At 40.6% G+C, this 72089-nt stretch overlaps 2 protein-coding genes across 3 annotated transcripts in view; both read left to right on the top strand.

The window, feature by feature from the left end:
• spdl1 (spindle apparatus coiled-coil protein 1) overlaps positions 1 to 9641 on the top strand; it is a 23015-nt gene extending 13374 nt beyond the window's left edge. For both annotated transcript variants that reach the window (XM_054792804.1, XM_054792806.1), the window contains exons 7-14: positions 545 to 655; positions 2445 to 2585; positions 4080 to 4180; positions 4276 to 4396; positions 5078 to 5144; positions 7693 to 7875; positions 7942 to 8017; positions 9066 to 9641. In XM_054792804.1, the coding sequence (XP_054648779.1) occupies positions 545 to 655; positions 2445 to 2585; positions 4080 to 4180; positions 4276 to 4396; positions 5078 to 5144; positions 7693 to 7875; positions 7942 to 8017; positions 9066 to 9213 (948 nt within the window). In that variant the 3' untranslated portion in view covers positions 9214 to 9641. The remainder of the gene's footprint in view (positions 1 to 544; positions 656 to 2444; positions 2586 to 4079; positions 4181 to 4275; positions 4397 to 5077; positions 5145 to 7692; positions 7876 to 7941; positions 8018 to 9065) is intronic.
• Positions 9642 to 11866: 2225 nt separating this feature from the next.
• On the top strand, positions 11867 to 45880 carry trappc11 (trafficking protein particle complex subunit 11). The gene is made up of 30 exons (XM_054792414.1): positions 11867 to 11987; positions 12691 to 12921; positions 13662 to 13831; positions 13964 to 14034; positions 14359 to 14473; positions 17047 to 17146; positions 17221 to 17294; positions 18846 to 18942; positions 24233 to 24366; positions 25382 to 25523; positions 25907 to 26000; positions 26484 to 26563; positions 27097 to 27175; positions 28312 to 28366; positions 28473 to 28618; positions 29087 to 29148; positions 31604 to 31736; positions 32452 to 32582; positions 34247 to 34372; positions 35428 to 35603; positions 35706 to 35854; positions 35973 to 36094; positions 38654 to 38773; positions 38846 to 38911; positions 40224 to 40371; positions 41530 to 41641; positions 41816 to 41907; positions 43273 to 43406; positions 43988 to 44152; positions 44737 to 45880. Exons 2-30 carry the CDS (start codon positions 12715 to 12717, stop codon positions 44779 to 44781), a joined length of 3345 nt encoding a protein of 1114 aa, XP_054648389.1. The 5' UTR covers positions 11867 to 11987; positions 12691 to 12714; the 3' UTR covers positions 44782 to 45880.
• Positions 45881 to 72089: the final 26209 nt, after the last annotated feature.

The following is a 72089-nucleotide window of genomic DNA, read 5'->3' as shown; positions in this document are numbered from 1 at the left end:
CAGAACAACCTGCAGAGGGCAGAAGTGATGGTATCACTATCTATTGTTGATAGAAGACTTCATGAACAAAAGTACAATGGCTACACCAGATGATGCAAACCATTCATTAGCAGGGAAAATAGGAAGGCCAGGCTGTAATTTGCTAAAAAAAAAAAAAAAAAAAAAATTACAGAGATGAGTTTGCAATGAGCCTGAGGATGTTGTGGATGTTACTAACAGTTGCTTTACGGTCTTTTTTTTTATAGTTCTCGCAATATTTCTTTTGTAATCTGTTTGATCTGTTTTTTGTATGCTAGCGGTTTCTTTCTTCTTCATGACATTCCACACGGTTGTACTGGCTATTATCAATGTTTGCAATGGTTCTGATCTTCTCCCAGATTCACAATTGCCTGTTTTCACCCATAGACAGCTCTCTGGTTTTTCATGTTGTTATCGCCTTTTAAATGCAGTCTAAATGAAATGTTGCATTGTTCTCCAGTCCGATGTGTACAGACGCTATATGACGTTACTCTGTTAATATCAACACACTTTTGTTGTATTTCAGTTGGAGGATAAACGTGCTGAAATGGAGAGAAAACTCATCAGCATGAAGGTCCAGTATGAGTCTCTCCAAACACAGCATGCTTTCAACAAGCAGCAGTTGCAGCACATGAAGGTAACATTTTTTAAATATTCATTTATTCATCCTCCTGAGGCCATAGCTTTTGTTTGCAAGATTTCACCTAGTGGGGTAAGGATGATTGTAAGAAAGGTGAGGGACCAGCGCAAAATGACATGGGAGGAGCTGGTTGATTTCAAGGGAGTTGGGAGCCCAGTCAGCAAGAAAAATATGAGAAAGACACCTTGCTGTGATGGATTGAGAGCCTGCAGTGCTCTCAAGGTCCCCTTGCTCAAGAAGACACATGTACAGACCCGTCTGAACGTTGGGCAATGAAAACACATGAATGATGCGCATAAGGCTTACGAGAATGATGTGGTCAAAATGGAGCTCTTTGCATGGATCAAGTAGACTGGATGAGTTTGGAGGCAGAGAAATAGTGAATATGAGTCCAATGACGCCAACTCTACTGTCATGCATGGAGGTGGAAATATTCTGCTTTAGGGATGTTTCTCCGTTAAGGATACAGGAAGACTTCACCACATTGAGAGACTGATGAACGGGAACTCGTACTGTGTAATAGTGGATGACAACTAGGGATGTTCCAAACCGATCTTCAGGATCGGGATCGGCTGCCGCTCCGCTGTATGTTGAAGATCTCATCTCCGCCACGAAATCGGACCGATCCGGTTGCTGTATAATGTTCATAACGCTGGGCCACACTCCAAAATAGTAGGTGCGGTAATGCGCCCCAAAGCTGGTTGCCACTTGACTCCCGCCACCCGCAAGAAGATGAAAAGGCAACACCACCATGCAGACATGGCGTGTACCGTGGTGAAGTTAGTTTCACATTTGACATTGGACATTCGGCTCTGTAGCTATAGTGGTAGTTCCGCCTCGCTGCTTAGACTGCTGTGTCATGGTGCGGGGAACACGCGCTGGAAGTGCCGCTGTAACCTGTAATTGTTTATACTAGGGACTGTCAAATTACTATTGCGTTGAAGAGATTTTGTTTAAAAAAAAAAAAAGGTCCTATTGTAAATCACACCACACATTGATCTATTACCATGTCAAATGATTAACAGTAGTCCTACCCTAAAAGTATTTTGCATGCCCATTTTTTTTATTGGATGGACTTTTATTGGATATTTTATTGGACTAGGGACCTGACTCAGAAGTTTGTTACAAAAGCCCAACAGTATTGTTGGTCATGCTGTGTAATGAAACAGTAAATTCAGCAATACTTTGGTTGCATTATTTTTAATGCTTTGAAGAGCTATTTTCAACCATTTTCAATTCCACAAATTCATGTTTGTAACAAAAGTTTCTTATTAAAGAAAAAAAAAAAGGATCGCCAAGACTATAAAATAAAAAATTTGATTCCTAATGGATCCCGAATGAGATCCATTAGGGGATTTACAACATGACATTGAGCATAGGAGTGGCTCGAGAAGAGGCACATTAAGATCCTTCAGTGGTCAAGCCAGTCCATGCGTCCATAAATCTCCTTGAAAATCTGTGGCGGGAGCAGAAACGTTTAGTTGCCAAGCAACAGCCTTGAAACCCTCGTATCTGTAAAGAGAAGTGGATCCAAATTTGGGGAGCTGCATTCGCAGCACGTCATCTCCAGGGAGGACATTATTTGGTGCTCCAGACTGATGCAGTCATTGACTCCAAAATATCGAATCCTTCAAGATATTGCTTGCAATAAAATTATGTCGTTTGTACATCTATTTTTGAGCCCTTGAACATTAAAGTACGGCATGTACAGTATGTAATTCTTCAAATGTAAATGGTGTAAAACTGTGTCAAACCTAAATACTGTACTCCATGCATGTTTGTGCAGATCCAGATTGCCACCCTAATGCAGCTCCAAGGTTCAAGGGCTGACCCCTCTCAGCTTGAGAGACTGCAGTCAATGCTGTCTGAAAAGAATGAAGAGATACATCATTTGATGAGCAAACTGCAGAAACTGGAGAAGTTGCAGGTGAGTGCTGATCACCGGCAGATGAGCTGGCATGTTTCATGCCCTTCTGTCAGGGAACATTTTCTGCTAGCTCCAAAATATACAAGAGATGAGACAATTTCTTTGAGCCCGATCAACTCTATGCGAAGGAGTTGTGTTGCACTGCATGAGGCAAATGGTGGTCACACCAGATACTGGCTGGTTTTCTGAGTGCCTTGAAAGCTCAGTCAAAATCGTCTAAAATGGCCGGTACTGAAGAGGATGTCTTTTGAAAAATGGCTGGGATTGAATGAGTTAAAGTATAAAATGTACAGCATACAGTATTTACTCTGCACTAATGAATGATAGTGTTTGATGATCCATGAACAGATGGGATCCGAGTCACGGTGTCAGCAGTCACAGCACTCCACTATGGTGCGGTCAAGTGTGGAATCCTAAAAAAAAAAAAAATAGACAAAAATTCTCAAATTTGTATGACAGTGACCACTAAATCTCGAATGTACGGGGATCTACTGTACAAACAAGCATTCACACCTATGGACAATTTAGAATATACAATTAACATAGAATTGTTAAGTGGTACGGAGCAGGAGTACTTGGAGCAAACCCACGCAAACACAGGGGGAAAGCATGTAAACACCACACAGGTGTTTGGCTTTTCTTTGTCGGGGCATGAATATTTTGGCTTCTTTTTTTCCTGGATGCTCGGTCTGGGCGATTGTTTTTTGTTTTTTTTTAAATATCGCTATTTCTTTTAAGCATGATATCAAAACAGACGTATCGTTCATATCGATATGGACTGGATTTGCTCTGTTCTCTTGTATCTTGACTCTCTGTCTCACTCATCACGGCTGTGTGTGTGTGTGTGTGTGTGTGTGTGTTCATCATGTTTGTTCTGTTTCTAAAACATTACATAGTTTTACTCTTCATATTGATATGATACACGTTTTTAGTGTTCTATGACCACACAAATACATTTCTTGTTGGAAAAAATGTTTTACGTTATTAGTGTAGCAGGTTAGTGTTTGTTTTGTGGATGATCTGTTTCAAAATGTACCAAATGAGTGAATTTCAATATTTGTAGTTTGTAGTTTGTTGATTGAAGTGTACTTTTGTAGTGCTTTCCCATCTTGACAGCAGAGAACTGTAAAGAGGATGCAGTGATTTTTGGTCTAGAATGTGTTTTGTTTTATTCAGGAATTAAGTCTTTATGTTGTATAATGTGAGATTTCCAGCTGCTTTTATCATTAATTATGTCCCATTTAAGTGAGTTTTTATGCACATGGAAAGATGCATGGTTCAAAGACAAACACAGTCAGTTCAATTTTGGACAACATTTGGATAAAACTACATGCAGTTATTGAGGTCATTGTCACTGTTACAGTGACTCAGCCCTCAAACAGGAAGTAGTCGCTGTACTAACAAAAAGATGGACAAATATCCTCCACTGCTGTATTCACAGCACTGTATATTCAAAATACTGATATAAGTACATGCATGCATGTTTGTTAATAGACATTGCTGAAGACCCAGGAGAGTAATCTCCCCCCAGTTAGCGATGGCCAGGATGAAACATATTATACTGACCTCCTCAAAATGAAGCTTGACAATACAATGTGAGTAAAGTTTTTTCCACTGGAATATGCACATTGGACATTGCTTGCATGCTGTATCACCATTTTATTTTATTTTATTTTATTTATATGTGCAGTAAGGATGTCCAACGTTTAGGAGATGAACTTTCCCTGCAAAGGATGAAGTCTTTGTCCGAAAGCCAGAAAGCTCTGGAACTGGAAAGAAAACTCTTCACCTCTGAACGTCTTGTTAAAAAGGTACAATGCTGTAGAATGTGCGTGCGTGCGTGCGTGCGTGCGTGCGTGCGTGTTTATACAGTGGAACGTTGGTTAGCGTACACCCCTGTCTTGACCTTCTGGAATGGATTAATGATGCTAACCAAGGTTCCATCATACACCAGTGGTGTCCAGTCAGGGCCAGCAAAGCCTTCACAGCTGGCCTAAACACTATCAGAAGCACTGACTTACATTTACAACTTAAATTGTAATATTTGTTAGATTAAATTGTATTAAATTTAGGTACGCTCTGATCAGGGTTTTTGTTGATTCTGATACCGATTGTCCATGAGTGAAATTGGCTGATACCGATCACACGGATTAACTGTAAATGTTTGAATTTAGTTATGAATGTATGGGAAACACTGGTCTGCAACGCTGTATGTGTGTGTGCGCGCGCGTGTGTGTGTGTGTGTGTGTGTGTTTTTTTTTTTTTTTTACACACTCTGAAACCACAAGAGTCCATAGCAACAGCAGAAAAGCCTTTGCCGCATCAGCAGATTGACTGATATCAATCGATGGATGTTGTCAGAGGATGGACAGATACACTTCATCTGGTTACGTCCATGTTGTGGATTTGTGTTTATGTGGTGTTATTTTTAGGAGCATTACAGCAAAAGATTTTCTTTGCTTGATTTTCAATGTGTGTTATTCCTCTGACAGGCCCAGAGTGATAAGATCAGACTACAGCTTCGAGTGGAGGAGCTACAACACAAATATGAACCCAAAGGTAACTGCTAAAAACTAAAAACAGCAGTCACAGCCCTTCACTTTTTCCACATTGTGTGGATTTTTTTTTCCATGTTGTCATGAAGGGGTGTTGTGTTTAAAATGCTGAGGAGAAAAATGAATGAATCCGCAAAATTTGATTAGGTATCAATAAATGGAATATTTCACTGTTAAAGCATAGAAACCAGTTTATGACTTTCTGAATGTTTTTTTTTTTTATCATTATTAGAGCCCTGTGGACCTGAAATAACACCCCTATAGTCACCTTTAAACTCCTATTATTATTTACACCACAATGCGCAACTTTTATGCGCAGGCTACGGTATCACTGCAGGGACATGAGACGGTCTCTGCTTTTAAAGGAAAACTGCACTTTGTTTGGAATTTTGCCCATCATCCACAATCCTTATTTGAGGCTTGAACACAAAACGTTTCCGTTTATTGCCACAACCTTCGACTATACACCTCCATTCATCCATCCATCTTCTACCGCTTATCCGAGATCGGATCGCGGGGGCAGCAGCCTAAGCAGGGAGGCCCAGATTTTCCTCTCCCCGGCCACTTCGTCCAGCTCCTCCCGGCGGATCCCGAGGCGTTCCCGGGCCAGTTGGGAGACATAGTCTCTCTGTGTCTGGGGTCTTCTCCGAGGCCTTCTACCGGTCGGACTTGCCCTGAACACCTCCCCAGGGAGGCGTCCGGGATGCATCCTGACCAGATCCCCAAGCCACCTCATCTGGCTCCTCTCAATGCGGAGGAGTAGCGGTTCTACTCTGAATCTCTCCCGGATGACTGTGCTTCTCACCTTATCTCTAAGGGAGAGCCCAGCCAACCTACGGAGAAAACTCATTTCGGCCGCTTACACCCGCGATCTTGTCCTTTCGGTCACTACCCAAAGCTCATGACCATAGGTGAGGGTAGGAACGTAGATCGACCGGTAAATTGAGAGCTTTGCCTTTCGGCTTAGCTCTCTCTTCACCACAACAGACCGATACATGGTCCGATACCTCATACTCCCGGAGTATTTCCCACAGAATTCCTCGAGGAACACGGTCGAATGCCTTCTCCAAGTCCACAAAACACATGTAGACTGGTTGGACAAACTCCCATGCACCCTCAAGGACCCTGCTGAGAGTGTAGAGCTGGTCCACAGTTCCAAGACCAGGACAAAAACCACACTGCTCCTCCTGAATCCGAGATTCAACTATCTGGCGGATCCTCCTCTCCAGAACCCCTGAATAGACCTTACTATACACCTGCAAAGCATAATTTATAACCTAGCATTAACTTTTCCAAACTCGCAGGCGATGCAGCAACTCCAGTAGCTGAGTCACTACGCCAGGAAAGCAGTTCTTTGGTGTTATCTCCTACAATATCAATGTCACTGTAGCTTGGTTAATATGCAGGTAACGTGGAACACTGTTGCCGTTAAAGATGGCCTAATAGGTGTATCCCATTACGTGCATTGTTAGCTGCCTCGTGCCAGCTGATTTTTCTCTCATTAGAACACCGAAAAGGGAAAGACGTGTGTTTGTTCATGTCTCACATAAGGATAGTGGATGATGGGCAAAATTCCTCAAAAAAAGTGCAGTTTTCTTTTAAGCATAGCATGCTAACTAGTTTATTTACTAGTCAATTAAATATTGGACCAAAATTGGAAGACAAAATATACACTACATGTGGAGTACCCGAGGGGTCCATATTGGGACCAAAACTGTTCAATTTGTATATCAGCGACATTTGTAAAGTAACAAAGGACTTAAAGTTGGTATTATTTGCAGATGATACCACTGCCTTTTGTTCTGGGGAAAGCACACAAGAACTCATTACAAAGGTCATATTAAAGTCATGGTTTGACAGAAACAGATTATCCTTGAACTTAAGTAAAACTAAAAATAATGCTATTTGGAAATAGCAGAAGGGACACGTACGACCGAATACAAATTAACAGAGTGGACATTGAAAAAGTGAAAGAATATAAATTCCTGGGGATCATAATATACGAAAAAATTAGTTGGTTATTATTATAGAGAATATGACGTGGAATGCAGGAAGTGAACAACATGTACTGTACTAGATGTGGAATGGATGGGGGGTAGGATTAAAGAAGCTTTGCTTCTTCCTACTCCTTTTGGACATGTGGAACTGTGAAAGGAGGATTCATGAGATGTATTCCACTGTAACCTTCATGTTCAAATAAACCAAACCAAACCAATTTATTTATTCTAAACTTAAGAAAGGTTTTCAAACGGAGTGGGGAAGAAGGACAAATTATGAAGCCAAAAGCTAGCATTTCCACATGGAATGGAAGGAGAACTTTATTTTTTCATGTCGAACATGTCATGGCTGACTTAAAGTAATTTAACTTAAGGTATTTTCTCATCAATGTAACATCAGTGACGTAGTGACCAGAATACTACATATGACTTGTATTTCAATTTGTTTTTTTTACAAATAATACACCAATAATATATAGTAAAAATGTGGAAAGAGTGAAGTATTGTGATGACTTTGTGGATGCACCGTGTGCCTTTTTGTCATGTTGTTTGCAGAGAGACACACTTACTTATCCAAGCGTACAATGAAAGAGAAACTCCCTACTGATACCGTACCACCCTCTGAGAAAAGTGCACTTGAAAAGGACAAGCAGACCGTTTCAAAGAAAACATCCATCACACCTGCTATGATTCCAGAGACAGACACAAGTCCCACTGCTGCGGAGAGCTTGCCAGAAGGTGTGTTGGACTCACAATGACACTGCCTTATGATGGCAACATATATCTTGTTTGCTTTGTCTTTAGATTTCCATATGGAGCCTAAAGCTGCAAAATGTGCAAAGATCTGCGAGGATGACCTGCTTTTCATCCCCAATCCCAGGTCAGAGTTTGGCGCGTGAACAGCAGTATTCATGCAGGATTCAAAATTTTTCATAGAAAATGTTTGACAATGTACACAAAATATAAATGCTGAAGAAATTACAGTGCGGCAAATAAGTATTTGATCCCCTGTTTATTTAGTACGTTTATCTCCCTTAGAAAGATATGAACAGTACATCATTTTTATGCTCAAACCAAATCGATTTGCACAAGACTGGAATAGACTACAAGACCATCAACAGGATTTGTAGTGCTGCACAAGACTAGAATTGACTCCAAGACCATCAACAAGACCTACACAAAGCTGGAATGGACTACAAGAGCATGAAGTAGCTTGGTGAGAAAGAGAGCACCATTGGTGCAATCACTGATAAATGCAAGAAATCCAAGATAAGTCAATCACCGTCGCTCTGTATCTCCATACAAGATTTCACCTGGTGGTGTAAGGATGATTGGGAGAAGGGTGAGGGAGCCTTCCAGAATGACAAGGAAGGAGAGTTGATGATGTCAAGGGAATTGGGAGCATAGTCAGCAAGAAAAGCATTAGTAAGACACTTTGCTGTAATGGACTGAGATCCGGCAGTGAGCCTTTATTTAAAGGGGACCTATTATACACATTTTTGGGCCTTTGTATTGAGTTCTGGGCTCCTATAGAGCAGCTACACACGATAACCCGCACAGAAAGCTTTCTAGATCTTCCAGACTCTGTACCTCTTCCTGCAGTGTTTCCTGCCTCCCGCCCAAACGGTCTGTGTAATTTACTCCACCCGCGGCCCTCCTCCAGGTACGCCTCCCGCCGAGCCCACTCCGCTGTGATTGGTCACACTCACAAGCGCTCCTGGACTCCAGACTCCCGATCAAGGACTTCCAGACAGCTGCCGAACTATTTTTTACATTCTGCCTTTCTCTGTTGACCTATCTAGCATAAAAAGATTGCACAGTTCATATCTTTGTAAGGGACTAAACTTACTTCTCCCCATTGTCTGTATGTTTGAGGAATCAGTATTGTTTTAAATAAGTGGATTGTATTTTTGTTTTGTGGTCCTTAGCTCCAATGTGACAGACTGCAGTGCGGTGAAGAGGGAGGATTACCAGGAGCAACACACACATGAGGAAAGCAAAAGGAAAGCTCAAACAGTTGAGACGATCCATGTGGGTTCTAAAAGCAGTATGGAAAGTCAGTGCTCTCAGCAGTAGGGCCCCACTGCAATACAATCACACTATATATCAGTATGTGTGTCTGCTAACCTCTCTATATACTGTATGTATACAGTACACAAAACATACACTCAAAATATTAATAGGTAAATATATAGTGGCTTTCTGACGTGAAATCTTTCAATCCAGTTTTATTAATCATTTTAAGTTTTTACCTGAACTTTAATATTCTGTATATGACCTGTTTTTGGGGATAGAACGCCTATGATACTAGAGTATTTATTAACTGGATAATATAACCAGGTGTAAATGTAACTGCCATAAGATGATCTTTTTTGTGGGGTGGGGGGCAAAGCGAATAAAACTCCAGTATTTCCTGGAAAAAAAAAAATATGGACATGAAGCCAAAATGACAAAAGATCGTTTTTTGCATTTCCATGAAAGATGAAAGAAATAAAATACTATGGTAAAGCTTATTTGTCACTTTATTCCTATTTATCATTAGTTCAAAGTCAGACTTGGTTGGGTTTTAGTTTATAAATGCAGGGGGTATTGTGCGTAGCGAGTTTAGTGGGTTAGTGAGCTCTGTTGAGTGGAAAGCCGGACTTGCCTGTTGTAAAGCAGCTCAATCACTGTGGTAACTTAGGCTAAACTCTTGTCCTCTATGTCCAGGCTGTCATCTTAAAATCGGCAATGAAAGTGCCGCTTTTTCACTGTTTAACTAATTTGGAGGTGGCATCACCATTTTTTGAGAGCCTACGGCGCCCCCGAGGGGGAAATGGAGAAAAAAAATTGAAAAAAAGAGCATTCCCTGATATTATTCATCTATAAGCGAGGTAGATTTTCAGCCAAGGGAATATGCTAGACATGCTCAGTTTTTGAGGCGAGCACCAGGAATAAACTGCAAAATGAACTGTAAATAATTAGGCCAATGTTAGACGTATATGTCACAGCAGTCCTTGTGTGAGTACTCAGCCTGTTAGTCTTCTTATATTACAATATTTGCTGGAAGAATAAGCACTTTTTGAGGCATCAACTGGAAGCAAAAACTTGATATAACAAAATTAAAAAGGTCGCCACAAAAGATGTCAGCACTGCCATCTAATGGTCATGAGATACAGCATTTGAAAGACACATTTCAAAGATGAAAAAAGACAGTTGCTCCAATTAATTTTTTTTTAAGATGGATAAGTCTTAATTTGTCAAAGTTGTGCAATGTTGAGCGTTGATAAATGAAAAGACTAGTAGGGAATAGTGTAATAATCAGTGTTTACTTGCGCATTCAAACGCTGCATGCTGGTATGCCAGTGGTCCGCCTTCGCTCTACTGGCAGCGTCAGTGTTGCTTTTAGCAGTCATAATCTTTTGGGAACTCCTCATAACGGTCCATAATCATTACTTGCGGATCTTGTGTAAAACGCACTGGCTGGGATCACTTCACATTTCAGCAGAAGTAGAATAATAAGACGTCAGACGCCCCCTTTTATGTGAACGTGCACTTAGCACAAAGCCGAAAACTGGACTTGACAAATTAAGCCACTGTTGTGGGACCAATTAAGTCTGACTATTGATTTTAGGTTCTGCTGAGCTGCATCTTGAGCACAAAGCCTGGAATGTTTGAACCACTTTTGCACAATGCCCCCAATTGAATTACTATGTTGTGGAGCCGTTTTCAGTGTGTTGTGGTCTTTGCTTGGGGAAAGAAAAAACCTCATCTCATTTCTCGAATAAGATGAGTTGTGTTCATGGCTGTCTCGTACACATGCACCTGTACATGCACCTTCATACACACACATACGCAAAAGCAGTCCCAATGAGTTCTTTGCCATGAGGTGCCATGTTGAACTTCCAGTGACCAGTATGAGAGAGTGTGAGAGCGATAACACCAAATTTAACACACCTGCTGCCCATTCACACCTTGGACCTTGTAGCATCAACCAGAGTTGATTCGTCTGTCTCCTCGAACCAACATTCATCAGCATAATGGTAATTTTGGCCCTCGGAGGACCCCAACTGGCTAGGGCCCCAAGCAGTTGCCTGTCATGCCTGGTGGAAAGCAGCGCCCTTGGCACTAACGAGTCAGATGACCCTGTGAGGAAAAAGTGGCTAACTGGGCCCAATTAATGGTTGTGTGTTATTTTGAGGGGGCAGTAAATGCACACTTAACCAAACTGTACACTGACTACATTGTATGAAAGTGTTGTTTCTTTAGTGTTGTCCCATGAAAAGATAAAAATATTTGCAGAAAAGCGAGGGAAACACTACAGTATCTGTAAATAAAACTGAATTATTAGATTTATGCTCAAAACTTTGTGAAATGACAATACCATCATTAATCACATTCTATTGTAATGTTCTTTTTTATACATATTCAAATGCATTAATGTTCATATAATATTCATGCCAGGCATGAATCGCAATGCGTCCCGTAAAAAAGCAATAAGTAGGATAGCCAGCAGATTAAGCTCTTTTTGAGTGTCACAGGCTTCGAAAGGAAACCATCAACACGGACAGGAAATAACCAAAATAAGAGCACACCAGAAATACAATCAATGAAACCGAAATTTCTGTAAAAACATTTTGAATCACCAAACAAGTACAATGGCACTAATTCCATTCGTTCACACGTTATAAACGTGTAACCACAATAAAAGCAAAACGCTCACGCGTGCCACCGTTTACGCATGCGTAGTATGGCTTGTTGGCAATTTACTTCCGTAAGCAGATTGAGTTCCACTAGCAGCAATCTTTCCTCTTTGGTCTGATAAATATCACCACTACATGTGACCTTTATACTTCACTCCGAACCTGAAGGTATGTTCTCTTTCATTAAGACCATTTTCATGAGTACGTGTCGGGCGTGCAAATCTCAATTAACAACCTTTAAATCGTGTAGTTTTCATTAACGAGGTTGTTTTTTTTGGATGAGTGACAGTTATGTGGATGCTTGACTGTCATTTCGTGTCGTCTGTCTTATTTGGATGAGAAGTACTTCGTGTTAGACGTCTATGCCTTGCAGATGTAAATATGCGATGGCTATTAGCTTGTCGGTGCTAATGCTAGCATCGCCTTGCAAACGGTCTACGTGGTCGAATTAAGCATTCACCCAGCAACACCTTAACCCATAAGAAGAAGACTTTAAGTGTACTAAGATGTGTCCTATACAGCTTTGTGCTTGACTTTGACTCAACAAGTCCTTAAGTAACGTATATGAAATTTGGAGTTGTTGTCACGTGACAGTCATGTGACTCTTCCAGCTGGTGGATGTTAGACCTTGCCAAAAACTTATTTTCAAATAAGGAATACTTTTAGCATGAACAATGTTGTGTATATATGTAACATCACACGTCTTTGACTTAAATTAGTAGTATTAAATATGTTATGTGATAGAGCCACCATCATATGACTTGAAATGGCTGTGGGTTCACATGGGTTCATGTTTGCATTGAAGAAAATCGCGAATCATTGGCGATTTCATCCAAATGAATTGATATCTGGTGTATTCCTTGTCTTTCAGGATCGTGTCGGTGTCTGAAAGTGTATGATGGCAGGTTTGCAGTGGGAGCTTCCTGCCGAGCTGTGCTGTCGGCCGATGGCGTTTGTGGCTCTAACTGGTTTGGATGTGGTGTACAATGCTGTGCACCGTGCTATTTGGGATGTCTTTAGTACCAACAGACGGGCTGACCGAGTTCCAATCTCTTTCAAAATTCTCCCGGGAGACCATGAGTATCCCAAATGTCGTACAAAGGTGTGCCAAGACAGAAGAATTGTAGTGTTTAATAATAATAATAATAATAAGAAGAAGAATGATACATACACATGCAAATGAGAAGCCTTTTAGCGTTTGAGTTGTCCTTGTACAGCATGTACTGTCGACACTTAACCATAATTGTCCTACTTGTTGGCAACACAAGTGAGTTGTGTGTGTGCTGCCGGCACTGGGGAGATGTGCTGCATGAGGGGAAACGTGAGTTCCATTGTACTGTAATGCTCTGAAGCAGAGCATTATTCCCTCCCGTTCGTCAACACAACAAGGTGACAACCGTGTTACATAGCCAAGAGGATTAAGGCAGTTCTCACTTGTGTTGCCAGATATTTACAAAATAGCTTTTTATGGCCGCTGTGTATTCTAAAAATAACATTTTTTTTATTTATTCAGTATATTTAAAAATAGATTTTTTAAAATTATTTTTGTTTTTTATAATTATTCTACTTTAAACATTCTACTTTAAATTAATTAAATTAAAGAAAACACATGCAAACAACATAAATCTGATATGTTTTGTATATTTAAAAACAAATATTTAGTATATTCTCACCTACAGTAAATTGGAATGCTTTTAGCATGTTCAATAATGACATGTGAAGAATATCAACCAACCTGCTGTACACAGACTACTCTTCAGTGTTTCTGTAGTATTGTTCCTTGCGGACATGTAATACCATGGTTAAAGGGTGTACTGACTTTTCTTTTGTTCCCTTGTGTAGCGCACATCCTATGAGTGGTACATTCCAAAAGGAATCCTCAAGACATTGTGGATGAACAAGCACCTGAACCTGGTACCGGCGCTGGTTGTGGTCTTCTATGAGTTGGACTGGGATGACCCACAGTGGAAAGAGAAACAGTCTGAATGCGCTACTAAAGTAGAGATTGTCCGGTTTGTGAAATATACATTAGAATTCATTTGTAGTTGATGTGCTCTCCTAACGGTATTGAATGTGGAATACCACATTGTAAATGAGATACCATATCTATTTTCTTTTTCTTTTTGTCATCTTTTTCTGTTTAGGTCCAGTCTTCAGAGCAGGAATACCAAAGTGGCTGTCGTTTTAATTCAAAAGAAAACTCCTCTGCCTCCAGGTAAGTACCACTTTAAGGTTAATATTATATTTATATCGTCCCAATTACAGCTATAGACTTCTTTTCTACTACGTTTTCGACATAGGCTCAATTTTGAATGTTGTGTAGTGTGTACATTAGGGATGCACCGGTGCGCATGCATGCCTGTCCAGGCTGGCGAAAAGCCCCAACTTCTTCCTGTACCCTGATTTCATTTAATTGCTATTGACATTAACCTTAAAGCACAATTCTTGTTTCTTTTTGTACCTTTGAATCTATATGTTGCATCATCCTCAACTATGCAATGACTGTGTTTGTGTCTGTTTTCTCTTCCTGTTTGTGTAGGGGAAGACTTGGTGGCATCGGAACGAGCTGCAGCTCTTTGTCATGCCTGTGATCTGTCAGGAAAGAGTCTGTTTGTTCTGCCACATACTGACCACCTTGTTGGCTACATGATAAGGTACTATCATCTTAACACTGACGTGCGGTCAGGTGGGGCAGAGAAAAATACAAACATAAAATAAACATTAAGACTAGCGCTATCTGGCGGAAAATCAAATGCATTCACTATATTTTTATGCTCGGCTGAATGAATGAATACATTTGACTGCCAAGATGGAGGATTATATACCCAAACTCACCAGGAGGTGATCAAACTTTTACAACAAAGTATCACAACTTGTCCTTCCCTTTTATTCCTATACAAACAAAAGGGAAGAACAGACATGTTTTCAGTTTATAAAAAATAATAATAATAAATGTGTCAAAGAAGTACCTGAAAACATTTTGAATTGTTGACAATCTTAGGCTTTAATTCTTTAAAAGTCTTAAATACAATTAATTTATAACTTTTTTTTTTAATGTTTATGTTAATGTTTTATTTTTTCGTATTCTCTCTCTCTCTCTGTTGCAATAACTACCAATATCTAAACAGGAGCATCTGAATAAATAAGAATGTCTCTGAACAGTGAATGTATTTTTCTAGTTGAATTGAAAAAGTGAAATAGTGAAATAGCATGTATTTCGTAAGAATTTTGATGATTATAGCTTAAAGCCAATTAGAAAAAAAAATCAGGATCTTATATAATGTTAACAATGGTGAAAAAGTTGAATATTATATATGGTTCATGCTTTTTATTAACAGATGAACTGCAAAAACTTCATTAGCCTTTAAGTAATCTGTTTGGCTAAATTGAATTCCTGAAATCACATAACACCTACATGGTATTCTCATTTAATGAGATGCTCCTATACATATACAGTAGTACACACTTAAAAACACAAGTCTACACTCCTGACAGTCATTCTGCTTAACTTATGATGTTGTGTTCACCATCCATCCATCCATCAATCCATCCATCCATCTTATACCGCTCATCCGAGATCGGGTCGCAGGGGCAGCAGTCGAAGCAGGGAGGCCCAGACTTCCCTCTCCCCGGCCACTTTGTCCATCTCCTCTCGGCGGATCCCGAGGTGTTCCCAGGCCAGTTGGGAGACGTAGTCTCTCCAACGTGTCCTGGATCTTCCCAGAGGCCTTCTACCTTGCCCTGAACACCTCCCCAGGGAGGCATCCGGGAGGCATCCTGACCAGATGCCCAAGCCACCTCACCTGGCTCTTCTCAATGCGGAGGAGTAGCAGTTCTACTCCGAGTCTCACCTCATCTCTAAGGGAGAACCCAGCCAACCTACGGCGAAAACTCATTTTGGCCGCTTTTACCCCCAATCTTGTCCATTCGGTCACTACCCAAAGCTCATGACCATAGGTGAGGGTAGGAACGTAGAACCTGAGAGCTTTGTATTTCGGCTTAGCTCTTCACCACTACGGGCCGAAGTAGAGTCCGCATCACTGCAGACACCGCACCAATTCCCCCGTCGATCTCGCGTTCCATCCTTCCCTCACTCGTGAACAAGACCCCAGGGTGCCTAAACTCCTCCATTTGGGGCAGGATCTCACCCCTGACCCAGAGATGGCCCTCCACCTTTTTCCGGGCAAAAACCAGACTCGGACTTGGAGGTTCCCATTCTCAACCCGGCCGCTTCACACTCGGCTGTGAACCAATCCAGTGAGTTGAATGTCATGGCTCGATGAAGCCAGCAGGACCACATCATCTGCAAAAAAGCAGAGACTCAATCCAGCGGCCACCAAACCGGAACCCCTCAACACCCTGGCTGCACCTAGAAATTCTGTCCATAAAAATAATGACGGTGTAGAGCTGGTCCACAGTTTCGCAACCAGGACGAAAACCACACTGCTCCTCCTGAATCCGAGATTCAACTTTCTGAATAGACCTTACCAGGAGGCTGAGGAGTGTGATTCTACAATAGTTGGAACACACCCTGCGGTCTCCCTTCTTCTGCTGGGGGACTTCAATGCTCACGTTGGTAGCAACAGTGAGACCTGGAGAAGCTTGATTGGGAGCAACGGCCCCCCCGATCTGAACCCGAGCGGTGCTTTGTTATTGGACTTCTGCATAAGCATAAGCGCAAACAACAGTCAGGACCCGTCCCCCCACCCGAAGGTGAAGGGAAACTACCCTCTCGTTGAGGGTTACACTCCAACATACAGGCCACAAGCCGGGGGGCAACAAGAATTGCCACCCCTGCCCGTCGCCTCTCACTGCCGGCAACGCCAGAGTGGAATGAAGTCCAGCCCCTCTCGAGAGGACTGGTTCTGTGAGTTCGACTATATCTAGCCGGAACTTCTCAACTTTGCGCACCAGCTCAGGCTCCTTCCCTACCGGAGAGGTGACATTCCACATCCTAAGAGCTAGCTTCTGTGGACCACCAAGGTGCACCTGACCCTTTAGCCCCTCCCATGAGTGGTGAGCTCATTGGAGGGGGGACCATTTGTCTGGTCCCTCACCTAGGACCTGTTTGTTATGGGTGACCCTACCAGGGGCTTAAAACCCCCCGACAACTTAGCTCCAAACTCCTCCACCCCGATAAGGTGGTAGCTCAGGGAGGAGAAGTTTTGTTCACGATGAAAAGTTTGAAAAGCAACTACGCCTAATTCACTATTGTTCATCTTTGTAGGCTGGAGAATGCTTTTTACGAGCACGCTCAGACCTACTATTACAATGAAATCCGCAGAGTTAAATCCCATAAGGAGTTCCTCAACAAGACAACACATCAGGTAACTACTAGAAAAAATATTTGCAAGTTCAGTGTGATTGTATTATAAGCATACTTTTTTGGTTTTGATGATAGCTGCTGTTTGTTCGACACCAGTTCAAAATTGCTTTCTTCAGTGAGCTGAAGCAAGACACCCAGAATGCTTTAAAGTAAGTGATCCAAACTCATGTATTTGGCTCCAGTAGTTACTTTTTGCAAATGCATCATTGCCAATTATGCAAATTTGACAATTACGATTACATTTATTAATAATAATAATAATAATAATAATAATGCATTATATTTGCAAGCAGCTTTCAAGGAATCCATGGACATTGTACAAAAACACAGATAAAAGCAACACACACATTAAAAAGAATAGAATAAAATAAAAACTAAATAAAAAAAAAATGGCATGGTAAATTATAGAGAGTAAGATGTCCTGAATAAGTAGGTTTTGAGTCTGGATTTGAAAAGAGGAAGAGAGTCTATAATACAGATGTCCAGTGGGAGTGATTCCAATGTTTGGGAGTAGAGTGGCAGACAGCTCTGCAACCCATGGAGCTGAGGCGAGCAGGTGGGATGGTGAGGTGAATAGAGGAGGAAGATCTAAGGAAGCAGAAGGAGATGGCAGTGTTGAGGAGATCAGAGAGGTGGAGAGGGGCAAGTTTGTGGATGGCTTTGAATGTATAGAGAACATTTAGAATTCTATTTGAGATTTGATGGGGAGCCATTGGAGGTGCAGCAGGATGGGGGTGATGTGATAAAATGAAGGGTTTCTGGTGATGATACAGGAGGCTGAATTCTGGACCATGTGAAGCTTATGGAGGGATTTATGAAGGAGGCCGACGAGGAGAGAGTTGCAATAATCAATGCGGGAGGTGACCAGGCTGTGAACAAGAATAGAGGTAGTATGGGGGCTGAAGGAGTAGCATAGGCAGTGGATGTTGTGTAGATGGAAATATATATATTTTGTGTATGTATGTATGTATATATGTATGTATGTGTATGTGTATGTATATATATATATATATATATATATATATATATATATATATTTTTTTTTTTTTTCCACCTATACAGTTCCTTGTTTTTTTTTGTGTAACTAGGCGGCTTTCAATGGCTTTACACTCGTATTGCCCGACATAGTTTACACAATAAGGGTAAATAAGCCATTTAAGACGTAAATAAAACTCCTGCTCGAGCAGTGTCACTGTAAATGTGTTCCATCGGGAACCTCAGTGACGACGCTAGTGCCAGTCTCACCGAACGATTACTGACACCAAGTGGCCATTGTCGAGTACAGTACTACATTCTCAATTCGAATGATTCTCCTGCCTTGTATTTGTATTTTACTGTATTTTGTTACTTTATTTAGACATTTTATGCTTGAAAATGCTTAATGTAGGCCAATAATAAGTACAATTTGCTTTGATAAGCATTTTTTGTTACTCACCATAGGCCGTAATCAGTGATATTTATTAGTTAATCTTTGAAAAACCACAATAGAGCGAGGGAGCGATGTTCTAACTGCGATGTAGCGAGGGACCACTGTACCGCAAAGCTGAGATGTAGGCTGTTTTTTTCTTAAAGCGTTTGTAATTGCTGAGCATACAGTATGTTAAACCACAGTGGACTATATTGCCATTTTTGATTGTTTGAAAGGTGAATAATCAAAAGTTTGGCCAATGCTTGACGTGTATGTCTTACGTTTTCTACAGGCACTACAGGACTGCATATGGTCTCGTCCAAGAGCTCAGAGCCTACGAGTCAAATATGCTGGAGATCAAAACTTTGGCAGGCTTCATTAACTACAAGGTCTGTATCTGTTTGCTACCATTATTTTTTTTCCCCCATTCAGATATGAGTTCAACAGCCCATAATCCAGAATACCTGTATGTGTGAATACTACGGCTTTAACTGTGCATGTATAATTATTTTTTTTAGTTTAGTTTCCCCCCCCCCCACGCAGTTGAAATGAAATGTTAAATGGTGAACTGATGGGCAGTATCAGCTGAGCTACTATAAATTAAACAGAAGTTAAAGTTACATGTTTGTTGTTAACTCTTAGTCATTGTTACCTACATAGAATGGTAGTTCATTGTTGTGTGTTAACTTACCTATTAGGTGCTGTTTGTTTTTTGGTTCGTGAGTAAGATCGTGGTTCTGTTTGATCGTCTGTCATTTGCGCTTTGATTATGCAGTTATAATCACATCTACTGGACAGTGTTTTGACGACGAGACAGTTCTATTACAATGTGACCAAGAGAGATTGCGAGACAGCACCAAATCTAAAAAAAATCATTCTTAAAATGAGGAATCACCAAATATTTCTGTGGCAGTCCAAATTTACTTGTCATGTCATTCCACAAATGAATTGATCTTTGGGGAAACACTGGGCATTCAGAGCATTTATTCGGAGAAAATGACAACTGTGGTCGGTGACTGTTTTCATGTCTCAATGCAAATAAAACAATCATATTTACACTCCTGATCAAAATTTTAAGACCAGCTGAAAAATAGTAAGAATTGACATTTTGCACTGTTGGATCTCAATGAGGTTCTAAGTAGGGTTTCAAAATGCAAAAAAAGTGAGAGTGAGACAAAAAAAAAATTGTAAGCAATTTATTGCAAACAACCGTTAAAGTGAAATAGGCTGTTCTTCAGCTGATCAAAAGGGAAACTACGCTTTTTTTTTAAATTTTGCCCATCATCCACAATCCTTATCTCTTGATTGCAAAGGCAAAAAAGCTTTCATCCTTTTGAACGAAGTCGGATTGTTGAGCTGTATAAGAAAGGCGTCTTCCACTGCACCATTGCTACTGAGGATGGACACAGTAAGACAGTCGGTTGTAGAACAAAAAAGTCAAGTGGTAGATCCAAAAAAATGTCACCGTCCCTGAGCCGGAGGATCACATTGGCTGTCCGTCAAGACACGGGACGATCCACGGCCCAAATGAAGGTTGTTACTGTTGCCAAGTGCAGACCATTAACCATCAGATGGCATCTGCGAGAGAAGGGTTTTAAAAGAATAAAGCCTTGTCTCCTTCAATGCCACAAAATTGCCCCTTTTAGAATTTGCACCAGACACGGTGCACGGGGCATTTGATGAGAAAAAATTTACCCTGACAGCCCTGATGGCTTCCAATGTTACTGGCATGACAAGGAGATGTTTTCCTTCAGTGGAACAATGGAGCTTCAGGTTGTGCAGCGACGTCAAATAGCAGCTGGCTATGTGGCGATGGGACAGCTGTGGCTGCACATGTATACACTTTATCAGTGTAATCTAGTGGTTCCCTAACTTTTCAGAGTCGCGTACCCGTTCAGACATTTGACCTGAAGCCATGTACCCCCTCCTCCTGCACACTTAAAAAACATTAATCTTCATTTACTGGATACTGTGTATTTAACATGATTAATTGGTTAATTAATTTTATAGTAAATAAGTAGTTCTGGTTCAAAAATTTGTATTTTGCATGGTCAAATTTTGAGCACCAATAAATAGATAAGTATTTGTCTTACATATGTTTTATTTCAGCCGGATGTTGGGATCCTTCCGTTTGAATGGGTTGAACTTGAGCTTTACTTTTGTCCACTTGCAACCGCTATCATTTAAGTCTACATATTAATTTGATACCAGATTTAAAGGGACATTTTAGCAAACATGATAAAAGCAGTATCCAAAGTACAAAAATACATTCAACCAACAACAAAGCCTAATTTTCGGGGCGAATCCCCACTCTCTCATCCTGACACACTGCTCTGACTGTGCGCTCGGCGCTTTGAGGCATTCAGACACACTCGTAATTGTGAGTGTTTGATGCTAATTGTTTTTTTATTTTTATTCACGTACCCCCATGACATTTGATGTACCCCACTTTGGGAACCTGGAGTCTAATCCATTATTATCATTATATCAATCCAATACAACCCCACTGAGGCCAAGTGATTGTAAAAGAAAGGTGTCAGGTCTGGCTGAGCATTAAGGACAGAAGGTGTTGTGCTTCTATTGCAAATATTATTATTATTATTAATATTATTACCGTATTTTCTGGACTATAGGTCGCTCCGGAGTATAAATCGCACCAGCCAAAAATGCATAATGAAGAGGGAAGAAAACATATATAAGTCGCACTGGACTATAAGTGGCATTTTTTACATATACAGTGGCTTGAAAAAGTATTCATACCCCTTGAACTTTCCCACATTTTGTCACGTTCCGACCACAAACATAAATATATTTTATTGGCATTTTAGATGAAAGATCAACACAAAGCAAAACACAATTATGAAGTAGAAGGAAAATTGTCCATGACTTTCAAAATGGTTTTAAAAATAAAAAACTGAAAAATGTGGTGTGCAAAAGTATTCAGCCCCCCTGTGTCAATACTTGGTGGAACCACCTCTCGCTGAAATTACAGCTGCAAGTCTTTTGGGGTATGTCTCTACCAGCTTTGCACATCTCGAGACTGGAATTTTTGCCCATTCTTCTTTGCAGAACAGCTCAAGCTCAGCAAGATTAAATGGAGAGCGTTTGTGAACAGCAGTTTTCAGATCTTGCCACAGATTCTCGATTGGATTTAGGTCTGGACTTTGACTGGGCCATTCTAACACAGGAATATCTTTTGTTTTAAACCATTCCATTGTAGCTCTGGCTTTATGTTGAGGGTCGTTGTCCTGCTGGAAGGTGAACCTCCGCCCCATTCTCAAGTCTTTTGCAGATTCCAGCAGGTTTTCTTCCAAGATTGTCCTGTATTTGGCTCCATCCATCTTCCCATCAACTCTGACCAGTTTGCCTGTACCTGCTGAAGAAAAGCAGCCCCACAACATGATGCTGCCACCACCATGTTTGACAGTGGGGATGGTGTATTGAGAGTCATGTGCAGTGTTATGTTTCCGCCACACGTAACGTTTTGCATTTAGGCCAAAAAGTACCACTTTGGTCTCATCTGATCAGAGCACCTTCTTCCACACGTTTGCGGTGTCTCCCACATGGCTTCTGGCAAACTGCAAACGAGACTTCTTATGGCTTTCTTTCAACAATGGCTTTCTTCTTGCCACTCTTCCATAAAGGCCAGATTTGTGCAGTGCACAACTAATTGTTGTCCTATGGACAGACTCCCCCACCTGAGCTGTGGATCTCTGCAGCTCCTCCAGAGTTACCGTGGGCGTCTTGGCTGCATCTCTGATCAGTGCTCTCCTTCTTGGGCACGTAAGTTTCGGTGGACGGCCATGTCTTGGTAGGTTTGCAGTTGTGCCATACCCTTTCCATTTCTTGATGATGGATTGAACAGTGCTCCATGAGATGTTCAAAGCTTGGGAAATATTTTTATAACCTAACCCTGCTTTAAACTTCTCCACAACTTTATCCCTGATCTGTTTAGTGTGTTCCTTGGACTTCCTGATGCTGTTCACTAACCAGTGTCCTCTTAGCAAACCTCTGAGGCCGTCACAGAAGAGCTGTATTTATACTAAGGTTAGATTACACACAGGTGGACTCCATTTGATCATTAGGTCAACAGCTGATCATTCAGCAATCATCAGGCAACCAGCTGGTTACACTCAGAGAAAAGGGGGCTGAATACTTTTGCACGCCACATTTTTCAGTTTTTTATTTTTAAAAAAATTTGAAAGTCATGTACAATTTTCCTTCTACTTCACAATTGTGTGTCGCTTTGTGTTGATCTTTCATCTAAAATGCCAATAAAATATATTTATGTTTGTGGTCGGAACGTGACAAAATGTGGGAAAGTTCAAGGGGTATGAATACTTTTTCAAGCCACTGTATTTGATAAAATCAGAGCCCAAGAACAGACTTTTCATCTTGAAAGGCAAGTTATAGCAATAAATGGAGAACAACAAGCTAAATTGGCATGTGAAGAAACTGGCAACTACCTGAGCATAGTGACGTGACTGCACTGTTGACGAGCCTCTCCCAGCAGCACATTGATCAAGCACCCACTTGTCCCTCCAGTTGTGACCATTTAGCTTTTAGCCCACGATTAGCTTTTTTGTATTTCTTCATTGCAGTTAGAACATCGTCTGTTTTTCGCCAGCCTCTCACCATGTTCTTGTTGATTCCAAACGTTCTTTCTACTGCTCGATTACCGTTTTCGGCTGCATATTTCACTACTTGCAGCTTGCAATTTGCAAAATTTTATTTTCTTTTTGGGGGCATTTGCGTTCCATCTTTCTGCACCTACATGTTGCGCTGTGAACAGGCACACAGACGAAAGCATGTCACACTCAAAACCATAGAAGAAAGAACGGATGCGTGCAAGTCCTCTTCCCCATACAAAAAGTGGAATTTCTTATAGAATTACTTCATTATGGAGTATAAGACAACAAAATATCAGGACAATGTCGACTGAGATGAGGCCGTCGAAATAGATATTATGTTGGTTTGTCATCAAAGGTAACGTCTGGTCACGTGACGGCGCCGACGCGATGGTGGGTCTGTGACATCATTCGCGTATCGCCTGCATAGGCGTAGCAGATACTGGCTGTGATATCTTCATACATCAACCAAAAAGAGAGAAACATCTCTTGTTTGGGTGGCTTTATTTCAGAGCGGGTTGTAACATCTTGTTTCTAACATGGTGACAACACAACTGACAGCTCTTCCATACAACAGACATATTCCACAGATGCCTAACACATTAGTGCCATCTTGGGACATTGAAGTGTAACAACACGACAAATACACTCAATGGCACACAAGCCTACAGCGCCCTGTCGCGACTGTCCGTGTGGGGAAAAAAAACATATATAAGCCGCTTCGGAGTATAAGTCGCAGGACCAGCCAAACCATGACAAAAAATTAGAGTCCAGAAAATACGGTACTGCTACTGCAATAATTTCCTTCTGGATCCATGCTAAGAAAAGACCTACCTTGTCACTTGGGGACTGCAATAATGAAATAAACAGAAATTCCTGTTACATTTTCCATACTGAGGCGACAAAATAGGAAATCATTGATATTGTGAACAAATCTGTAAAATGTCCAGTGACTGGAATTGAGTCAGTATGGAAACATTTGGCTCACAGGAGATATGAATGAACACATTACCCCCTGAGTGACAAATGTTTCTCCTTTCTTTGTCTTTAGGTTTGCCGTCTCTGTTTCCAGCACAATACGCCTCTTGATGCTATTTCTCAGTTCAGGAAGCACATTGACCTTTTTAAGAAGAAGATTGGTTGTGCCGAACTCGCCTTTGAGCATGCCGCATGGATGTCAAAACAGTAAGCCACAAGCACACGCATACACTCACACTCACACACACACACACACACACACACACACACAGATTCACTTAAAATATAATCAGCTACTTTAGTGATTCTGAACTGGTGGATCTTGTGCTTATATTCTGAAGGGGATTTTTTTTTGTAATGCAGCGATGTGTTCTTTATTAAGTTAATAATTAAATTAATCCATTTTCTGTGCCGCTTAATCCCTATTAGGGTCTTGGGTCCGATCCCAACTGACTTTGGGCAAGAGGCGGGGTACACCTTGCACCGGTTGCCAGCTAATTTCAGGGCACATATAGACAAACAACCATCACATTCATACGTAGAGTCGCCAGTTAACCTAACGTGCATGTTTTTGGCCATCTGGGAGAAAACCAGAATACCCGGAGAAAACCCACGCATGCACGGGGAGAACATGCAAACGGAGATTCAAACCCAGATCGTCCATATCTCCTGACTGTGTGGCCGACATGCTGCCCACTTGGCCACCTTAAAGAGATCGTTTGAAATTTTTTTACATGAGGTTTTTGGCGTCTCCATCAGCAGTGTAGTGCCTCAACAGTGACTTACCCCCTCCAGCATCTAAGCGGAAGTACGTTCCCCATCACGGATCTTTAACCAGAACCGGACTCACGGGGCCAATAGGGGTGGTAAGTCACTGTTGATATACTACACTGCTGATGGGGCTGTCATACAACTTCATGTAAAAAAAATCAGAACTATCCTTTTTAATAATTACATTTAATAAATGTCAATGTTCAAGTTGTTTTGAAATACTTCATAGTCACATTGTTTTCTTTTTTTTTTTTAACTATAAACTGAAAAACATTTTTGGTCTATTTGCATATGAAGTATGTGCAACCTTTCATTCATTCATTCATTCAGCAGAGCATAAATATTGTGCTGCTGTCAAAAAAAAAATACACTGCCTTTTCCTCTCTATGGAAGGACAGCAGTGATAAGCACCTTGTAGCTCACACAAGCGTCGAAAAATGTGTCTTCTCAGGTTCCAGTCTTTTGGTGAGCTGTTTGATGAAGCTATAAAGTTGGGCTTGGCGGCAATCCAGACGCAGAATCCTGGTTTCTACTACCAGCAGGCTGCCTGCTACAGCCAGGACAGGAAACGACTCGCATTGCAGCCTAGTCAGGTGGTTTCATCATGTCTGAATGAGCTACAGTATGAATGAGCAACTGATTTCCTCTCCACTGAAGGCCAAACCTAATCATACCCTGGAATTTTTTTTTAATGAAAACTCCTTTTCTACCACAACCCCAGAAATTTTTATTACCAGGGAAAACAATTATTGGTCTGGAAGAATTTGTGTTAGGGTATTAATTAAAACAAAAACAATTCCAAAGCATATTCTAGTTTTTCTTATTATACACCTAATGTCTAACCCTAATCCAAACCCTAACCCTCATACTATTGGGGTTTCTAGATTATAGCTTTATGAACTCAGTTATCTAACAAATACGTCCCAATCTCGGGTAAAGGTGTTACTAAACATGTACATATTGAATATCGTTTTAGGCTGGAGCAGTTTATCCTTCTCCCGACCCTCTGGACATACAGAGTGGAGGACTGGACTACTATGGACAGAGACCATGGAGACAAGGACATCAGAGTAGGCCTCTCATGGATCGTGCTGTATTAGTTTATGTTGAAGTGTAATGTTAATATTTCCCCATCTCTACTGAACAATGGCGGCAAACTGCTTTCATCTTATCCACGTGTCTTTATCCGTTTACGTATTTCACCAGGAAGCAGGGGAACCTTAGCCATGGAAAGAGCTTTGGCTTCTCTCCTTGGCACTATTGCTAGCCCAAGGCTGGACTGCACTACAGTATATTTGTTTACCGAGTAGACGCCATAAACACTTCCTGTCCCTTAATTTTAGGTCGCTGTACCGACCCAAAGGTTCCATACTGAAAAATCAGACTATGAATACACGTGCCGTCACTCAAACTAGATTTGGCGTATTGTGTGCCCTCAATGTATGCAAAGATGTCGACATGGTTTCCATTCCTTCAAAATTTGTACCTTCAGTGTGAGCATAACCTCACAGAATATCCCTCAGTAATGTTTTGACATGTACTTGCCTGTGCAGGTATTGATCCTCCTGACCAAGACAAAGAAAAGAGAGGAATTCTGGCGTTACAGATGAAAGAAAGAGATGTACCACATTCAGTAAGTGCATACAACTATACAGTATATTCCTGAAGTGACTACACCCCTCACATTTCAACAACAATTGTAGAATACTATAGTAAGTCAACTTGAATATATTCTAGAGTAGTACAGCTTGTGTCATCACGCAGCCATTATTGTTGAAATATGTGGTGAGCACCAAGATTAAGTGTGTTTTGCACGGTAGAGGGAGTGTCATGGAATGGGGCTGCATGAGTGCTGCCTGCACTGGGGAGCTACAGTTCAGTGAAGGGACAGATGAATGGCAACATCTACTGTGATCGTGACTTTAATGTGGTATAACAACATGCAGCGTACCATGCATTGTCTTCCTGATAGCGCGTTATGCCATAAACACCGACAGTACCTCGATGTACACTGACTTCTCTTAGTTATATGGAAGTTTGGTTTACAGCGTTATCTCCAAAGAGGGTAGAGTAAACTGGCTGCTGAAATGTGAGCGATCCATTCACTTTTTTTTATAGTATGTTTTAGCGTATGCTGTTTTATAACTCCAAAGATTGTCTGCACAGGAGGTGATCATCACTCTTCTCAGCAACGCAGTGGCCCAGTTTAAGAAATACAAGTGCCCACGAATGAAAAGTCATCTCAGTAAGTAGCACTTTGCTATGGTGCCTCTTTTGTAAGTACTATACATACAACCACCATAGAGCACACACACAAATATGGCTTCTAGTTGATTTGTGTTGGTGTGTGTCCCCTCCATCCCAATCCTCACACCTACCCTAATCAATCTACACATCCATCCCAATCCATCAAACCATCCATCATCCCAAGATACCCATATAAGATACATCCATCCTCATCTATCCATCAATCCCAATCCACACACCTGTTCTTATCAATCTAACACGTGCTGCCTTCATACTTGAAATGCTTATGCCACCAAAAAAAAAAAAAACAATAACAAAATGAAAGTACTCACTTAATAAAAAATTTGTAATACTGTTGTCATCCACCAGTAAACTTGTATAAAATACGAGCGAAATGAATAATTTTCAGACGCCCCCTGCGTGTTTTTTTTTTTTGAACCGCCGCCATCTTGGCTGATGTGTCATGTCGAGAATGTTGTCCGGCAACCAGATTCAATAAAACACAGCCATGAACGCACAGTGAAGCCAAGAAAGTGACATATTCCCATCAATAACACAGTAGTAACATTCACCGATATTGTGCTGTGATGAGGATAATATAACACATACAAAAAAAATCGGCCACAACAGGTATGTTGTTTGACTGGCAGTGATTGACAGACAGATGAAGTGCAAGATGCCCTGGCATGAAAACCCATATTATTGTTCTAAGATTCGCTGAATATATTCAGTAGAAAAAAAGATGGGTTTACTGACTGAAGCAGTAATTGTGAAGGATATATAGACTTGTACAAAAGCACTCGGAAGCACTTTTGCAAACACATTCTAGTCGGTGGTGGTGTTTTTATTTTTTGGTTGGACAAAAAGTGTCATTTGTAGCCAAGGAGGAATAGCACTTTTAAATAAGGACCACCTGTTTTGAACACATTCTATTTCTTGGTAGTGTTATAAATATACAGCAGAGTGTAATGTCCTGGGATTGAAGGGAGTATAATCAATGACAAACATAATTTTCTAAGCAATGCTATCGCTGTTATTGGATGTTAGATTTTGTTGGTCATTGTAAGTTTGTTTTTGTTTTTTTTTTGTTAAATTATATCGTATTCATGTTAACTGTTTTGCATGTTTTGCCAGTGGTGCAGATGGGAGAGGAATACTATCATGCTCAAGATTATGCCAAAGCCCTCAAGTAAGTCAGTAGTTTTTCACTTACACGTAAGCATCACATTTCATCATACTTTTATTGTAATGCTTTAAGTGATTGTCTTGTCAGTGAGCGTGTGCTTTGTTCTCAGGCTGTTGGACTATGTGATGTGTGACTATCGTACAGAACATTGGTGTGGAATCCAGTCAGCCATATTAACCACAGCTCTGCATTGTGCCTATCTGATGGCCAGCGTCAAGGACTACATCATATATTGTATGGAACTTCTGGGCAGAGGTAAGTGGTGTTATTATTCGGACTATATTTACTGTACCGTAGCACACTATACTACACTATATTTACTTTGTGCTATTTTCCGGACTATAAGTCAAATCAGTCACAAAATGCGTCATGAAGAGGAATAAATGATTACCACCCTTGTTTGTTCAGTTTTTTGTTTACTTAATAACTGGTACAGCTAAAGGCACATTTGTTTGGACAAATATTCTGACAAAAAAAATTGCTCATAAGTTGTTTTTTTTGTTGTTGTTTTTTCCGGACAGTGCCACAGCTATTGATGTAAGAACTTAAGTGATTTTGGTTATTAACAAGAAAACCATGAAAAAGATGTATAACATGAAGAAGAGTCTTCAATGACTTTCAATAGACAGGACATGTTTCGCCGCATCACTTCTCCACATGGTGGCAATGTTTCCTTCCCTTTTCCACTGCTGATGCCGGTGTTTTATTTGTTTTGTATTTCAGCTTCAACGCTGACCAAGGAGCAAAAGTCGAGGATCGAGCAGAACCTCATAAAAGTTCTCAAGGTGTGTCAGCCCCATATCTACCTCAAATGTATTGCTAAAAAATACCAATAAAACCAAGTACCATATTTTCTGGACTGCAAGTCACTTCAGAGTGTAAGTGGCATCAGTCAATAAAATGCATCATGGAGAGGAAACTAATATATATAAATTGCACTGGACCATAGGTTGCATTATCTAGGAATGTGAAATTCAAGACCAAGAACAGACATTTAATCTGGAAAGGCAAGTTATTAAACTACACAACAGCACACACAGCAACCGCCAAGTCAGTTAGTCCAAGGGGCGTAGAGAGAAGAAGAGGGTTTCGCTGCACATACTTCAGAAATAAATTTCACTTGATTTTTATTGACAATATCCAAGTATTGCCGGGCCACATATTGAAAAATGAAAGAATCCAGTGGCCACTTTGATATTTTGTAAACATATGTAGATATGCTAAGAAGTTTATTAATATAAAAAAAACCTGCATCTCAGATTTGTGATGTAGGTGATAAAGCATATTATTAGTATGATCTTTGGCCTTTGCGTTCCCAGTTTTGCTCTTTTTTTTTTTTGTTTTATTTTTTTTTTTAATTTTCCAAATATTTAAACTTTCTTCTTAAATCATCTTTGTAAATTTGTATTATTATGACTTTATTCTCATAATGTTTTGCTTTTATTCCCATATTATAACTTTTTTCCCCCAACTTAATTTTCCAAAAAGGACAACTTTATTTTGTTTTGTTTGTTTTTCATAATATTCTGACTTTTTAAAAATTACATCATTTTCTTTATTTAACTTCTGTGCTATTGGAATTGCATCATTTTTCCTCATGTTGCATGTTTATTCCGGTAAAAATTGCAGCTGTTTTTATTATTTCTGCTGTTTATGTTTTTTTTTGTTTTTTTTTTTTTTAATTTCCAGCTATTTCAACTTTATTCATATACATTCTCTTATTCCCATAATATTTTGACTTTATTCCCATAACATAACTTTTTCCATAACCTAATTTTCCAAACATTATAACGTTTTAAAAAAAGGCATTACAATAAAAAAACAACTACAGTCAAACCTGTCAATAGTGGCCACTAAAGGGAAACGGCAAAAGTGGCCGCTATAGGCAGGTGGCCGTTATAGACAGGTTGGCGGCCATTTTGAATTTGTGCGCGCACATATTACCATGTCTGTGATGAGAAGCTTGTTGTGTTTGCAGATACATATAATTATACTGTTACATGTTGACCAGTAGAGGGCGCTGTGGGACTGCAGATAAAAGTTGTAAAGAACAACTAGGCTTGTTATTCTACACCACCCACAGAACAAAGCTGTGCTACTGTATATACGGCAGAGTGTCATTACAGCTTTAGTTCATCAGGAAGTGACGGTGCGACGTCACGAGCAGGAGAGCTAGGCTCAGTGCTAGCTCTGAGTGTCGAGAGAGTTGGGAAGTGTGTGGAAGTAAAGTCCTGCAGTGTTCTCCTCTGTTAATAAAGCGATTAACGTGCATCGGCGACGTGAGTATCTCCTTCCCCACAACAAGGGGCGTTACAGTATTGACCAGCGCACATTGTCTCACACCAGGAAATAAACGGTGTCACTGTCTGCAACAAGCGCCAAAGAAGACGGCTTTTTTTTATGTGGAACAACTGACAGTTTGTGTGGATCTTGTGAATGATTGTGACTGAGCTAGGACTCAGTAATAAAAGTCTACACACGACGGCTTCATTGATTAAAAAACAAAACTTTTTCGTGCATGAAGCTTCTGCTTGAGTCGGTATTTTGGCCGCTATATGCGGTCAGATATTGACCAAGGGAGACAAAATGGGTGGCCGCTGGCCGCATTAGACAGGTGACTGCTATACACAGGGTCTATAACACGTAAATTTTCCGCGGGGGGGAGGGGGTGGGGGGGGGGCGGGGGGGGATTTTTAGTGGCCGCTATAGGCAGATGCCCGTTATATACAGGTGGCCGCTAAGACAGGTTTGACTGTATTTTTCTTTAATATTTTTACTTTTTGCTACTTTTTGCTACTAAAATAATATTTGCTCATGATATTACCTTGTTCTTGTAAAAATACAACTTTTTCTCATTAGATTCTAACTTTTTTCTCTTAATATTTTCACTTTATTTTTGTAAAATTACTGTTTTTGTTTTTGTTTTTTTGTTTCTTGTCAAATTATATGTTTAGAATGTGCCGCAGGCCAATAAAAAAAAAAAACAACAACAACAACAAAAAAAAACAGCCGCGACTCGCAAATGGCACGCGGACCGCACTTTGGACACCCTTGCGTTACGTTGTTAAACTGGACGTGGGTGTCATTTTTTTTTTTTTTTTTTTCTGTATTGCAAGAAACCACAAATTGAAATGTGACACAACTTTTATGGCACATGTGTTGTAAATGATATTGTAAAAGACTGTATACTGTAAATAGTGGACACTACCAACCATCTTTGCCATCTGTTGTTTCCATTAGAACAAGATGCCTGATGCGGAGCCTCAGTGTGATCAGTCTTCTGCTGCTGCGGCACGGTCACTATGGAATGACAGCATGGCTTTAGGTGGCGCCAATGAATTCATTATTGATATGCAGGACTACATACCCTTCAGTGAGTAACACACAGTGCACCCATTGCACTTTACTCAATATATTTGTAAGTGGGTGACAAAAGTCTGCTATTTGGCCTTTTTGACAAAAGACAATTTACCACATTTTCCGGACTATAAGTGGCACTTTTTTAGTTTAGTTTGGCTAGTCCTGCGACTTACAGTATACTGTATATCAAGATATGTATCAATATATACAGTATGTACATATACTGTATAGGTGTTCAGAAGCGACATAAGAATTAAATGAATTGAGTGATGTAGAATGAGATCGGGAGCTTGGTGAACTTGCTTACTAATAACTTGCTTGTTGGACTCGCTCACTTTAAATGTTAATTTAGCCTATTCCGCCTCCCAGGTATGTCTTGATGCTATTGTGCAGCTGAATAACTGTTAATGTGTTACGTAGACATAGTGGACGCCTATTCATCCTGTTGTTGTGTGTGCTATTGTGTAGTTGAATAACTTGCCTTTCCAGATTAAATGAATTTTGTGAAAGACATTTCTAAATACAAGGCACTTATAGTCCAATGCGACTTATATGTTGTTTTTTCCTCTTCGTGACTCATTTGTTGACTGATGCCACTTATACTCTGGAGAAACTTATAGTCCGTAAAATAGAGTAAATAAATTGAATACATTGTGGGTGTGACACCATTTGAATACAGTCATTTATAGACGTTTGTAACCTCCCTGCGTCCTTTTCTTTGGTCCTAGTTCAATGTAAAGCCAAGTTCCAGTCTCCCAGTTTCCATGTGGACGAAGCCATCCGACTGCAGGTATTCCTGAAAGCTGACTGTCCGCATCCTGTGTCCTTCACCAAACTGTCCGTCAGCCTCAGCAATCAGGTACTGCACAAAACAATAACTGCAATATTATCACAAGGAATGTCTCCCCTCATTTTTCAAGTATCTGAGCATACACGTAAACGACCTGAGCATTCTTTGGACCTCTGCGAGCGCCATATTATTTATATATTTCTATATTTCTATATTTATTTCAAAAAGAGAATGACCTACTTTATCTTAGAGGCTATTTTTAGATAAGATTTTTTTTATGTGCATCTTGCATGAAGCTTTAACATCTCAAAGATCCCAGTATTAGCTATACGCTAACCTGCAAAACAACGGCATGTGCTACGTAACGCGCTGTTAATGAATTGACTGGCTGTGTAAGTAAATGCATACCAACAGAATCTCATCATTGGCTGGACACTGTTTGTCACTGTGTTGTGTTGGTACCGATTGTTGTCACCTGTCACTCACTGAGTTGCATTGCAAAATGGTACAGGATAAATTATGTTTTCATTTTTAGTTTAGGTTGGAATGTATTTTGCGCGCTGCATGGATTTGCTGTGCTCTGAGAACGCGAGAGCAGTGTGCGACTGCACACGCGTGCAGTTTAAAGGGAACATTCGTCACAAGCATTACACTTCACAAATACTCCTCCACCGCCATCCTTTCTTTACATTTTGTAGACTTTATTATGTAATTATTTTATATTCTTTGTATTTTCAACCATTTACAGCAGTGGTTCTCAACTGCAGGGCCCACCATCACCCCCAATTGCAGATCTTTTTCAACTCAAACTCCTCAAACATCTTCTATTTACTGTATATGGGCCGTTTGCAATGTTTACGCGGCTGTTTAGAGGGTGCTAACTTTTGAGCACGAGTTAAATGAAGTGTGTTTGTCCAGTCATTTTTTTTTTTTCATTGTACTCGCGGACCAATCCATGTATCGCCTCGTCTCGTGAGTTGGGTGTCTCATGACACCCCTTTTAACGACACATAAATGATCAGTAGCAGCAGCTGCAACTGCCATCATTATTTTAACTTATATAATTTTTACTTTTTTGTTTCAATTTGCGGGGAAAAAAGTTCAACAGTTAAAAGCATCATGCGTGGGTCATGCATGCAAAGTTAGAAAACATTTCAAAATTTACCAGCATTAGTTTGTGACTCAGTTAAATCAAAAAAGGCTGTTTGTCCAGTCCTATATTTTGTCATTGCAATTTTCATGTAAGTAATTTTAAAATAATATCTTGACACCCATCTCCAACAGTCTTTTTAAATTTTTTTTCCTGATATCGAAACGATATCCAATATTAATATCATATCGGTACACCCCTAATTTTAGATGTAGGCCGATAAAATCTGATATATATATATATTTTTTTTTTGCTGATATCTGACTGATATCAATATTGGATCGGGACACCACTAATTTAATTAATGCTACTCTTATGGACACTCTTGCAAGTACATTATAACAGGTGCCGCCTCGCACAAAATAAATACTCAGAACAATTCCAAATAGGATTAGACATAATCAGTGTTTCAGTACACACTTGTATTCTTGTATATGACATAGTATACAGTATGTGTACTATGTGTGACATGTATTTTTTTCCCCAATATTTAAATGGAACAGTTTATAAACAGCTCGAGGCTGATTTTCTACCACCTGCAGTGTGTCAAAGAATTGTTTTTTTTTGCCTTGTTTGGTTGTAGGAGTACAATCAATGGTGTGTTGTGGAGACATCAAGTCAGGAATGCAAAGCCCTTTTGCCCGGTAAAACCAGATGCTACAATTTCAGCTTTGTGGCAAAAACCAAAGATATCGGCAAAAAAATTGAGGTGAGTTGAATTTTTGTGTGGTTTTGATGCAGTGTCAGTGTCTTTATGCCACACTATACTACTTGAATTTACTATTATAAACTTCATTACCAGCTCGGTTGGAAACAAACAGCAAGTTCAGTTCAGTGCTGCACTTCCAGCCTGTTAACTCAGATGAAGCCGTAAAGGGATAGTTGGGATTTTTTAACATGAAGTTGTATGACATCCCCATCAGCAGTGTAGTCCGATAACAGCGACTTACCCCCCACTTGGTCTCCTAATTCCAGTTCTTCTCAAAACAACATGCTTTCAAAAGATTAACACATTTGCATCACAAAAATGCCTTCTAAAAAAAACATCACACCTCACAAAACGCTTGGCGTTACATAGTTGTCTCCCGCCTTATTCCTGCGCACTGTCACCTGTGTGTTTACGTGTATGTGTAAATGTTTTAATCTTTTGAAGGCGTATTGTTTTTAGCAGCCAAACTCTTTACTTAATTGTCCCCAGCAACTAAGCGGAACTACGTTCTTCATCACAGAAATCTGACCAGAACTGGACTTAGGAGACCAAGTGGGGGTTAAGTTGCTGTTGTTGGACTACAGTGCTGATGGGGATGTCATACAACTTCATGTCAAAAAAATCCAAACTATCCCTTTAAGACTTGAAATGTATTCTATACAGCTTTGTGCTACTTGAACTACGAGTGTTTCCCACGGGGATCCAATCTATTGATGGTGGTGGGTTGTGGTCTAGATGACATCATTGTCTAATTTACATAAACACCTTTTTGCTTTGTTTTTTCCATTTTTGTTTGGGTTTTTTTGGTTTATTTTACTAGACAGAGCGGTGGCCCAAAAAAGACCCCCGGGCCTCCCTTTGGACATCCCTGGTTTACATAATTTTTCTCGGAAGTGGCTTGTTTTAGCTGGTGTAGAAATACAATTAAGAAAAAGGGCAAATAGAGCAAAAGGCATAATGTAACGAGAATAAACTGAAATTTTGATACTAATAACTAATAATTTGTTTTAAAATTAAAAGCAAATTATGTCAGATTAAATGTTTCCATCTGTTAGGTGGCAGGTATTGAGGTCATGCTTGGCAGTGGTCGCTGCGTCTTTTTGAGATGGAGGGGGGGAGGCGGAGATGCGGCTGTAACCCACGAGGTCCTGCAGACGAGCAGGACATCAAGGAGGTGTGATGCGGACGACGACATCGATTGGGACTGCTTGAACGTCCTGCAAAGTACCATGTGAGGCTTGTTTTAATTGCATCCTCCACAAAATGCCAAGTTTGGTTGCACTGGCGTGTGGTCTCCCTATTGCCATTAAAGTTGGTATCATGTGATGTGTAGGATCATCTCAAGAGTCCCAAAGATCTCTGTGGAGCTTGGTCATCAGCCTCCTGCTCTCAGCAATGAAATGTACTGCATTCACTTCACCGTCCAATCACTGGAGGAGGCTGTAGCCAAGGATGTGAACCTGACTGCAGGACTCAAACCCGGTACACGAACACAACTAACATCACATGACAGTCAGCTTAGCCAACTGGCATGGAATAAGTCATTGATCCCTCAGCGAGCAGCCACAATTCTGTGTATTTCTTTTCACTGTTATTTTAGGCCAAGATGCTAATTTAAGCCAGACTACACGCGTGACACTCGATAACTCCAAGCTTTGTGATGACACGGCGCTTCCTCTGATCCCTGACATACTTCTGGGGAATCTGAAACCAGGTGAAAAGGTAAATATACTTTCATTTGGACAGGTTTTCTTTCTAACATTTTCAGTGAACTCCAAAACCTACCCACAACAAAGTGCAAAATGATAGAACATATAAAAAAAAAACAAGGAACGCGACGAAGCGTGGAAGCTAGTAGCAAGGAAACAGGAAGTAGTGGACAGAATAGACAACTCAGGTCAACATGGGAAACCATCCATCCATCTTCTAAGCCGCTTATCCTCAGTAGGGTTGCGGTTATGCTGGAGCCTATCCAAACTGACTTGTTGTGAGAGGGGTGGTACACCCTGGACCAATGGCAGGGCACATACAGACAAACAACCATTCACACTCACATTCATACCTATGGACAATTTAGAGTCACCAATTAACCTAGCATGCATGTTTTTGGAATGTGGGAGGAAACTGGAGTACCCGGAGAAAACCCACCCCTTTTAACAACATGGGAAACCATGAGGAATGTCCATCTTCTATGCCGCTTATCCTCACTAGGGTCGCGGGTATGTTGGAGCCTATCCCAGCTGACTTCGGGCGAGAGGCTGGGTACACCCTGGACTGGTACCATGAGGAATAATCTATGTAAATGTACTTTGACGCTGTTACCACATTTACCTAATTTACCTGATGACGCATCATCAGGAGCAACTGGGGGTTCAGTATCTTGCCCAAGGATACATACAGAGGTCCGAAAGTGCAACCTTTAGGTTGGGAGATGACCACCCCACCACCTGAGTCATGCCGCCACATAATAGTTAATCTGGTATCTTCCCGGTGCGGACGCAGGGCTTATGAGCGATATTAACTGCTGATTGCATCCACCTGCCTCGCTGCTCCACCCTCGGTCACGAGACAACGCTGCCTGCAAAAACAAGAAATACAACAATAAAAGCACGACTGCCATGCAGTGCGTGACATTTTAAAATAAATTATACTCTTCCAGTCAATGACTTAATAAGAGTATTAAAAGTGATATTTACAATGATGTCAAATGCCCAAATACTTATGACCCACTGAAATAGAGCATATTTCATTATGGCAAAAAATAGTGTGACCTCTTTAAAGCTCCAAGTTTCCATCGTGATTGTTTCATTTCAAATCCATTATGACTGAATTGTAAATACTTCTACCATTTGGAGTTTTACCACCACCAGTACAGCAATGATGATAGTAGAACTCCATTCCAAATGACTTCATCGTCACTGCTGAGTGTTCCCCATCCTCTCTTATCACCAGCTGTTCACATCCGTACGTGTCTTTGGTCAGTTCAGTGGGTTCTGAGGGGTGTACTGCAAAGCAGGTTTAGTGGGTTACTGAGGTCTGCTGAGTCTAAAGCCGGGCTTGCCTGTACTACGAAGGTGGCTCTTTTGTAAAGCGGCTGTATCACCATGGTAACTTGGGCTTAACTCATAACCTGTCTGGACAGGTTATGTCCAGACTTTCTTAAAATCGGCTATGAAAGTGCCGCTGTTTCACTGTGAAACTCATTCGCAGATGACGTCACCATTTATTGATAACCCGGTGGACCTGGGCGCAAGAATAATTTGGGCAGCACTACGACGGGAGTGGCTTTTTCAAGATCGCGCTGCTCCGCTAGCATTCCCTGATGAAATTATCTATAAGCAATGTAGAGTTTCAGTCAACGGAATATATACGCTACATTTGCTCACTATTGTATGTCGCAGCCGTCCTTGCGTGAGTACTCAGGCCATTGGTCTTCTTATATTCCAATAATTGCTGGAGGAATAAGCACTCTGAAGCATCAATCACATGGAACAAAACACTTGTGTATTCCACCAAAAAGAAAAAATGTGTCACAAGGGGAAAAACTGTCCACAAAACATAAACACTGCCACTTTGTGGTCATCATGAGGTACAGCATGTCTCATGAGCCCACTGATGCAACTCATCAGTCAACCTACTACTTATTTGTCACAGATAATGAGTAAAATTAATTATTTCACATTGATGTGTCCATGAATAAACAGATCAGTGTTTTACCCATAGGGCATTATAAGCCCAAAAATCTATTTTCACTGTCAAAAAGGTTTTTATTGTGATTAAACAAAGACCGTAGAGATGCGTGGTCATCTCGACACAGTAAAAAAAAATACCTGAACATTTATAGTCTACGCTGTCAATAAAAAAACAACATGCATTCTATAATGGAGATCAGTGGAATATGAAAACAATATAGACATCATTCAAAAATGGAAAAAAAGACAGTTTTTGTCCTCCCTCTGTTGGCGGCGACAGTGTTGCTTTTGACATTGATAATCTTTCTGAACTCCTCATAATGCTCCATGAGAATTACTTTCTCATTTTGTGTACAATACACCTGCCGGGATCGCACCATTTTTGCGCGGAAGTACAATAATACGTGTTGAGCCACTTTAGTAGTCTCGACACCCGTTTCTACACATGTTACTCCCTGCGTCGTGTCTTGCGATAACTTCCGTCATAACCGGCGTTGGACGAATACGATTGATTTGACATGATCATATTGTTGGAAAAAAACAAACAAACACTCAATCTATCAGATTTGAAGCCAACCTTTCTGTCTAGCTGGAGAGGTGTGTCTACGTGACGTGTTCAACAACTGGACCAAGGCTGTTCCTGTTCCACGTAGCTTACAACGTCGATGTGACTGTGGATGGGCGACAGATTGTCTGCAAGTGTCAGAAGGTGACCGCACAACTCTTTCCTTAAATGGTTTCTTGTCTCGTCAAATGCTGATTTTACATTGTTGTCTTCCAGGATGAAACTGTTACCATCGAGACCGTTGTCCCATTTGAGGTTTCTGCCAACTTCATGTCCACCAAGGTATGTTGCTGTGGCTTTACACATACAGAAAGATGATGTCATCACTGTCAGATTGTGTCGTTGTCCACTCCTTGGATTGAATGAACACTGACTGATCTTAAGATGTACGTATGGGGAAACAACACTTACGAGGAATGGAGGAACAAGGCAGGCTGGAGGAAAAACAAACAAAACCTGCTTGCAATGAAGAGTAGAAAAAGACAAACATTTTTAAAAAAAATAGTATCAAGGTCTTAGCATGGAAGCTAGTAGCAAGCAAATAAGGAAATAGTGGTACAGGATAGAGTAGTGATTCTCAACTGGTGGGTTCGGCCCAAAAGTGGGAATCCATTCTGGGTGGGTCGCACACAGCTAGTCAAAAATTACGTAAAAATGTGTAGTATACAACTGATGTCTGACTGACGGCTTTTGTTTTTTTTTTGTTTTTTCAAGTAAAATATAGTAATCCTTCACCATTCCGTGATTCAGATTTTGTGGCTTCACTCTATCATGGTTTTTCAAAATATATTAATAAATAATCGCTGCTTTGTGGTTGAATACGCCCTTTTTTTAAAAAATCTAAGCAACCATTATGATTTTTGCCCTAGATTAAGCATTCGCAAGCATAAAAATGTCTAACTGAAGTAAAATACAAATATAAGGCATTCAGAAAGATGTGATAAAAGGTAGTATTCCACACTGGTCACTAGGTGTCAGTAATGTTACATTGATGAGACACTAGCCAATGCAGGAAGAACTGTAAAGAAGCGGAAGTAAAAAAAAAAAAAAAAAAAAAAAAGAACAAGGAACTCTCTCAATGCTAACATGAAGTCTATGTTATGTCTTATTTATGTATTATATTTCTTATTTTCTGTTATTTTGTCTACAATATAGGGTAATACGAGTGTAAAGGTGATTGTAGGGGTGTTATTTCATGTCTAGAGGGCTCTAATAATGTCTGTAATGTAATAATAACCATATTTAGGAGGTCGAAAATAGGTTTTGTAACTACAAAAATATTCCATTTCTAAATAAGGAACCCTACTTTGCGGAAATTCACTTACCATGGTTGGTTATGTAATGCATTAACCGCAATAAACAAGAAGACCGTACCTCCATTTTAGAGGCTGACGAAAATGTTGACACTGGAGGTTAAGTGTTCAGGTGTGGTCCATTCCCGTGTTACTTGAAGATCAATGAAGTATCTCCACGTCTGGAAGTTATCATGTATTGGTTTGGTATTGAGCAGCCACGTTTTTAATGATAAGCTGGCAAGCTCCTCTTGTCCAGGGATGAATAAATAGCTTCGTTTGAAAGACACTGTTCTCTTCAGTTTGAGCCCCTGGAGCAGGTAGCAGTGGATGTCCCCTTCCTGATGTTAACAGAGATCCAGTCATTGTCCCCCTGGCCACTCCTGCTGGCTTCTTCATCACTGCAGAACTTCACCATGACTACCAACACACCCCACCAACTACAGGAAGGTAGGATCTTTTATTTTATCCCACCACCACAGCAAACACGTGACAGTTTTATTTTGAAGGTTAAAATATAAAAATATAAAATACTGGGCTGCGGGCTGTAATTTGCCCCGGCTCGGTATGGAATCTCCAACTACTGTAATTTCCAGACTATAAGTCGCAATTTGACATTAATGATGTTAATTCATACTGACCGACATAAACCAACAACTGAATATTACCGTTGACAGCCGCCCGTACAGGTGAGAAAGTTTCAACACCTAATTGAAGATACCATACCACATTCACTTGCTTGCATAATGTCCCTCACCTTTGGATGCAAAGTGCAGGTTTGGATTGCACTATTTCAAGTCAATAATTAGTCATGGTAAGCTATACCACCCTCTGTTCATCCTGATATTGCATTTTATCATTTTTTTGTACTCATTGATAATTTATTCTAAAGTATATTAACATTATTAATAATTTATACCTGATTCCCTTACAAAAACAACAGGAATATAGGGAAGTTCACCTGCACTGTCCAGTATCCAGGTATTTATCTTACAGTGACACTAGTTGAATTTTTGGCTAAAAGGTTACTGAATCGATTTAAAGTTACTGAGTCGTTGTGATTTAGAACAATATGATCCACGTGTCAAACTCGTGCCCTGGAGGGCCAAGACGCTGCAGGTTTTCTCTCCAACCAGTTTCTTTAGCAGGTAATTTAATTGATGAGCTCCTTCCCTCAAACTGAAGGTGTTGATCATTAAAATCACCTGCTTTAGTGACTGGCTGGAAAGAAAACCTGCAGTGTCTCGGCCCTCCATGGCACGAGTTTGACACCCCTGTTCTAAATGAACCAATATCGTCCTTGAGTCGTATCGGCAAACATGAATTGTGATACGAATCGAATCGTTATTAAAATCAATCGTTACACCCCTATTTCTAAATAAATGCCATTTATAGTCCATTGCAACTTACATTTGTTTTTTTCAGTCTTCATGACACATTTTTAGACTGATGCTAGCGACTTGTAGTCTTTCTAATCAAGAATGTGAGACTTGACTGGTTGCAACAAATGAATAAAAAGTCTGCATTTTCAATAGTTTCACTTTTAAGAATGTGTTTGTGTTTTAATAATAATGGTGGCGTTAGTTGAGCAGATTTGCTTGTCTTCAGTCATTTTGCAGAAAGATGAGTGTGCGAGTGAATGCTTCAGTCTTCGCTGTCCACCACTGACCGATGGCAACAACACTGTGCCAACTGGACAGTACTTAGTATTATGGAGGAGGTACAACACCCACACACACACACACACACACACACACACACTGTATTCAAATTATTATTTTTTTTTTAAGGATTCCACTCAAAAAATGAATACACTTAAAATAAGATGATGTAATCTGTGCCTTGTTGGTGACTGAATATAAAGAATTGTGTTCTTTTTGATTCTCTTTTAAAGACAGTCCGCCAGTCCAGACAGTCCTCTCATAGAAACAACAGTCTCTCTGCCGCATGTGCTTCTGGAGTCTGTCCCACTTCACATCCACGCTGGTCAGTATACTTACCTGTTCCCGTCTAAAACTGGGGTCCAACGTTGCCAGACGTACAGGAATGATCTGATTTGCACGATCATTTCAGCCTCTGCACAATGTACGCTCGATAATAGACAACAAGACACTGTAAACCATGTGGAGTAGTGACGGTAAACTCCGTTCCTTTTACTGACTCAAGTCATTATGACTCACACACTGAAATGAATCGTGTGGTACTCGATTCACTCGTCACAGAGCACATGCGCAGAAACTCCCCTCCCACTGGAAAGACTTGGTCTGCATTGAATAACACCTGCCAAAGCGTCTGTGTAGGCTCTCAGTCGTACAGGAGTTGTCCATCGAGGAAAAGGCTTCTTGAGACGTCATCTGTACTTCTGTGAAGAAGGTGTCGGACGTTTCACTCCTCATCCGAAGAGCTTCGTCAGCGAACTAATAAGTGCTGGTAGCTTAGATTTAGGCTTGAGGTTTAATTTGGACCCTGTGTTCAGCAGGTTACTGAGACCAAAACCCACAGCTCTTAGTCTTGCAAATGAGGTGAAGCCAGGGCCGAGCCAGAACAATAGATGCTAACGAGCCAGTATCAAAATCGTTCATACCCAACTCAGGGAGCGACACTTCCCTTTTATCGGAGGTGTTAATAGCAGGATAGGATTATACCACTACTCCGCCCAGGCTTAGTGTAAGGAACCAATAGGAGGAGGGTGTTGGCACACCAATTCCGCCCACTCTTACTGTATTTAAGGCCTAAGCTACCAGCACTTATTAGTTCGGTGACGAAGCTCTTCGGATGAGGAGTGAAACGTCCGACACCTTCTTCACAGAAGTACAGATGACGTCTCAAGAAGCCTTTTCCTCGATAAACACCTGCCAAAGTTAACGATGAACACTGTGGAGGTAAAATGATTGACTGAAACCGAATTCTTTGCTCAACGTCAGTAACCAGTGAGTCAGTGAGACTCGATTCTTCGTTCGGTACCCGTGATGCAGCGTGGGCAGGAAGCAAGGAACCGATGCGTTGCTTTTTCCACAGCGCTAATGCATTAATACACATGCATTTAAAGTAACAGTTGCACAATTGTTGTTACCTGCTTTCCTTTTTTTAATTTAGTTATAGGGGTGACTCAGTGAATGAGTTAATGGAGACGCATACCTGTGAGTCCCAATCCAGGAAAAAAAAACAAAACTTTGAACAATTCATTCATGATTGACACATCTTTAATGTGGAGTAATAGAACGAAGCCCTGATCAACTTGATGCATATCACAGCCTACTTTAGGATGATGTGGTAGCCTTTTCATTTGTTTTTTGAACTTTGAACCGATAACTTTTTCTGCCATGTGTGTTTTTTTTCTTCTCCATGTAGATATCCCCTCATTTGGAAGAGTACGAGAGTCCCTTCCAGTTTGCTTCCACATTGAGAACAGAACAGCTCTGGTACAGGAAGTGCAGATAGCTGTGGAGCCATCCGATTCCTTCATGTTCTCTGGACTAAAACAGGTAGAATCAATAGAATTGTCAAAGGTTACATGTTATTAACGCGCCAGCGCAAATTCTCTTTAAACCTTTGGGGTCCATTAAAGGTAAAAAATAGTCCGTTTTTATCAAAACACCTTTTTCATTTGTTCAGAACGGATTCCCAGTTGCGTACAGTATATCAACAGCTCGTTCTTATATCTTATATTCTTATTATGCGAAACGGTTCTTATCGTGCACTTAATAGAGCCCTTGAAAAAAACTCAAATCGTTTGCCAACGTCACAAGTCTATGAGCAAGCCCATGAACGGGTAACAGCTGTTAGACATCAGTGCATAATAACGTACCACACTTCACGCTGCTAACGGTAACGACGTTGTAACATTTGAAATAGTAAATGGATTACCATTTCTATCGAACACAACCTTTAATCCAGTCAAATCTTTGCAAAAACATCCCAACGTGTCCCTAAACAGCTCTTACAGCAAGTTTTTATATGTTTAAAAGCCGCGTTGGATGCCAAAAAAAACCTTGCATGCTTTTGACTTTGAATGGAACTCTATGTCTCTTTTGGAATTGCTGACATGTTTTCCCTTTGTGTGCAGGTGCACCTTCGCATCCTTCCTGGTTCGGAGCAGCAAATGCTGTACAATTATTATCCACTGATTGCGGGCTACCAGACGCTACCACAACTCAGCATCAGCGTCTCCCGCTGGACGAACAGCGCGTACAACCTCAGACGCTTCTTGCCCCATCGTGTCTTTGTCAAGGTAACCAATTAGAGCTCATATACAGTAGATCCTTGTGAATGGCAAAAAAAACCGCAAATAATTAATACGCCCATAAAAGTGTCTATTTTTTTTTTTAACAATATCCCAATTGATCCCCCAACCCTCGCCCCAACCCTGCTGCTCGGTGGACATTGACGTTCATCCCCGATTTGGGATCAACACATGCTATAAAAGTCACTCTCTTCAATTGGCATTATTCATTAGTGATAGAAGCTAACAAGCTAAATGCTGAATGCATAATCCAGGTTTAAACCACACATAAAATCTTATGAATCTTTACTGGAATGGAATGAGATGACTTTTCTGCTAGGAAAAAAAACAGCGAAAATAAATAATATACAACATTAATTGGTATTATTCTATATTGACATTAAAAAAAAAGAAAATAATAAAAATAAACATTTCTTTTCCTGGAAAAAAAATTGCGAATTGCTGAATCATGCTACTCATCTACGCCCCAAATAAAAGCCACCATGGTTATACAGAATACTGGTATACTGTTTGAATGTGATGATTCACCATATCATTTTAAAATAATTGCACTATTTTGTCTTTAATTGCAGCCGCAGGGTAAAGAGTTGGACAATGACTCTATAGCTGCAGCTTGACGCCAACACTTGGAGGTGTAACAAAGAATACTGCAATATTGTGTAGGTTGGACTTTGTGTGATTCCTCCCAGCGACAGCATATACTCATATTTCATTGTTCGCTTCCTGGCATGAGAGAATTAGACCTGATGAGGAATGGAACTGTATTGCTACTAAATAATTCATCATTTTGATGGTTCAATTGTCTCTTCTTTTACATGACATACTGTATTTTCCCCACCTTTTTAAAAGGTTTTTACACACAATTAGCTACATTTTGCCCACCAATGGGCCAACAGGTTCTAACATTACATTATTTATATTTTCATTTTCCATTGTTTTTACAAAACCAAACATTAAGATTGGTTTGTATTATGAATTGAAGTTAGAACAGTAAAGAATCATATGGCATCGTGCTGAATAAATGTTGTAATATTGGAGCTGTCATTGGCCACAATGTAGCTAAGTGTGCATAAAAGCTTCACTCTTGAATGTATGGAAAGGGGGAGGCATAGTAGTTTCAAACTGATTTGAAAGTGTAAATGTGTTGAAAGTATGACAAACGAATAGAATTCACGAGGACACATTGAAGTGGTAAATGCTTAAGTGTACTTAAACACGAGTAGAAGCTAATACAAGGAGAAATTGTTGAATTAAAGTGATGTAAACGTGTTGCTTTGGTGTCATTCTACTTAAGTGTACTCGGGTGCATTGTTGGCACTCTTTTCCCATCATCCTCCACTACACAATCTTCTTCTGCAGGAAATTGTCTTTGGACTGCTAGCATTGGAGTTTACAAGAACCCCCTGTAATGTAATGCTATTCATTTATTGTGTGTTGTGTATAAAACAAAGATAAGCACGATGTAACTGGGTGTCTTATGAAGATGGCCACTGGTGCTGTGAGGGTTCTACAAGGAGGAACCCGGGACGGGAGACACCCTCGTCTTCCCATCACAAGTTACAGCCGTCAAGAGCGCGACGACCAATAACATACTTCCAGCCTTCACAATAAAAGTGCTGCACGTTTCATTCTGTCTGACTGCACTGACCACAATAAGTAACCTCCAAAATCATATTAAAAGCACAAAATGAATACAGACTCACCACTGGTACGAGCCTGGAGTTTGTTGTCTGAGAGAGGTTATCATCACATCATTTGATGTGTGGGTGACAGGCTGCTTGCTAGCATGAATTAACACTGAATAAATACGAACACAAGCACTCAACACAGACATAACGTCGTCAAACCTCACCTTTATGCGTGCACATTTGAGAGTAAAGGCGAGGTGAAAGATGAATGTGAAAAATATAAGTATTTGTGTCAGCATAGGAGAAACTTGTACACACGTTTCACTATGCGCATGGTGCGTTCAAGGACGACCAAACAAAGTGGGAATAAAAGCTTCCGGAAACCTAATAAAACATAATATAAACATGCAAAAACTATGGGCTTTCCAACAGTATATTATTTTCACACTAAAATAATAGCCCTAATTTCCTCTGAAAGCGTTCCAGGCCTGGTTCGGCCCCGCTCATGAACCGGTGGCTGGGCAATTTCTTCACTGATTTGAAATGGTACAGTATATAAGGACAAGCGGTATAGGAACTGGATGGCTAGATGTCAGTGGGAGCCATCCATGTTGCAATGTTAAAAGGTCTCGAGTACTACACAGCATGAGCGCACACTGCTGTGTTCATTTTGAGCAGTAGGGGGCAGTGTAGCTCCACAAGAAGAAAGCTGGTTGTGGCGATGAACCCAAACCATCGCAAAGGAGAAAGTGAAAGTTGGAAGGGAAGAAAAGTTGTCATTAGAGAAGAAGCAGATAAGTGAGGATGTTGGACACGTGACATGGACACAGGCGATGACGTGACAGGTGGCGTCCCGTCCCTGATCTCTGCATCTAACAAAATTCAATGATCTTGTGCTTTTAGATGATTAACATTCTTGTTCTCCCCACGAAGAACAAACTAAGCGCCTTGATGTGAAGAAAGAACGTCGAGCTACTGATGACGAAGCAGATGGAGCATGTGAAGCACCAACATGCACCCAGATGGTGGTCTCTGTAGACCCGCAAAGAATGTGGACGTATAGACACCTGCTTGCCTCTCAGCCTGTCTTGACGGTAACTACTAACATCTCTGCTCCACTGCTGAGACCACCCAAGAGCGAGCGTGCAGACACGTCGCCAACATGCTCATCATCCACTTTGATGCTTGATGCTCTTAAGAAAATTCATGCAAGGAGGAGGGAGAGTTGCCAAGATACAACATGGAACAAAACATAAAAGCTTTTGTATAAACAGCCGTAATGGTTTTTAAATTAAAACAGACGAATCTGCTAGCAGGCAATTCACCAATAAATGAATAACAAATAACACTTGTTAATGCTATTACTAATATTATACACTATTATACCTATATACCGGTGCTATAATGTTAATATAACTGGTAATATGTTGTATGTTATACTAATTTATTATATACATATATATATGCAGTGATGTTGTGAAAGTTTACCCCCTTCTAAGTTTTTTTGCCATGTTTGTCAAACTTAAATGTTTCTGATCAACAAACAAATTTAAATATTAGTCAATGACAACACAACTGAACACAAAATGCAGTTTTTCTATCTATCTATATATATATATGTTTATCTCAGTTAACTGGTTCTAGACCCGACTGTGATAAGTGAATTACCATATATTAATAAACTTTTCCAAATATTAATTAACTATTTTCATAGAGCATAGCAAACATGTTTATGATTTTCTAAATAAGGGTTGTAACATTATTAGAGCCCTGTAGACATGAAATTACACCTCTGTCGTCACTTGTACGCTATCAGTCTTCACACAGGCTACCGGATCACTGCAGGGACAAAAGACGCTAGCATAGCAAGCTACCGAGCTAACCAGTTAGCCTCTCCAATTTGTTTATTCTCAGTTTAAGAAAGTGTTTCAAACGGAGTGGGGAAGCAGGACAACAAAGCCAAAAACTTACCACTTCCACACGGAATGAGAGGACCTTTTTTCCCCCACTTGAGCTCAGCTGCCTTAATAGTAATAATATTGTGAGGAACGACTCTATATAGACAGTACATACATACACACACACACACACACACACATAAATACATACCAAGGGATCAAGGATAAGTTTACATTTACTTTAGGTATGACTTTGTTTTTAGATTTTATAGCAAAAAAATCCTGGAAATCGAAATTGTTAACGCCCATAAAATAAAGAGGTTAAATAAGAGCACCTTAGCAATAATGGCTTTCTGTTGTTCCTCCTGTGGCACACATTTGAGAAGTTTGCTAGAAAGCACACGCTCGTCTTCTGGATGCTTCAGAGGGGAGATGGAACAGCCCAAATCGGATTCAGCAGTCGTAGCTGGTGGGGGAAAGCCTCAAAGTTACCTTTATAGTTGACGGTGATTGTCTTCATTGCAAGAATAAGGCAGTCAAGACAAAAATACATACAAAGCCTGCATATAAACAGGAGCGCTGCTCAGGAGTTTACATGGAACCTATTGAACAGCTTTTCACCCATGAAATATATCGTAGACATAGTAGGGGAAAATAAGACATAATACAGTTTTAGTACAGTTTTTTCTTTTTACTTTCAGTGCTGTACAATACTTCCTGCGGTGGCTATTGTCTCATCAGTGTAACACCTAGTGACTACTAGTGATACGACATACTGTATTATGACAACATCTTTGAATGCGCCTTTTGAATGCCTTACATTTGTATTTTAGTTCATTTAGCCATTTTTATGTTCCAAAATGCTTAAATTAAGCAAAAAAAAAAAAAAAAAACCCTGAAAATGTGCTTAAATATGCTCTTTTTTTATTTGTATTTTTTACTAATAATAGGCTGCATTCAACCATGAAACGGCATGATTTATTAATATATTTTGAAAAACTGTGATAGAGCGAGACTCAACACGGACACCACCTTCGTGATTTGCCACAAGCTATTTCTTGAATTCAATAGTGTTTCTCAGCTCCTTCATCAAAATGCTGGCATTTCAAACTTTCTGTTGCTCCATTTTGGGTTACTGAGGCGAGAAACACTATTGATTTATCCTTTTCATTCATCATTTATATGTACAGTATTCATAGGCCTTTGGAAATGTTTACTGCTTGCAAAACTATTATTGTAAAACCAGAAAAACATGTTATGTGTTAACATTTTTGACTTTCTGGAATGGATGAATTGGATTTACATTATTTCCTAAGGGAAAAATTGATTCAGTTAGCGTCCGTTTCGGTTAGAGTCGGACCTTCTGAATGAATTAATGATGCTAACCAAGGTTGCACTGTTATTACAATTATACCAAGCATCAATAATGTACAAAAACACAATATAACAATGTGTGGCATTGTTACCCTAACCCTCACACTAACCTACCGTGTTATCTTCAAATACTAAACAACTCCATAATACAAACCTCTACACTACAACATCATCTGGAGCAGGTCACAATCAATATTCATCTAGTAACACGACAAAAACATAAAATAAAATAAATCACACTAACCACTCACTCATAAGCCATTCACTCACTCATCGTTTCCCACGGCAACTTCCACACTACTGATCAAAAATTTTAGAACACCCCAATTTTTTTTGCAATTTAAGTCATTCAAATCCACTGAATAGCTTGAAATGGTACAAAGGTAAGTGGTGAACAGCCAGAGGTTAAAAAAAAGTAAGGCTACCCAAAACTGAAAAAAATATATTTCATATAAATATGTTAATATATAAAAATGGATATTTCAGAACTATACAAGCATGCCTTTTTCAGGGACCACAAAATGGGTCAACAATTGAATGCTGTTCTGCAGCAATGGAGGTTGATCAGGCCTCGACAGTTGGTGCTGCTAATTCCTACAAGTGTTCCAACCTTTCCGAAGTACTTACTACCTCCTCTGTCTGCATAAAAGCAGTGTTTGGAACTTGCACCGCAGAAAGTAATGTGTTGCCACAAAAATGGCAGGAAAAAGGCAATTGACAATAGAAGAGAGACAGACCATATGGACATTTAAAATGTAGGTTTTTCTTCCAGAGAAATTGCAAAGAGAGTCAAGGTGTCAGTGAGTACAGTTTCCTTCGCCATCAAAAGGCACTCAGAAACTGGGGCGAACTCCGACAGGGAGAGGTCTGGCCACACCTGAATCAGAGGACAAGTTTCTGAGAGTTAACAGCTTGCATGATAGGTGGCTCACAGGGCAACATCTCTCATAGTGGTTCTGCTAAGCAAGTCTCCGTTTCATCGGTGAAGAGAAGACTTCCAGCTGCAGGTCTGACAGTACAAGTCTCAGCATTGCTATGATGTCAGTATAAGACAAAAGATAAGACAAAAGAGGCTTGCCTGGGTCATGAAACGTTACACTACAGAAGACTGGAAGAAGGTACTATGAACTGTCGGTTCATCACGCAGGATCTTTGTTTGGACTGGCCCTTTCACAAGCGAAAGTCCACCCAGATTCTTTTATTCTAACATCTGTGAAATGAGTCTAGGAGTCTCGAGGACAGTTTACAATTTAATTCAAACAGGAGTAATACAAACAATTACAATGGCAGTGCTGGAGACAGCGATTAGCTGCCAGCAAAGGTTTAGGGAAGTCCAGAGGATGTCTTTCTTTTATGAGGTGGTGCAATGGGTGTACACTTCCCTTTTTTAGTTGTTGAGATATTACTTTAAAGTGTCTGCAGCCAGTCCTGGTTTGAACAGCTAATCGTTCCTCGGACAGAGAATTCAAAGAATCTGGATGGACTGATCAGGTAAAAAGTGAGATCATAAAACATCAACCTTTTTTCCTGTCGGCTGTAAATAAAGACTTGAGAATTAATAGTCGTGTAACAACTTATTACAGAAGAGTGAGCTGTAGCCATATGCAATGCCAGCACTGGAGTGAATCACCTGACCAGGTTGTAATGGAAGCTCAGAAGGTTACTCTGACTTTACCAATGGTTCTGTCCCCTTTTATATAAGGTACGAAGCTGGGCTAGTTGTTGACCAATGTTAATTATTAATCTTCCTGTTATCTGTTTGTCTTGTTTACTTGGAATTTATGCTTTATCTAATCTGCCATTAAGTGTGAGGCCACCTTGTCCCTTATTCGTATCATATGAGTACATAAACTACTTACCAGGTGTTAGGTCCAAAATCGTTGTGTATTAGAATGAACTAAATGTCCTCTTACAAGGACAATTAGTCCTTTCAATAATGGAAAATATTCCAGTTATAACAGTGGCATATCTAGAAACTGTGTGCGCGCAGATAAAAACAACAGGGTGCATTTGTTCCAAGTGAAAGGTCTTGTGAGTGCGTTATGTCTCTGTGGTAGATACGCAAACGTGTTGCCATACTTAACCAAAACAGAATGGAAAATATGAGGTGACCACGCGTCGCGTCGCAATAACACATGATGGGTAGGTGAGATTTCAGTCCCAACGTCTTGCTGTCGGAATGTGCCCTCCTAAATAGAATTCCTTGGCGATGCAGTCTGTGACAAAGTTCCACCAATCCAACACAGCAAAGTGTCATTATGTCATCAGCATGTGCAGAGCATGCGTGTATTAACAGGCATATAAGCAGTCCCATATGTAAGCGTGTATCATATAGCACAATTTCAGCACATGGTGTATTTCCAAGTGCAGGGGTCACCGACGCGGTGCCCACGGGCACCAGGCAGCCCCCCCATGACCACATGAGGTGCCCGCAAGCCTGCTTTTCACTCATGTTGTCAGTTGATAATGTGAGAACACTAGAAAGAGATGCATTGTGAAGTACAAAATGTGAGTTGTGGATACCAGCAAATCCGCAAAGTAGCCAACTTTATTTGTTTGCAATTATTATATACGTTTTTTTAAGTCTGTAAAAACCCACACAATATACACTATATACTTTTCTCAGACAGGCACACATTTTCACAGCCGTACAGCTATTATCCCGGTGAGGCGGCTGGGGCCAAGAACCGAAGTTGTTGAAGCTTGTTAAAGCTGCAGTGCGGGAGACGAGTGGATCTTTTTCTAGCGATAGTGAGGCCTTAAGTTTACACAGCAGTGAACTACCCCCTCCGTTGATTCAGAGGGCAGAAGGCACTAGCCACACTAAAGCCAAGTCCTGGCAAGGTAAGTTTTAGGGAATCCCCGATAAGGACACAGGGAATGATTTTTTATCATCCTTGCCCGGTGTTGGGTGGTTTTAGTGTAGCTGTTTTACAGTCCTGGAGTGTCACCCACCAGAGGCGCCATTCACTTTAAGATACTTGCACATAAGCATTCTGTTTTTATAGTGGGTTGGTAGATGCCAAATTTTAGGGGCACCTGGAGAGGTAGCCAAATTGGATACACAAGATCATTGGGGGTGAGTACACGGAAGAGGGGCCAGCGCCTGGGACCGTCCTTGTGGGAAGGAAGGACTAGTCAAGTTTCAACGTCCTCGTTGAAGTAGAGCCTGGTGAATCCCTTTCCAATAGTAAGGCCACCCATGACCTCATCCCGTCCTCCCCCTCGGACCTGTGCAAGGTAGCACCCTGGTGTTGCCTGTCTCTAGGGTCTTCTGTGGGGTGCACCACGGATACAACATCTCTTGATTTTGTTTGTGGCCAAAGTGTTTATTTTCCTGCTACTGATTTACAAACACTAAGTACTCAGCTGACTTTGACTTTACAGGGACGACTACAATTTTAACCGATTGGAAGAGTAGTGACTGTGGCACCATGGGCAATTTTTTTGCACGGAGCCAGACTGCATTTTCTGACGTCTAACAATGACAAATCTGAAAAAGAAACCAACAATGAAATAGTGAATTGGGTTTACCATTAAAGAACAACTTCTGTGATGAAAATAAGATCAAATGGTTAAATGCACTCCCAATAGTCCTATCTGGAAGGAGGTCCACTACTCACAGCACCCCGGCCTGACTCCCCATGAGGTCCTGCCTTAACGACTTAGCAACTTTGAAGGTACAACAGGAAGACATTTCAGAATATAGCAGACTTTTAACATCAACATTTCTAGCATCACAGGTCCAAGATTGTCGACTCCAAAAACCCAACAACCATACTCCACCAACTGTCTCCTTCTGCAACAGATTTGGGAACAACTTTCTGAGGAATATTTGATTCTATCTATTCTTCTATTATTTCTATTGTAGAAAGAATGCCCGATGTGTTCAGCTGTTACTTTTATGAGTCAAAAGTTTAGAATAGGTTTTGGTCTATAAATTGATTCCTTTATTTCTTTTACTCCAATTGCTTATTTGTGCAATGCTTTCATATCAGAGTTGCAATTAGACATTAAAGTGAAGCTGATTTTCAATAAGAACAAAAAAATTAAACTTTTGACAAGTAGTGTAAATGAAACACAGAGAGGAAACTTTTACACCAGCTGTGTAGAAGCTCTGTTGCCAACTCGGCAACGTTCTCGTGAAATCTGGCGACTTTCCGCACTCTCTTGGCGACTTATTTTTTCAAAAGCAACTAGCGACAAATCCAGTGACTTTTTCTGCCGTGGTTGGAGAGTTTTCTGGGATTTGGAGACTTAAAAAGCACGTATTGTGCTGCAGTTTCCGTTCTTACCAAGCAGGAACGAGTGCGGCCGAGAGGCTTGCCCCGCCCCAAAGCAGTCACAGGTGCACAGTCAGCTTCTGCGGCACACGCAGAAGCTCAAGAGCAGTAGCGAGCAGTAGCGAGCGGGCCATGTGACATTGTCCCCCTCATGCCTGTCTCACCCGTAGTCACCACCTCGGCGATTAGCGAGGTACGGGCTCCGAGCACGTAGCTGCGGCGTGCTTGTCATTATAAAACATATTGCTGTGCTCTCGTTAGTTATATAGTTTTATTTTACTGTGCAGTAACTTGCTTCAGACTCAATCCAAAACTCCCTCACCTTTATTTCTCCAGTGAGGATCTATAAGCAAGACAGTCAGCACCACGTGTAAACTCGAAAAGGTGGATGGGATTGCTATCAATAGCCTGGGCCTACATCATTTTCCCCGCTGAGTAAGTGGAACGGATTTGGTAAGAACATGTGATGGAAGAATGTTGCGTGTTAAATTAAACAAGATCAACTGTCAGATAAGGAGTGGAGACTAGAGGCGACTTCGGATGTAATTATTATGCTGTCCAGACTTTGGGAGGCCCTGACCAAGGGAAAATATGAAAGCTGTTTAATTTTGATGACCAATTTTAAATTAACAAGCCAAGAATCAAGTTTATTTGTAATTTTAAACATAGTTAAGGTGTTTTTACTCACTTTTTTGTCTCACTTTTATGCTTTTTTCCTACAGCATGCGATACAACGTCATCCGCAAATAATATGCGTCATCTAGAGACTTCTAGGACAGCCAATAGCTATTTTTCTTACTGAGTTGTTGGCAACAATGTGTAGATAGATACTTTATTTTAGAAGGAAAGGGAGCGTTCAATAGATCAAGAATCCCTCAACCACCAGGCCACCATGGCCTGGTACCGGTCCGTGGGCGGGGCGGAATCAGGCCACGAAAAACTTTCAGGCGCAATGATAAAAAAAAAAATAATAATTAAAAAAGCACTGTAAAAATAATACATTTGTAAATAACTACATCAAATTTTATGTACAGTACATGCATATACATTTTAGGAATAGGAGGTTTGTGGGAACACAAGCCAGCCCGTGCGTCCAAAAGGTTCGGGGACCAATGTGTTGATCCTGATACAGTAGCATGTTGTCTGACGTAAACCACTTAATTAGCACTGCGATGCCTTTTAGGTAAATTCACACCACATCTCTCAATGTCAAACCATAACCATAAGGTGCGGCTTGCGTCAGAAATAGCACTTCCTACACATAACACGCTACCTGTGAGGAGCATACTGTATGCTTACAGCGAGATGTGATGGAAGCTAATTACAAGTAAAACAATGAGCGGTTTGCTCCTCAGGAAAACATTTCTAGTTTTAGTTAACCAATAAGAACCCCCCAGCCATTTGTGCTGAAAGGAAATGATGGAGGATAAAGAACCACCGTTTAAGCTAACAACTCCTCCATGTAGACCAGCTCATCAGGTAACGCTTGTCGTTTAAGACAGTGGTCCCCAACCTTTGTTGACTCACGGACCGGCTTGTGTTCCCACAAATCTCCCGCGGACCGGGGGGGCGTACATTATAGCGATCTAATTTAAAACCAAGACATGAATAACATCAAATTAAAAGCACAAAATGAATGCCGACTCACCATCCACCAAACATTGCTGTTTGACGCGTGTGGTAAAGGCAGTGTGCTAGCATGAATTAACTTAAGACAAATGTGCACATTAGCACTCAAAAAGTCATCAAAACTTACCTTTATTCATTCCCACATAGTATCAACATTTGACACCAAATATGAGGTGAAAGAAAAATGGTAAAAATACAGTAGTAGTCTATCTGTGCGGCATGAGATAAAGCTAGCACACGCATAATGGACATGCGTCAAGTGAGACGGATGTAACAGAGAGAATCCGGCCACTTTTCAAAATAAAACATAAAAAAGAAATAATGAAAATTATTTTTTCTTTCTGTGCGGCCCGGTACCAAATGACCCAAATGGCCCGGGGGTTGGGGACCACTGATTTAAGACATTTAATGTGGGTTAAGATTGGATGAAATACATTTTCCCTTCTAAGCTGCCATGCCTTTATGGTTAATGTTGCAGGTAATTAGTGTGGTGTGTGTGTAAGTAAAAGGATGGATGCCGTGTCTGGAGAATTAATATACACACATACAAAGGCATTGTTTTACATAAGAAAGGGGGCTATTCGTCTTTTGAGTTTTTAATCATTTTCTCCTGACAAAAAAAATGTCACAAAAAGTCATAACTTAGCTGTTATGGAGAGTAACATTTGCACTTATATCTGTGGCTGACATCTGTTTTATAAATGATTCATTTATGAGTGTGGAAAAAAAAGAGGAAGCGGGGAGAAACGATGGGAAATTCTCTCATAACAGAGTCACGCTGGAAGTGAGAAATTAAGATAGATAATACTCTAGGTACACATGATTGTTAATGTAGCACCGTAGATAGAACATTTTATTTTTATATTTATGGGAGCAGAGGTACATGTGTGTACATTGTCAGTCATTCAGGTCATAGTAGTCCTCAAAGGCTAAATGGAGGCAAGTGGACTAGATATTATTACACCAAGATGTGTGCTTCATTTATTCATAGTACGCACACAGAACGATGAACAACTCGTACGTGTCTCCTTTTCCCCCTTCTTCTATGCACTGTGCGTGATGAGGAATGCAAGAAACACGACCGAATTCAAGAAAGAACCCACAGAACCCAAAGTAGGAAGGGAACATCTGTTCTAATAGGGTTCTAATGTTACGTTTCCTAGTTAGGTTGCATGGGGAAGGGTGGAAGGAGGCCCCTAGCAGAAAGTGAGGCGGGCTAGTGTGTGCACTGTAATGATGATTGAAGTTTACGATAAGGTTCATGTCCACTCATTAAAGTTAACTTTGGAACGGACTAGAATGAAACGGCGTCCCCGTGGCTCTTCCGTCCTCTCCCCCCCTCCCACCACCCATCACTGTGTTCTCCAACAAGTCCTCCATCAAAGGTAAAAGTCATGTTAAATGTTTATCTCTTTAATTCCTCATTTACATGCATTTAACTTTGTTTTCTGCACGCAAAACTAATTCTCTATAAAATGTGTTGTGTTCTTATTTTTGGGTGTCTGGAACAGATTCATTAGATTTACGTTATTTTTATGGAAATAATTGTTTTGGTCTGAACTTTTGGAACAGATAAATGACGAACATTGAGGATCCACTGTACTTATGCTCATGTTTGTCCCTCAGATATTTCAGCTAAAGGTTAATCTTTGGCTGCTGATTAATTTTTGAGCGGAATAAGTTTCCATCAGACCAGACAACCCCCAATGCGTGCGTGCGTGTGTGTGTGCGTGTGTGTGTGCGTGTGCTGGAGTGTGTTAGTAGTAAGATCATGTTAACAGCGGCTGACAGCCTGGATGAAAATGAGCAGTTTAATTTTGTACAACGCTCACGCCCCAAATTCACAGATGAAATTGTGCAAGCTTGCTTGCGCTGTCACAGCCCATCGCTCTCAGCCAGCCGTGCACTTTCCTCCTCCAGTTGCCACGGCAGCGTTAAAAGCATCTGATGGGTGTAGTCAGCCTTATGGCCTGTGATTTGGAATTGCTGTGAAAAGGGTAGAGGCACTGAACCCAGACTGGGAGGCAGCGTGAACCCAAGAGAAAATGTTGCAAAACACTGCATCCGATTGGTCGTAGTCCAGCAAATAACAGCACCTTCACGAGATGGAATCATTGCATTGAAAAATGCAACTCGTCCGTTCTAACGGCAAGTGAAGCATCGTATGTAAATCATGGCCATTTGTGAAATCTCTAATCTGCCTTAAGGGCAGGATCAAGGTTTTGCTGTTGGATTGTTTTAGCTACAGCACATATGCACCAATAAAAAGGCAAATAACCCAGAGGGCAGACAAAAAACAAAGATTGTGTTTTGTGTCCTCCCACATTGCACTATATTGTGCTTTATTTCATGAGTGCATTTACCGCAACACTGAAACCCCCCATGTCAAACACCCCGAACAGAGGTTTTGCCTCTCATCCGAGCAGGCTTCATCAGTTCATGCTCGCAGACTAGATAGGACAGCTCTACTGTAGTCTGACTAGATAGGAAAGCTCTCGTCAAGAAACAGAGGCGAAACGTTTTCTAAGACAACCTGAACAGTGCAGTTGTCATTGATTCAATGCCCTGATGATACAAAAACTTGGATGAATGATGGGTTGTACGATTTGGAATTCACACAAAACATTTCACACAAAGACATCAAGACATCAAGAGCTGGATGACCTCAAACCTTTCACTATTAAACTCGGATAAAACTAAAATCAGAGTCCTTGGCTCCCAGCACCTCAGAGACAGGATTGCAAATGACATGACTGCCCTAGATGGTCTTGCACTCACCCCCCCACAGTTCAATCAGAAATCTCGGTGTTATCTTCTGTCATCAGGACCTTTCCTTTAGCGCCCAAATACGCCAAGTGTCAAGAACAGCATTTTTTCATTCACGAAACATGAAAAATCAGGAAATTCCTGCAACTATCAGATGCCAAAAAATGTCATGCTTTTGTGGCCTCCTAGTACCCTATCAACCCAGTAGAACACTGCACTCGCAGAATTTACACTTACTTGCCACTCTTCGAATTTTTAAAAGTAGAATGGCAGGTAGAATTATCGGGCTCTTCTGTTATTGAACCATCTCCCCAACTCAGTCCAGGGGGCAGACACCCTCTCTCTATTTACAATTCAACTCAAAACCTAGCTTTTTGCTAAAGCATATACAGTAGACGACCCTACAACGTAAATAATCCGTTCAGAGAACCTTTATGTTATAGGGTTTTTATGTTATACGAAGCGTAAAATACATGTAAATAGCCTAATCCGTTCCAAGATCTTCCCAAACTCACCCCTTTGGCCCTTCAAAATATTCAAAGTCCACCAAATATGGTGGGAAAATATAAGAAAACGTTAGCATAAACATAGTAGAGTAACATTCCAATATAAAATAAGGTAATAAATAAGATTACTGTAAATGAATGAAACTGAAAAACAAAAACAATCCTACCGTTCACGAGATGTCTTGATCAGGAGCACAAGTGCAGCCAGAAGAAGGAGGAGGAGGAGGAGGACTAGCCTGAGTCGAAACGCGACTCAAAGAGTCTAAGAGTCAGCTGGTCTCACAGACAAACGCACACACACTACACGATAATTCTGTGTGCAAAATTTTTATTTTTAACTTAACTTAATTGTTTAAGTTAGTTTAAGGGCGACTACGAAAAGGAAGGGAGGTTGAAGGGAGAAGCCTGTCTCTCACACAAACTCACGTACGCGCTGTATAAGTCAGCCAATGAGATGAGAGCGTAGGCGGTGCCCCGATAATCAGCCAATGAGATGAGAGCGGAGGCGGTGCCCCAAAAATCAGCCAATGAGAGCGTGAAGCGTCAGAAGGCGTCACCAAGTGTTAGTCTGAACTTGCACCGACTTGAGGCATTAATAAAGTTGATTGAAAAAAAAAAAAACTTGCACCGACTTGACGCTTTACGTTATATGAAATTTCTTCCGTAATACGATGCAAAAACTTTACATAAATTCTTTCCGTTCAGTGGAATTTACGTAAAAGGAGGTTGTATTTACTGTATTTAGAACTGACCCCCAATACACTGATATGCATCAGTGGACTAAGATGTTCCTTGAACTAAGATAAAAACTCTCTTGTTTTGTTTTTTTGGCTCGATCAACCATCTGACCCGCTACACTGTTTTTCTATCTCAACCCAACCGGTCGAGACTGACGGCCGCCTCACAGAGCTTTCGTTGTGTTCAAGGTCTTTTCCCCAAAGGGACTTTTTCCTTGCTTCCGTCGCCAAGTGCCTGCTCATGTGGGCTTTCAGTTGGTTCTCTGGTTTCATTTATGAAAGTGACCTTCATGTGTAAAGTGCGATGAGATAACAGTTGTTGTGATCAAGCCTGAATCCCAATTCTACCCCTTAGCTCTTCCCCTTTGTCTTACCCCCTTGCCCTTAAAACCTAAAGCCAAGGGGAAGAAGCCACTAAGAAATGCGACACCACTTGATTCTCATTACATCATCACCCTTCACCATAGACATAGGCGGATGAGATAAAAATCTTTCCTACCATCAAGTACGGTGGGTCTGGGTCGGGTTTAATAAAAAGGCACACATTTTTACAAACTGTGACATTTATTGCAAAGCAACAAACAACTCTAATAAATAACAGCTTACAACCAGCATTATAACGACATTTATAAAAAATAGAAAATGTATCAAATATACATAGGAAATACAAATAACAATGTAACAAACTTCATCAACAAATGTTGCTCTCCTCCTGTTGTTGATGTTCTCCCTCAGATTGTTTTGTAAGAAAGTTCGGAATGGCTTGTTGCATTTGACTTTTCCATACTGGGATTGCAGCTTTTGAATGGTCCTGGAGTGCCGTGTGGTGTAGCAGAGGCCTGACTTCAGTTGGCTCAGCATCTCCTGCAGGAATGACACACATGCATGATTGATGGGCAACAACTATTAACTCATTGTAAATACAATAATAATAGAAACAGATTTCACTACGATGTGCTGCGCTACATGAATGATTAGATTAGAAAATGCCAGTGTCACTGTATACTCCGGAGCGGGTATAGTGACCTGCCGTGGCCGGGCGAGGTGCATTGTAGGCGGGCACATGCTAATGTAATTCATTGAATTCAATTGGGGAAAAAAACATAACGACTAAAGTGGCACAAAAACCTGATGATCCTCCATTCATTCACACAAAACATCGGCAAATCTCCAGAGACTTCAGCGTACCTGATCAGACTTTAGCTCAGTGAGTGTCTAACATACAGTCAGCGTTATGAGCCAGTATTAGGCATGCAAAGTCATCGAAATATTTAGATCAGGTTGCAACTTGGATTATTATTGATTTGAGACCAGTGTTCATTCCCAGCAGTGATGTGTCAGTCGCGAACGAATCGGCTCTAAGAGCTGCCTCTTCGAAATGAACGACAGGAGCCGTTTTTTTCTTGTCTTTTGTTCTGTTAAAGGCAAATGTCATTGGTCAAGATGTGCAGCGGCGTTTCTGTGTCCACACTGAGCAGCGGAGGGGCGGGGTTAAACACACACTGCACCAGTGTTGCCAACGTGGCGACTTTGTCGCTAAATCTGGCAACATTCCAAACCCTCTTGGCGATTTTCTCAAAAGCGACCAGCGACAAATCTAGCAACTTTTTCTGCCGTAGTTGGAGAGTTTTGTGTTATTTGGGGACTTACTAGTGAAAGCACGTATTGTTCTGAGTTTCTGTTCTTGCTGAGCAGCAGTGGGTGCTGCTCCGCTCCAAAGCAGTCACAAGTGGCCATTGTACTGTCAGCTCCTGCGGCACACAGAGCATAGTGGAGCTGCACGCATCCATGAATGCTGCCTGTGTGGCTCACAGGGCAGGATTTAAAACGTAAATGTTTCTTAATCTTTATTAAATTACTACTCATGACACTCAAGCCTCATTCAGACTCAGTCACTTACCTCTTAGTGCGTCAGGATGGAAGACAAATAGTCCTAACCGCAGAATAAACAGTGGAGGCTCGAGGCGATTCCGGATGTAATTATTATACTGACTAGACTTTGAGAGGCGCTGGCCGAGATTATATTCAAATTATTCAAAATATTTTATTTTGATGAGGTGATGGCTAATTTTAAATTAACAAACCAAGAACCAAAGATGAGGCACTTGTTTTTTTTTTAAATGCCAAGTGTCTTCAGTAAAGACAAAACCGTTACCTGGTTGCTGCTTTTTCTTTTTGTTTTGCGTGTTTTCATTTGTGTTTTGTTGTGTGGTGTTTTGTTGATGTTGTGATTGTAAATGGACATTTACATGCAGAGATTTGACCTTGCCCATTGAGAGGAGTCTTTGTTGTGGTATTTTATAACATATTATCATTTTTTGTAGCTGTTCATTGAGGATTTAAGTAGCAAACATTTGATATCGTGTCATTTCCCATTATTAATTCGTTTTACACAATACACATAATTTGGTAATAAATTATGACAAAAAAAATCTGAGGAGCCACTTGGGAGCTGAGAGAGGCGGCTCTTTTTAGTGAGCTCAGCCAAAAGAACTGGCATCACATTTCCATCACTAATTCCCAGGGCAGCATGTGCTCAGCCCAGGAGTGGGCAAACTACGGCCTGTTAAGCTTTTTAGTGTAGCCTGCCCAGATTTTCACATTCTTTTCTTAAAAGCCTTTAACAACGCTGTTGCCAATCACAGGTTTTGCAATACAGTAATCCCCCGTTTATCGCAGTAAATTGGCTCCTGACCCGACTGTGATAAGTGAATTTTCATGAAGTAGGATTCCTTATTTATAAATGTAACATTTTCAACACTGTTAGAGCATACAAAACCTGTTTACAACCTTATAAATACGGTTTAGGCATAAAATAACACTCCTAAAGTCGCCTTTATACTTATTACCCAGTATAGAAAAAAATAGGAGAAATAGCTGCAATCACTAATGAAGAAGAAGCTGGCGAGCACCAGCACAAAAGAAGCGGCTAAAAAGTTTGGCTTGACTTCATAAAAAAGAAAGGTCGGCTCAGTGCAACATTTGCAACACAATGATATCATGCAAAGGAGGGTGCACGACCATCATGATGAATGTTCACACATTCATGGTGTTGAAATAACACAGTACCCTGTCTGTGATGCGCTACGTCTGACTTTCTCTGAGCAATCAGAATCAGGGGCGTCAAACGGTAAATGAAGTCTGTCTTATGCCAATTTAACCGAGGGTTTCAGGAAGCTAGCTGGAAGTTTCGATGTAAATATGCTTGAAAATGCTTAATTAAGGCAAAAACTATGTAACGTTTGTTTCATTATGCACATTTTTGACCAATAATAGGCCGTATTCAACCACGAAACAGCATGATGTATTAATTAATAGATTTTTGAAAAATCGTGGTAGAGTGAAGCTGCGAAATTTGTAATCAGTAATTTCACAGAAAACGTAGCAATAAACGCTACTTCCGTCAACAAAAAGCGCGTTCTGTGTCACTAATCACGGCGGACTTTGTGAGAGCCGACAACAATGATTGACTATATGGAGAATAAGCTACAGGTTTTAGAAGCTGAGCGGGCAAAAGAAAGCGTGAAACGTCGGAGCAGACGAGGGCCGAGAGATTTAGGAACGGTGCCCGCATGACTTGGGGGTATAAATGTGGAGCTTGCCAAAACATGCCGACAGAACTCGAGTGATTCTGCTGCACTGAGTGGCACACAGTGTTAAAATGGAAAGGCTTTGTGTATCTGGCGAGGAGGACACTGCTCCAAGAGACTGCATCACAATGAACTAAGAATTGGTAGCGCTAACAGCAAACACCTACCCAAAAATTAACTGGAAAAGACACCCCAGGCCAGCTAGACGTGGACAACTGTCCATCAATTGTTGTCCATCTTTCAGCATAAGACTTGTTGTTGAGCTGGTAAATTCAGCACAGTCCACACGTTAAAAATGCTGAGAGCAAAAAAGCATTTTTCTTAGTCTTAGATGTCGTCTGGTCTAAGTTGGGAGCCAGTACCCACTGCTTCAGTCGTTTTTAGTTGGTAGCATGTGGAATTTCAGAGTTGACCAACTCCTCGGCTTATTGCCGCAACCTTCTACTATACACGTGTGAGGCATGATTTATAACCTAGCATTAACTTTTCCAAAACTCAAAGGTCTTAGTAGCTAGCGTTACCTAACGTCAAGGCACTGTGAGCAAGGTGCTGTGTCACTACGCCAGAAAAGTAGTTCCTCGGTGTTAGCTCCTACAATAACAATATCACTATAGCTTGGTTAATATGCAGGTGAAGGCTTTTAAATGGACTGTTGTTGGTGTTTTTTGTATGCTTTTTAGAGGGCAAAAACAGGCAAAATAGGTGAATCGTCAGACATGCAGAAATATTTATTCCATGACAATAAACACAAACTTACAACTAATGCAGTATACATCTCTTCACAGATTTAATCTACCACAAAGTCGATTGCACAAAATGGAATTATCAGACACAGACACCTGTTCACAATGCGTTTGCACGCCACATGGGTCTGCACTCCGGTACATTGCTTTTGGTCCTCAGTAAATGATAACCAATCAGCCATCTTGGGCTGCAGGATCCCATTCAATCCATCACAATCTCTTCTAGGAGATACCACACAAATAGACCTTCTTAATAAATATAACCCCCTCCTCATCTATCGCTAAGAAAATAATTTAGTTGAATTTAATCATTTATTGGTTATCATTCCACATACCATCCTTACTCCCGGATGAAAAGAACATCCCACAGATAACAGACAAGATAATGCAGAATAACTGACAACAGTACAGCAAAGCACGCTGGGAAACAGGAAGTGCTGTTGTCAAAACCGTATACGTAGACGCCGCATCGAGCGCTGAGCCTTACGTCAACGTCGCTGCCATATTGGATGTGTGTGTGTGTGTGTGTGTGTGTGCGTGCGCATGCGTGTGTGAGTATATACAGGAGGGTGTACATATATGGATACGGTGTTGTGTTGTTTGTCCCCTGCCTGATTTCTTATTCTTTTGCAAGTTTGCCAAACTTAAATATTTCAGCGCATCAAACAAATGCAAGTATTAGTCAATGACAACACACCTGAACACAAAGTGCATGTCAGGATCGGCAAAGCCGGAGTTTGGTTCCCAGAGCAGAGAGCGACATTCGGTGGTGAAAAACAGAAATTTAATACAAAAAGTGTCCACAGTAGTGGGTAAAATCCAAGTGGCAAAATACAAAAGCAGAATGAAAAATACAGTAAATCACAAGCTATGCCACACAAAGGATAACAAAAAAACACTGCCACAAAACGGTGAGCAGGGAAAAAGACAAAGTAGTACAGAAAATGCTGCTGGAAAAACCCAAGCAGAATAAAAACAGCACAGGAAAAATGGAACTCGCCAAGCAGGGAGAAAATACTCACAGCACGTGAAATAACAACAGAGACCAGACGGGGTAAACGCTAAAAGCGAGGAATGCATATCAACGAGAAGGTACCATCTGGCACCGAACGAGTCCTCGTGCCATGCTTTCGTAGGAGAAGCCGGTAATAGAACGCAGGTGTGCACCGGTGGCTCCGCCTCCGCCGGATCAGTGGTGCACTGCAAGACATGGCAGAAAGGTGGCAGCAAATTGACAGACACAGAACATGACAGTGCAGTCTTTAAATGACATTTTTTATTATTAAGAGAGAAAATAAATCGAAATCTACATGGCCCTGGCACTTTATGTGTTAATCACTGCTGTAAAGACATACTCAATGTTAGCAAAAAACAAAGGTGAATCCCATTTACCTGTATTGAAAAACTGTCAGCACGGGGCATCTGTGTGAAACACACAAAAAAGGGACAGATGTGTGTTCATGTCTCACAAAAGGATAGTGGATGATGGGCAAAATTCCCCCCAAAAAGTTCAGTTTCTTTCAAGGAGCAGAAAAAAAAGAAATGTTAGCTTTAAACACAAAGCATCTGTCTTGTTTTTCCATGTCCTTTGTGTCCAGAGAAGTGTGTGCGTGTGTGTGTGTGTGTGTATGCGTGTGTGTGTGTGTGTGTGAGTGAGAGAGAAGGGGAGTGGGGGGTGGGGGAGAGGGGTAGCTAATAAGGCCCATTGGTAAACACTTTGAGATTGACAGGCAAATCTGAGAGAATGTAATCGACTGGTCTTAAAGGCTCAGTGCTTCTCAGTGAACAATTTGCAGAGTGCAGTGGTGTAAAACACACTTAAACCTCTCTCTTGTGTACCTGCTTCACTAATGTGTGTGTCTGCGTGCGCTTTTAACTTGGAGGGTGAGGATCCTATGAGCTGATATTTCAATATTTCATTCATGTCTGTTAAATATTTGCGCATTGCACATTCATCAAAGCTCACCAGCAATCAATCAAAATCATCAGTGATGAATTCAATTTTTAAAAAGGCATATTTACGTTGACTGTAAAGGCAAGGGTGGGCAAACGTTTGGACTCACTAGTCAGAAGACAGAAGCACAAGACTGGAATAGACTACAAGACCATCAACAAAATTGTGGACCTGCACGAGACTGGAATGGATCACAATACCATTAACAAGATTTAGACCTGTACAAACCTGGAATGGACTACATTACCATGAACAAGAATGCAGACCTGCACAAAACCCTCAACAAGATTGTGGACCCGCACAAGATGAAATGGACTACAAGACCATCAGCAAGATTATAGACCTACACAAAATTGGAATGGCCTAGAAGACAATCTGCATAATTGTAGACCTGCACAAGCCTGGAATGGACTACAAGACCATCAACAAGATTGAAGACCTGCACAAGCCTGGAATGGACTACAAGACCGTCACCAAGATTGTAGACCTGCACAAGCCTGGATTGGACTACAAGACTATCAACAAGACTGTAGACCTGCACAAGACTGAAATGGCCTCCAAGACCATCAGCCAGATTGTAGACCTGCACAAGACCATTGACAGACCAAGCCATTGACAAAATTTTGGACTCGCACAAGATTGGAATGGCCAACAAGACCATCGACACACAAGACTGGAATGGACTACAAGACCATCAACAAGATTGTAGACCTATAAAAAACCCTCAACAAGATTGTGGACCTGCACAAGATGAAATGGACTACAGGACCATGAACAAGATTGTGGACCTGCATGAGACTGGAATGGACTACAAGACCATGAATGGGATTGTTGACCTGCACAACACTGGAATGGCCTCCAAGACCATCAACAAGAATGTAGACCTGCACAAGATTGGAATGGCCAACAAGACCATCGACACACAAGACTGGAATGGCCTACAAGACCTTCAGCAATATTGTAGACCTGCACAAGCCTGGAATGGACTATCAGACCATCAACAAGGTTGTAGACCTGCACAAGACTGGAATGGCCTGCAAGACCATCAACAAGATTGTAAACCTGCACAAGCCTGGATTGGACTACAAGACTATCAATAACACTGTAGACCTGCACAAGACTAAAATGGATGAGTGAATTAATGGGTATCTTATTAAAAAAATTATTTTTTTGGGGTGGTCTGTCATGGCATTTTTAGAATAGCATTCATGCTATGATATTCATGATATTTGTGATTTTATCATCAAAGGATATATTCAGTAAATAACACAATATATCCCGCTAGTCAAAAATGATTACCCGTCCCCTGATGTACTTATTTAGCATAAATCTTGACTTTATGGAGACGCCATTATGTCCAGCAATTAAAGCGTATAACCTTAAAGTACTCTTTTGTAAGGAGCCACTGTGGTAAGAATAATAATGGAGCACATCGCTCTTCACAATCTGCAGGAATTGGTGGAAATAATGGAGCCACATATAGCAGCTCGACAATGGATAGGCAATTATTACAATAATTATGAGCGGGGATACCGTTTAAAAAGCACATTATAATGACAAAGTTGAATCATTCAAATTGTCCCGTGATAAAGGAAGCCCCGCAGCTAAGAGAGAGGAATGATTCACCATAGCAACACACACATCTTTGCCACTGCTCGCAGAATACTCATCCAATATACTTTAGCTTTTTGCACCATTCTGGAATGCATCAAAAGGATCGCTCGCTGGCATTTGAAGAACTTCAATGTGGTTTCTCAAATCATGATGATTATGTGTGCCTTCATGTGTGCCTCCGTTTCTTTAAGATGAAGCTGATCTTCTGGATGTCTCAGAGTGGTTCCGATTCTGTGGTATTGCTGTTGCGATACTCACATAAGAATCAATTGAGAATGGGTTACTCTTCATTCATGTCACGTGACTCCATGTTTTCTGCGCATGTTTTAACTTTTAACTAAATGCTGTATTTAAATTAAGGTGACCGAGTTTTTCCACGCCGTGTACTGTTTTCACGTCTTGTCTGTCCTGTTTTTTTGTTTGTTTGTTTGTTTGTTTTTAAGAAAGTGATGAAAATGTCTTGGTTTCATAGTTTTTTCGGCTTTTTAAGGCCCTGTCACACCTTGACGATTTAGCCAGCGCATGCCCGACGTGATCATTTTGATGGCATACGTTGAACTGTGGACGTTTTTTTCAATTTTGGGCGTATACATAGCGTATTCATAACGAGTTCGACGTATACACGACGTATTAGTAACTTATATAGAACGTTTCTATAACTTATAGACAACTTATACCAACGAATGCGTAGCGTGTTGCCGGCGTTCACAACTTATGCCCAACGCCAGTCTAACTTATGCAAACCGCGCGGCAGCGTATGGCCGACGATCACGTGCCGTAGCCTATAAAAAGGCTGCCACTTGATGACTCTAATCATAACTTCACTAGACGTCGCAGTGTCAACATCACCATCATGTCGAGGAAAATTTCGAAGACGGCTGCCAAGAAGTATCAGGGCAGTGACGGAGGGATCCATCACCTCCCACAGCCTCCCCCTCCCACTCTCACTCTGATGGAGATGACGCAGCTTCTAACGCCTCTCAGGCCTCGTCAATGGTATCGGAAGCTGCTTCCCCAGCGGCCTCCATCTCGTCTCAGCCAATCCTTGCCAAGAAGAGAGCCAAGAAGATACAGTTTTGTCTCAAGGTATGTTGACGTATTACGACTTGTGCGTAACTTACAAATAACGTGTGTGAACGGGCGTCAACGCAACGATCGCATAAGTTATTGCCCGCGTATGCGGGACGTATGAATCATATGTTGACATACATCGAAAAGTTTGTTTGTCTCAGATCAAACAAATGTAAATATTAGTCAATGACAACACAACTGAACTCAAAATGCAGTTTTTAAATGAAACATTTATTATTAAGGAAGAGAAAAAAATCCCAACCTACATGGCCCTGTGTGAAAAAGTGATGGCCTCACCTGTTAAAACACAACTTGACCGAGATTAATTGAGTTCTATCAGTCTGGGAAAGGTTATAAAGCCATTTCTAAAGCTTTGGGACTCCAGCAAACCACAGTGAGAGCCATTATCCACAAATGGCGAAAACATGGAGCCGTGGTGAACCTTCCCAGGAGTGGCCGGCCAACCAAAAATAACCCAAGAGCGAAGCCACAACTCATCCAAGAGGTCACAAAAGACCCCACAACAACATCTAAAGAACTACAGCCCTCACTTGCCTCAGTTAAGGCCAGACAAAATACAAAAACACCAAGAAATCAGGAAGGGGGCAAAGACTTAATAGAAGTATAAACATGTTTTTGGACTAATAATAAGCCGTACTCAACCATGGAACAGCATGATTTATTCATTAGTATATCTTTGAAAAACCGGGATTGAGTGAAGCCGTGGAATTTGAAGCGGAAAGTGTCGAAGGATTACTGTAAAGCTTTGTGCTTGACTTGAATTCATCAAGGCCCTAAGTGACGTATAAGACACATTTTGGAGAGGTCATTTTCTGCCTTAAATACCTGATTTTATGGAGTTTTTCCCCCCAAAATGTGTTTAAATTTAGCTACAATACATCCCTTAACCAACACTTACATACACTGCTCTGTGCTCCACGCACCATCATTTGACTTTAAATCAGGTGTCACCAACACGGTGAAATAAGCTCTGAAAATAAATGTTGCAAAAAAAAATGAGTATCTCTTGGCCATTTTCATTTTGTCAAAGTAGCTCTCACAAGAAAATACGCCGTAGACCACTGCTTTAAATGCTATGATGCTGGATTCTTATGAGTTAAATGAGTTGCCATGATCATTACTTACAACCCGATAGCTCATTGATGCTACATGACTGTGATGACAAAGGGACTTTCGTGATATCGTCGGCCGCGGGGTTCACGGAAATTAGTAATCATTACAAGGTGCATCAGTAGCCAGCTGCTCTGCCACCCTTGAGCAGGTGGTGCATTCATGGCTGACTGGAAGCTCAGTAAACACTGCCTCGTATGCACAGGAGCCCACCGGTTTGGTCAAAAGCAACGCTGCACCCAACCAGCAAAATCAATGCATCATGCACATATGTGATCTTTATGATGAATTAACGGTAGGAACATCTGTCTGGATAAGCTAGTGGAGCTCCGATAAAGTGCAACCTCCTTTTTTTGGTATTTTTATGGGCCATTCCACCGATTCGATGACATTTGCTTCTTGTAACTCTCTCAAAATAAACTGAAATTTGTCTTTTTTTCAACTCTAAATCAGATAATACACGTATTGCACTCAAAATGTGTATTGACCTAGCTCGGGCAACTTTATTTCATTGTTGAACAAGTTTCCTAAGCCAAGATGACAAGATGAACTAACAGGACATAAAGTAACAGGACTGAGTCTTTAGTATAGAACTGGCAAATACATGAAATATAGCCACATGGCATTTACGCTAATAGCATGTTGACACTAAACACGTTACCAAAATGACTAATGTAAGTAACAGGACTGAGTTTTTAGTATAGAACTGGCAAATACATGAAATATAGCCACATGGCATTTACGCTAACAGCATGTTGACACTAAACACGTTACCAAAATGACTAATGTAAGTAACAGGACTGAGTTTTTAGTATAGAACTGGCAAATACATGAAATATAGCCACATGGCACTTATGCTAATAGCATGTTGACACTAAACACGTTACCAAAATGACTAATGTAAGTAACAGGACTGAGTTTTTAGTATAGAACTGGCAAATACATGAAATATAGCCACATGGCATTTACGCTAATAGCATGTTGACACTAAACACGTTACCAAAATGACTAATGTAAGTAACAGGACTGAGTTTTTAGTATAGAACTGGCAAATACATGAAATATAGCCACATGGCATTTACGCTAATAGCATGTTGACACTAAACACGTTACCAAAATGACTAATGTAAGTAACAGGACTGAGTTTTTAGTATAGAACTGGCAAATACATGAAATATAGCCACATGGCATTTACGCTAACAGCATGTTGACACTAAACACGTTACCAAAATGACTAATGTAAGTAACAGGACTGAGTTTTTAGTATAGAACTGGCAAATACATGAAATATAGCCACATGGCATTTATGCTAATAGCATGCTGACACGAAGTACTGTATATTAGCAAAATGGCTCATTTAAGTAAGAGGACTCCAAGTGACACGAGCGAGTTTTTAAGCATAGAATTAGCAAAGAGTGATGTTGCCAGTGGCTCCCATGATGAGCGTCGGATAAAGATGATATTTTCATATTGCTGCAGGTCGACGCACACAAACAAGGAGGTCTCTGACTGCAGCCTGGGGGGGTGAGGTGGGAGTCTTGAAAATAGAATTTCATCCATGCATGGCTTATGATAATTGGACAGAAGTACATATGATGAAAATTTAATAGCCTTTGACAGGAGGCAGCTGCGCTGGAATGGTGCCGTCCACTTGACCGCTGCCCTCTGCGAGCGTGACAGGACGTCACCGCGAGACAAGCGTCTGCTCAGATACTTTTCCAAAAACAGTCCATCTCTCGTCCAGTGAACAGGTGGGCTCTGGTCCAGACAAATGCTATTTATTGTTTCCCCTCTATTCCTCCTTGCGAATAAAAACAAATCCCGCCTCTGCGTCGACGGTGTTTGGGGCGGAAGGTGGGATTTCACCTCTGCAGTTGTGAAAGTTGCATCTTGTGAAGTCTCATTAGGATTCAGACAGGTGGAATTTCATTCTTTCTCTCCCCGAGGGAAAGACGCTTGGTTTTTCTCTTCACTTGGTCATTTATTTGTTTGCTTCAGTGCATAGGGCACAGGGGTTGGCTCCGGAACACAGTTAAAAAAAAGACCATATGTCGTACTTGCAAAGGTTACTTGAAAGTTAAGACAACTTACATTACCGTATAACAACAGTGGCTAAACTTTTTCCGACCGGGGTCGCACATGGAAAGAAATCCAAGGATACAGTGACCATTTTGATACTTTGACTTTTTTTTGAAACAGACTAAAACCAGCACATGTAAATAGACAGACAGACATTCATATTTAATAATGTGATTCAATTTGAATTGAATGTTACATGTAAATAGACATTTGCATTTCATAATTCAATTAAATTCATTCATTCATTTATTTATTTGACAGATATTTAATTATTTTAAATGAATTCATTTTTAATTTTATTTTATGTTTGCATGTGAATAGATTTATATTTAATAATTTCATTTGCTTTGCTTTTTATTGAATTAATTATTACAGTAGATGTAAATAGACATTTATATTTAATACTCCCATTGAATTTCATTGTTTTTAAACATGCCGAAAGACATCCATCCTTACCTTCCTCACCGCATGAGCTACATTCTGTTTGTCTGTAATCTCTTTATTGTGTTTTATTTTCTTAGTTTATCCATTTTTGTTATTTTATGTAACTTGTTACCTCCGCCAAGCGCAGCACAAAGAGCAAGCGCAGCACGGAGGGGTTTTTTTGTTTGTTTTTTTTTTGCTGGCGTTTCTGTTTGTTGGCTTGCTTGTGTTTAAAATACCTTGAAAAGTTCTGAATGGATTTGGATGAAATTTTCAGGAATTGTCAGAAATAAAATATGGAAAAACTGATTACATTTCCGGATCACCGTCTGGATCCAGGAAGTTTTTAAAGGATTCTTTAACATTCCCAGATGGGACCATTTTTTTGGCCTTTGTGCATAGATAGGACTCCACAAAAAATGGCCAGAACACTTCCAAAGGATCCTACAAAACATCAAAGGCTGATCCAAAAAAAATGATTGTGGTGTGAATCACAATA

This window comes from Dunckerocampus dactyliophorus, chromosome 11 (assembly GCF_027744805.1).
Source record: "Dunckerocampus dactyliophorus isolate RoL2022-P2 chromosome 11, RoL_Ddac_1.1, whole genome shotgun sequence".
NCBI classification, from domain to species: Eukaryota; Metazoa; Chordata; class Actinopteri; order Syngnathiformes; family Syngnathidae; genus Dunckerocampus; species Dunckerocampus dactyliophorus.
This window is presented reverse-complemented; position numbering and strand designations above follow the sequence as displayed.

What these genes read in the sequence shown, in the direction of transcription:
- trappc11 (XM_054792414.1), top strand. Translation starts at nt 12,715, where the DNA reads ATGATGGCAGGTTTGCAGTGGGAGCTTCCTGCCGAGCTGTGCTGTCGG. An exon ending in AAAGAGATGTACCACATTCA is followed by an intron (nt 26,564 to 27,096) that starts GTAAGTGCATAC and finishes TTGTCTGCACAG; the next exon opens with GAGGTGATCATCACTCTTCT. An exon ending in CCAACTTCATGTCCACCAAG is followed by an intron (nt 38,912 to 40,223) that starts GTATGTTGCTGT and finishes TGTTCTCTTCAG; the next exon opens with TTTGAGCCCCTGGAGCAGGT.